Source organism: Convolutriloba macropyga, chromosome 8 (assembly GCF_964194025.1).
Source record: "Convolutriloba macropyga chromosome 8, txConMacr16.3, whole genome shotgun sequence".
NCBI classification, from domain to species: Eukaryota; Metazoa; Xenacoelomorpha; order Acoela; family Convolutidae; genus Convolutriloba; species Convolutriloba macropyga.
In genome coordinates, this window is record NC_134475.1 from 60261152 (window position 1) to 60326956 (window position 65805).

At 34.9% G+C, this 65805-nt stretch overlaps 1 protein-coding gene across 1 annotated transcript; it reads left to right on the forward strand.

The window, feature by feature from the left end:
• The first annotated feature begins 24295 nt into the window (after positions 1–24295).
• LOC142344890 (uncharacterized) lies at positions 24296–60383 on the forward strand. Its single transcript, XM_075396935.1, has 10 exons — positions 24296–24431; positions 28135–28296; positions 29999–30194; positions 33075–33945; positions 38545–38835; positions 41580–41796; positions 44404–44549; positions 45594–45709; positions 53150–53361; positions 59676–60383. Exons 1-10 carry the CDS (start codon positions 24417–24419, stop codon positions 59937–59939), a joined length of 2490 nt encoding a protein of 829 aa, XP_075253050.1. The 5' UTR covers positions 24296–24416; the 3' UTR covers positions 59940–60383.
• Positions 60384–65805: the final 5422 nt, after the last annotated feature.

Genomic DNA, 65805 nt, shown 5'->3' on the forward strand with positions numbered 1-65805 from the left:
AATAGAACCAGTTTTCAATGGAAATATAAAATTAACAGACTTCAGCGATGCACAACGCATTGACTGTCATAATGATAACATAAAAGAAAAAAAGAATTACCTCAACTTCCTCTGATCCAGCTGATAATGTGGTGCAGTTTAGTAATCTATCTGGTATCAACCTGCCAATACTTCCTGACAATAAAATCGCTGCAATTTTGGGCCAGGACCAATATGCTTTCATTAGAGAAAGAAAGTCTAAACAACATTCCAGCACAAATCAAATTTTTTCAAAGAAGAGTTTGTTGTTTGGATACTGACTGCATTGCTCGAAGCAAGCACCCAAACCAATTTCATCTTGTCACCGGTTCGACAATTAGAGACTAGAATTAACGTTTTCTGGTGGTGACAATAAAAGCAAACACTACCTGTAGAGCTATAAAACAGGATGCGATAAGGCAAAAAACCAATATTTTCAAAAATTTCATCTAATAGAGAAATAAACAACAACAAAAGTTCTTATATAACCAGAAAGCAAAGCAAATCAAATCTTGCAAATCACGTGTCAAAAAAACAAAGCTGATTGCCATGAAACAGTTTTTTAAAAAGAAAGTGTCTTTGCCAAGTCGAGCACTTGCAGAAATCCGATATGAGAAATGGTGAAAAACTAGTTGAACAGGGCTATGAGAGCAACACACGTTGGTTGATGCCACACTATCAACCAACGTATGGCGTTGTCACCTCCTAAAGTCCAGTAAACAAGCCTAAATGCTTTTTATCGGCCTGAACCGATAATTTGGGTGATTTGTTATGAACTCTGACAAATCTAAGAGAAAAAAAAACTGTTTCACAAGCAGACATTGCGACAACGTTTTTGCAAGTTTCAGTCGTTCTGGAGGATAGAAATTTCTTGCAACTCCTGTGGAAGAATTAATTTGCTGAACAAATCAAGATTTTGGAGTACCAAAGACAAATATTTCGAAGAAGTGACTCAGCAACATGTGCCAATTATGCTCACATGCATTAAGCAGTAGGCAACTCAGATCAATTTGCAGAACATCAAGAAAAAATGTCTGACAATTTTCACATGGATGATCTAGTGAATTCTCAGGAGAACGGGGATTTGACAAAGAAAACAGTCAGAAGACGTAGAGATGTGCTTCAACTGCGGAAAATATACTCTCACTAAGTGATGCACAAATTCAGCGAACGTTTGTCGTAAGTTCCAATGGAGGATTCATTGGTCAAGGTCGAGTCCCTATAGTGTTCATGACAGGACACAAAGACTTCTACAAAGTTTTGTTTATAAAGTGTACAATCTTAGAGGGTTGGCTGCACTGTTCATTATGTGAGAAAATCTTTTGTTACAGGAGACGCGGCGAACAAGTCAAAAATGTGATCAACAACTGCCCCCTGGTCTCCCCAATCTTTAGAGTGGGTAATGGAGTTTGCACATTGCAATCAAATAACACTTTATAGGGTTTATTGCAATCAATCATATCTTCAACCTGTACTGCCAATATTTTTTCAGATAGAGGAATTTCTGCTACCGCTATCATAACTAACCCAAGAGTAATCAATTGGGAAGGAGTTTTTGTATTAGGTAGGTGTACACCCGCTACTCGCTCTGAACTTAAAAAGTATCAATATTAGAATTGCGAGCAACCGTTTACGCTACCTGACTCATATCGCCCATTGAAGGGGAACTGAACATAGGCTCTAACAGGGTAATCCATTGGACAGACAGTACTGCTGCAATTCAATGGACAAACAATGAAGAGTTGAGAAACGGAAAATTTTTGGCCAATTGTCTGGCCAAAATTCGAGACCGAACAACAATTGCAGAGTGGAGTTATGTCGAAAACCCTGACGTTATGTCGCAAAACCCTGACGACAGCGGAAAACCGACAACGCTTGCCAATGCCTTTAATTATGTCGAGCCATTGGAGCAGAGAGCCAACATTTCTCCAAAAAAAATGTCACGTTTCCCCAAAAACCTTGCAAACTCAATGCGCAATCATTCGCTGTGAAATTGAAATACAAAACAGTAGTGAAACTAGACAAGGTCTGTGACGCTTCTTGGTTTTCTGATTTCAAAAAGATCAGCAGAGTTTTAATTGTCAAAATTCTCGAAAATTTAGGAGAGCTTTAGAAAACCACAATTAGAATTGCGAGAAACTGTTTACGCAACCTGACTCATATCACTCATTGAAAAGGAACTGAACATAGAATCTAACGGGGTAATCCATTGGAGAGACAACACTGCTGCGATTCAATGAACAAACAATGCAGAGTTGAGACACAGAGTATTTGTGGCCAATTGTCTGGCCAAAAATCGAGACCGATCAACCAATGCAGAGTGGAATGTCGACATCAAAACACCCTGCCGACAGCGGAAAACCGACAACGGTTGCCAATGCCCTCACTTATGTTGAGCCCTTGGAGCATGGAACCATAACTTCTCCAAAAAAGATGACACGTTTCCACAAAATCCTTGCAAACTCAATGCGCAATCACTCGCTGTGAAATTGAAATACAAAACAGTAGTGAAACTAGACAAGGTCTCTGACGCCTCTGGGTTTTCTACTTACAAAAAGATCTGCAGACTTGTAATTGTCAAAACTCTTCGATGACTTAGGAGAGCTTCAAAGAAAAAACTCGATCCTTATCAAGTTGTAATTGTCGAAGAAAATTTGCTTTTCATAGCTTCACAAGTCAGAAATTTGAATATGAAAACAATTCTTTCACTAGAGAAAACATTCCTGAAAAAAGTCGTATTGTATCTTTCAACCCAATTTTGGACAAAGACGAATGTCTAAGAGCCAACAGACCAACTTCAGAAAGCCTCAGAATCTGAAATTTCCAAAAAGTCATATGATTTAGGACGGAAAAACGTGATTGTTTTCTTTTATTTCTGATGCACTTGTTCTGAAAACCATCTTACCGGAGTGTTGTTTTTTAAAAGCAGCATTCAAAACGACTAGTGGACACTGAGTATAACTTAAGTTACGAATAGAATAAAACGTCTGTACCGCAGTTGCTGACCAGATCAACCGAACTCTATACTAACAATAGCCGATCTACCACGAGATTGTTCAAAGTGTTGAATTAGAAAACTCTAGCCTTTTCAGTCTTGACCTGACGAAAAAAGAATAGCCGTAGCATTCTTTCCTTTTCAAATGTTTGGTAATTCGAGCATTACTTTTTGAGGCACATGATAGTCCTATAACTGCGTTTATACTGTTAGAAATTAATTTTTTCTGCGCTCGCCGATGAATCCCTTAAAATGTTTTGTCATAATTCAAAGAATTCGCAAAAATTTTTTATAGCAGCTAAAAACATGCCCCAAGAAAATTCAAAAACTCATCTGATCGAAAAGTCGGTCGAATGCAAAAACCAAATTGTAGTATAGTGCACCATTATCACCTCGCTTCAATTCTGCACTGGCAAAAGCACAACAAAAAAGAAATAACACCACTAACTTCTGGATGAATTCTGGAAAAGACTACAAAAGGAAAATCTTCTTATCTGAGAGAAGGGACAAAAATTGCATCAATGATTTGAACCATTAAAATTAGGAGATGTACTGAGGGCTTTGGAAGCAAACACGTAAACGGGTCAATGGCCTTTTGTAAGATTTGTCAAGGCAATCTGGGGAGAGGACAACGAAGTTCGCGTTTGCAGGGTTTCATCCAGGGGAATAATAGGTTACTACCTGCAATCATATTTTGTCAAGTAGAAGCGAACAAAGATTGAATCAAAATTTGTCGCTTTTGATAGATGAAAAGACCAGTCAACATTTTGGTTGGTGAATGCCCAGAGAAAAAATAATTGGCACGTGACAAATGCACAAAGATCGGAAACCAAAAAACTCAAAATTTGTATTCAGATTCGGTTTCAAAAGCTTAGTATAGGATTCTGTGCAGAGCACTGAATAGCATCAGGGAAAGGAACGCATAGCAATTCAACGTAGGGAAGCTATTTAAGTGAAGCAATGCCTCCCACATCGGTTTTGTTTCTTTCATAACAGTTCAAAAAAAATCTTCGTTGTTGATCTAAAATTGTTTCAAAAGAGGAAACAAACAGCTTTGTAATGTCGGAAAGAAACTGGTAGTGTTCTTCCTTAAGTGCACATTTGCTGTTTCCAAACTCAGTTCAATTTTTATGGAAATCGAATTTCAGGATATAACTGTTTATAAGGGTGAAGTAGGGTGCTGCCAAACCAGACCTCCTGAGAGCCCTTGAGTTTTTGTCTTGTTTTCGATTGAGTCGTTTTTTGAAGAAATAGTTTAAGCGTAAACTTTCTGTTTTTACCCATTGCAACTGTGTTACTCATAATTTATCACTCAAAGCCACGCTTTAAAACCACTGGCCAGCAGAAAAAAAAACAATGTTCAGTGCTTCTTCTTTTTGACCATACTGATTCCGACAACTGTATTATTTCAGAACTTATGATCAAAGTGATTTATCTTAGCTTAAAGTTCTTGTAGATAACTTCAATTTTTCAAATTGAATTTCGTCACGGAAGCTTTCAATGCAATTTCAATTCTCACCTAAGTTAATCATTTGCCGGCAGATAATTCCCTTTTGCAAAAATCGAAAATGAGCGTCAATTCATTTAAAGCGGAATTATTGTTTTTCACTCTTCTTATGAAATTTTTGTTGAAAAAATTAATTTTTTTGGATAAAATCATTATTTATTTCCTCCAAACGTGCAAACGTGCAGTTGCATATAGGAAACACACAGTAGAATCATCAAAACGAGTGGACTTTATTAAGTTCAAGTTTTGCACTTCAGCGTTTTGAAGAAAGACTTCAGAACAAAAACTGTCATTGGTTATCTTCGAATTTTGTTGGCAATGGAATAACAAAAATCAAATCAAGATTTGCCTTTTTAGGTAGGAACATAAAAACGAGATTTTTTCTGTTCACACTAAGGTGTTTCAATCTTCGTTCCAATTGGTACTGATTAACCTGTTTCCATGATTCAGGAAAACAATTTAAAAAATTATGTTTTCATAAAGTACTGGAATATGCTGATTTGATGAATAACTATTATTAATCCATTGTCCATTTTGGGAAATAATAGTCAGCAATATCGTCTTTTATAAGCAATAGCGCTGAAAACAGTGGCAGTAGATCAAATTTACTTCCATTTGGAGAATTTTTGGAATTATCCGCCAAATTTGTCCACAATTTGTGCCTTTGAGCTATCGCCGAAGAAAAAGTACAAACACATAGCCAATTAAGCAGATATCAAATAAAGCCTTATTGACTTTAAACTAGACAAAAGTTCTCCATTTTAATAATTGCGGACTGAAACGGCAAATCAATGGTTTAAACGTACTCATAATGTGCTGGTTAACAAAATTTATTTTCTGAACTATGTCTGCAGGCCGATTGTGGAGGGCCAATAGTTTCTGAACTGAGCTAAATGAGTGCCAATTGAAAGCAGAAAAGCCCGTGGAAAGTAGTGACATAATTCGTGGAGAAATATGACGAGATATTGTCACTTTTGTTCACGATTTGTTCAAATTGGCCAAAAAAGGCCAAATGTACGTTTTGCGGCGTAATGAAAGTGAAAAACTGTATCAGCCGCAAAAAGACGTGCTAATTTTTCAGTGCAAACAAGCGTAAGTGATTATTGCTACAAAATTATTGTAACAGCATTCAAAATCGGAAATGAACGTTCAAAAAGAGTTAATTTAATCAGAATTCTGGTACCAGTTTGAAGTGACACGACGACGTAACATCTAATCAGACCATTTGGGTTGCACGCGGGGGGGGGGGGGGGGGGGGTATAGTGCGACCCAAATTACATGGCCTGGAAAGGGCTATAGTCGCACCATAGTGGGGACGATAATTTTTGCGACCAGAATATGCGAACCGAAGGTCGGATCAGATTTCTTTTTGGTCTGGCACCTCAACTGGGGTACCAATCAATAGGAGTCTTTGTACATATCACACACAACTATATTGACATCAACTTTGAGAATCGAGAGCTCGCATTTGTAATCTCTTAATGTTCGTTTTTTCACCCTAACACAGATCTGTTTCACAGCAAAGTTACTGTTTGGTTCAAATAATGACCATAAGTTATGACTTTTGTCAGTTATGGTCACAAGTTCGTAACTTTGATCGCGGTATTTCTGAGATCCAATTCGCTTAAAATCTGTCCAAAACGTCATATCGTAGGTGAACAAAGTTGAGTTCTCACACATAAGATGCAGACCAGAAAACAACTGTAAGCCTTTTCCTGCGCAAACATTCGAAGATGATTTTTGCGCATCGTCTTGAAGAGGAAAAGTTGCAATCGATTTAGGTTGGAGTTGATTTGAATCTCCAATACATGGAGTTTCCACGCCGTAAGAAATACTAGACTCGTTTGATTCGCAAGTTCGAACCCTCCGACGACCAGTTATCATTTTTCCAGCGCATGTTTGCTCTATAATTGGCTCCCAGTCTTGCCAAGGGCTCCAAAATCTCTTCAAAGCCTTAGCGCCCAAACCGCATACGTTGCGCGATTCAAATTTTTCTGTGGCAGCGATACATTCAAGACCTGTACTGTTTTGTATAGGGTATAAGTTCAAATGTTTTGACTCTTTTGTCGACAGTTCTTCAAATTTAGATCCTTGGTTTCTGAAATCGGCGCTAAATAATATGCACCTTCCAGGTCCGATGGAGTAACTAAAACTAACGCAGTTATCCTCTTTCAGACAATTAAATAAACATCTTGATTTGGTAAAAACAAAAACTTGGTTGATAAAGTATTGCAAATTGATAATTTGATTGAAAGTTGTTTCAACTAAAGCAATCCGTTTGTCACCAGCGTTGCTTATTTTCGAAGTTATTATCAGAATAAAAAACGATGAGATAATTCTTGTCAAGTTATATATACTCATTTTGAAGCTTAAATTCAGTGTCCGCTCACTATATGTTTATAAATAGCATAATCTAGTTGAACTTATATATTCAAATTAGTAATCGCAGTAAGCAATCAAAGAGCAGCTGTCCTTTCTGATGGTACAATTTGTTTATAGTTGATTAAGTGTTGCTATTTTTACAGCAGGTATCTTATAGGTCACTTCAAATCAAACGGCAACAGTAAACAACGGCAAAATGTCCCGCTAAAAACACCACAGAGGCGCTGATTTTAAATTCGTGAGGTTTGAAATTAATACGTTCATAGTAATTTCGCGCTGCATATAATAAGAAAAACGAACCAAAAAGTTGTTCTTGTTTCATTTTTAGTAATTACGAGCTTTTAAAAGGGGTCTACTGTTTTTATGTTATTGAAGAGTGTTGCAAATATGTTTGTCTATTTATAATAGGCACTCAATTATGAACATATAATATTTTTAAAAGTTTTCAGCAGGGAGCAAGGCTTTAATTTTGGGTTGGTGCTAGAGTTTCTTGGGGGGAGGGGAGGGGCTCGAGGAAGTCCTAGTTGAGGTGTCAGATGGAAGCCGGTATGTTCAGACCGTCTCAGATGGAAAGTGTCTATATCAAGACCGTGCCAGAGTGAAAGATCTTATGTCCAGACCTTCGTGCGTTCACCAGACTTTCGTGCCTTCAAGATTTATGCGTTCATTGTTAGAATTTCGTGCGTTCATGTCCAGACTTTCATGGAAAAGAACTAATCTTAACTAAAAAAAAACTAATCCTTTTCTTCTCGGAAGAGAACTAATCATTTATCGGATTGCACAAAATAAACATTCGCACAAATTAAACATTCACATGTACGAAAATTTGGGTAACAAACTTGAGACTTTCTTGATAAATTAGTCTTAATCTAATTATTATTTTTAGTTTACCTCTTGAATATGCAAATACTGAACAAAATGTACATTTGTAGGATAATAAAAAACCAGAATAATACTTTGAATTGGAACCGGGAAGTATGAGTCATGATGCATAAAATGAGCTGATAACTTGAAGCAAGAGGGCGTTCGTGGAAATGGCAGATTTACAAAAAAATAATCAAAGTTTATTCCTGGCCAATCGCCACTAATCAAAATACCAGAAGAGTCAAAACAAAGAGTTTTCAGACCATCCAGATGAGAATTATGAAATATATAACTCCTGTTTTTGATTAGCTCAGCGCTGAATAGCTCAATCACCATCATTTCCGTCTGTTGAGTTATTTTAAAATAACGTTCATAAATAACGTTCATAAATAACTACTGTGCTGTAAGGTCCTTTTTGTGCGTTAAGGTACATAATTTTGTTTCTTCATGTTTCAAATTGTCTCTATATTTACTCTTTTAGTATGTATATAAGAGTACTACCTTTCGTTTGACAAATTTCTCAAAAGTGTATGTTGAATTATCTGGCGTCAATAATTGGGGTGTAGATTCAAAAACATGAAAGGTAAACTTTATGGACTAATAAAATGTCATTCGTATAGAGACTACCCTAATTATTTTTTGCAACTTTATCACGTTCAATCATTCTTTTCCAGACATAAGACATAAAGTTGAATCCGATTCTCTTTTCGATTGATACCAATTTTGAACTCAATTACGTTTTCGTTTTTTACGTTGGTTTTTGCTTTGAACGTTCTGGAGAGTGTCAAAAAATTGGTATTTCGTTTTTTTCTCATCAAAAGAAACAATTATCACTGGTTGGTTAGGATACCAGCACAACCCAGGATGAAGTCCGCGACCCATGACTGGTATTGGCCAGACCAACTTGGGTCGCGGACAGGGGGTCCGGTGCGACCGTCCAGAATGGTCTGGAAAAAATTTGGGTCGCGCCTTCCGTCTGGCCAATGGCAATTTTAGTCTGTTCCGTCTGGCGAATACCCATATTTCGGTCTGTTCGGTTAGGCCAATACCCATATTTCGGTCTCTTCGGTCTGGCCAATACCCATATTTCGGTCTGTTCGGTCTGGCCAATACCCAAATTTCGGCCTGTTCGGTCTGGCCAATACCCAAATTTCGGTCTGTTCTGTCTGGCCAATACCCATATTTTGGTCTGTTCGGTCTGGCCAATACCCATATTTCGGTCTGTTCGGTCTGGCCAATACCCATATTTCTGTCTGTTCGGTCTGGCCAATACCTAATTTCAAGGCCTAGAGGTCCAGCCAAATAAGAGCCAAATTGTATAAATACGTGCTGTATTGACTGTTTTTCAAAATAGCAGCCCATAAATGGTAAACGACATCTACTTCTAGATGATTAGAATACTTCATTAACCTTCTTTTGAAATTTGCATTTGTCTTTAAATTGACGGTTTTCTTTTCAGTAATTTCTTTTTAAAGTCTCATATTCATTTGCCATTCAAAGAAATGAAATTAATAAATTATAAATTTTATTGGATGCTTATACACGTTTAATGAGTCTGGCTATTAGTCTGGCCTAGGATCTGTTCGGTCTGGCCAATGGTCTGGACAACGGTCTGGCGGATGGTCTGGCCTACGGTCTGGACAATGGTCTGGCCTAAGGTTTGTTCGGTCTCGCCATTAATCTTTACAACGGTCTGGCTGATGGTCTGGCGTACGGTCTGGACAATGGGCTGGCCTAGGGTCTGTTCGGTCTGGCCATTGGTCTGGACAACGGTCTGGCTCAAGGTCTGTTCGGTCTGCCCAATGGTCTGGACAATGTTTGGTCAGTCTGGCCAATGGTGTCCAAAGTCTGTTCAGTCTGGCCAATGGTGGCCAAAGTCTGCTCGTCTGGTCAATACCTATCTTTGGGTATTGTCGGTCTGGCCTATGCCTGTTTTGGGTATGGTCGGTCTGGCCAATACCTGTCTTGGGTCGCGGAGTTCATCCTGGGAAAGACTCTGTTACATTCAGAGTTGCTTTTTTCAGGTTTTCTTGTGCTCAACTTAATGTGGGTCTATTCAAGTCAAGTCTTGTCAACCCAGGGCAGCTGGTCGTTTGGAAATGCTTTTCCCCATCCCCATGTTATAGGTTTGTAGTGCCTAAGAGACAGTCTGCGCTGCTGATCAATTGATAGGCAAGTTTCATTCTTCATTCATCGAGAGCCGAGTTTCTATGTTGTCTCTTTTTTATCTATGTGATCCGAACAAGTAAACATGAATTTCCTTGTAACAACAACTATCTTTCCAACCCTCATTTGATCTGGTCTCCCAGGTTGATGTTCAGACCCAAATTGAGATATGATCAGACCCCCTCGAACGCACACCCGACCAAAATTTCAGGGTCTGGACAGCGGTCTGGACAGGGGTCTGGACGAGCGCACAATAGTCTGGTACATGGTCTGATTCAGGTCTGATCAGATGTCAATTCGGTCTTGAAGTTCTAACCAGAGGTCACTTCGGTCTCGAAGGTCTGACCAGAGGTCACTTCGGTCTGGATGATCTGATCAGAGGCGGATTCAAGCGCAGTTGAGTCTAACCAGAAGCCGTTTAGAGCACACTTGAGTTTCATCAGAGGCCATTTCGAGCGCACGTGAGTCTCGGCATTTTTTGCATTTTTCTAATGAGTAGATGATAATGGCTCTGTCACACGCCAGAAATGATATCTGTTATGACAAGAGACGGATTTAGAATCCTTTGCCTTCAATAAGAACGTTTCTCATAATTCACTGTCAAACTTCATCTATGGTTTCGGCGAACTCAAGCAATGGAATGCAAAGTTTTCAATTTAAAAATTCCTGTAAGTCTTTTATTTCACAAAAACACTTTTGTTTTTGAATTGACTTCGCTGAATTTTTTGCTGGAATCACCAGTTTTTATGAAATGTATATATTATAACGATAGTTGAAGTCTTGTGCGTGTTAAAGTATAGACTCTGATTAGAGCTCACTTCGGTCTGGAAAGTCTGATCAGAGGTCAGTTCGCTCTGAATATCCTGTTTCTAATCTATGGACAATGGTCTGAGTTTGAGTCTGATCCAAAATGCACTATAGAGTCTGGACCAGTGTCTGGATACGATCTGATCAGAAGTCATCTTGGTCTGGAAAATCTGATCAGATGTGATTTTGGTCTGGAAAGACTGATCAGAGATCATTTTGGTCTGGAAAGCACGGAAATCGTAGCTTAATCTGGGTCTGTACCTAGGCATGTATGTTGACAATTTGTTTTATTTTAAGTGTATTCTATTTAATTTTTCTCAATCAGCTTCTGGAAAAATGATTTTGATAAAAATTAAAAATAAAAAAAAACACAAAATATCTAATGTTACAGTCCACTCCTTTGAAATGTTATAATTTCTTGCTCAAAGCTGTGCTGTGCTTTGTGATTGGGAAAGCTTAATTCCTCCGCTCAACGTCCATAGCAATGCTGAAATCAGAGTTAGCTTGAACTCGGTATATTTCACGGAAATCTCATAATTGGTTTCTATAAAGTTTGCGTTCCATCCTTACAAAAATCAAACATTTAGAAAATCAGAAGTTCAGACATAAACGACTTTTGCTGAGCTCACTTTACTAACTACGAATCAAAAACTGCAAGAGCTTAAAATCTCCAAATCAACCTTCTAACTTCTTCTAATTTACGATTCAAAATTTGTGTCACTTTGAAAACTACAAAGAAATATTTTTTTTGAAATTTTTTCATTTTGCTGAAAAAACCTCTATTTGAACCTTTATGCTAGGAAACTTTAATCCAATGAAGTGAAGATCAGTTTTATTCTTAAGCTGCAGTACCTTTCTTGCCATTTTTAAATCGTTTTTCATCGCCTCGAATTTGACTTCCACTGTAATTAGGTGACCAATGATTGAAAAATTGACTGAACACAGTCAATTTTTTCGTGATTTTTCACAAAAAGAGCTGTAAGCGTGTGTGGATACGAGTGATACTAGGTTAAATTACTTCAATTTTTTTTTAAAAAATTAGTCTTTTGCTTCGGATATAATATCTAATTACTGAATCGAAAGAAAATATAGATCGAGATTAATTTCAAAAATGTTTTTTATAGTAATCGTGGATTTAATAGAAATAGTGGTTTTGAAATTACATTTAGGTCTTTCAATTTAGTCTGAAGTATTCACTTTTAAAAAAATTGGTCAATGAACTTGTAGGCTAATTACATGCTCAAATTGGTTTTAATTCTTACAAAACGCAAAATTTAATGAATTTTGTCTGTTTTGGAAATTTGCCAGGTAATAAATTTTAAAAGACTATGCAATAGAATTTCTTTTCAACCTATGTTTTCTCTGTTAAAATATCTGCGCAAAAAAAAACGAAGTTGACATGTTTGAATTCTTCAAAATCAGGTTTATTATCTAAAGCTGTAATCCACCTCAATGAGGATTCAAAAGTTTTTTCTCAGAAGTGCCATTTAAATCACGGGAAAGTGGGAAAATTAGTTGGAGAAAAATTAACCAAATCTTCGTATCATTTCAAAAGGTCCCAATATGAAAAAACCAAAAAACGAACTGCCACTGCAATCCAGAACAAAAATTTTAAGTTTGGCAGCATTTTTGCATAGGTTGTGTAAGGTGAGTATTTAATGCGCTTGGACACTTTCTAAAAGTATTACTATACTGTTGAAAAATTAAATATAAATATTTCATAATACTTGTTAATTTTTAATAGTCAACCTATTATATCAGTGGGAATCTAAATTAAATGAATTAAATTAGATTACCCCTTCTCAGACGATAATAATAATAATAATTGTCGTACTACTAAGGGGCCTAGCGTTAGTACGATGATAATGATGATGGACGTATCGATAAAGCCTATAGCTGTATTCAAGAAAGTCGTTAAATGAAAGAGAGTCAGTGACAATTATTCAATTCAAACGTTAAGGCAGAACTGCGCTTAGCCAATTCGCAGTTAGTGTATTAGTTGTGACCAAGGTCACGAACTACCTGTCACTGAAGTAATAGTCAATCGTCGGACGATTGAGAGTATGGGTAACAATGATACTAAATATGTACTGCGATATAAGTAGTATTAATTCACTGCACCGAATAAATGATGGGGTGTGATATGGGTACCACATTTCCCCCTGTAGAGAGAAAATTTTGAAAGGTTAACAGAAAGGTTGGTTAACTGGGGTACATATGTTAACAAATGGAATTGAATAAATGGAAATATAGTATATATATGTCATCAAGTTTCTACTAAAGTTTTTATGAAAGCAAAGTTTCTTTTGAGTTTTCTGAGGTGTACTGCTGACATCTGCATAATGGATGCTCAATGAATTAGAGCTCGTGGGGTTGGAAGTGACGTTCGTTGTCATCATTACTTTGTTCGGCCTCGTTATCGCCGATATACACCATGTTTATTTCGTCCTGCGATTGGAGGGCTGGTCCGGATGTTATGTTGTTGCGGCTGGTTGAGGTTACGGGAATTGTGCTATTGGCTGGTGATGTTGGCGGGTCCCCCATTGTTGTTTTCGGTGGTGAGTATGATGCGACGCTTGTCGCGTGCCTCTTATGCGGTGGCTGCTCGTCGTCGGATGAGTCAAGGAAGTCGAGAGTTGTAGTGTCTCCGTAGCGTTTTGTTTCTTTCTTTGGTCGAGTGCTTGTGCGGGTCTTGTGCTTGCCTGATTTAGGGTCGCGAGTTTGTTGGTCAGCAACGGTGTTGACGTTGGGGTCCGAGGGTGATGGAGGTTGACCTATGTTTTCGGCCGTGTACATGTCTTGGCTGTCGTCTGTTTCTTGGTACATGTGGTCCTCCTGGTTGGAGTCTTGAGAGGAGGCTGTTGAATCTTTTCGTTTCTTGGGGGAGCTTTTTCGTGGTGATGGAGTGTATGACATCTTTATCGGGATCTTAATTCTATTGACCTTTGATAGGTTTGACTTGATATGTCTGTCTGCTTTAGTAGCTTGAGTGTCTCTCTTTCTGATGTTGCGTTGTCCCAGTATCTTTTGTCTTTGTTCCTTTGCGTGTTGTTCCATGTTGTCGATGAGTTTTTCGTGGGGGTTGCAGACTGTTTTGCGTGCGGCAAAATTAATGAGGGGTATCTTTCGTTGGTCTGCTGTCCCGAATTTTGCAACGTCTGATTTGTTTAGTATAGTGTCCTGTTGTCCTGGTACTTTTATGGTGAGAGTTGTGTCGGTCGTCTTTACTAGGGCGGCTCCTTCCGGTATGGCTTCATATATGCCTTGTAGTTGTTTTTTGTTTCTCTGGGCAGCTAGTGTTCGACGGGCGAGTTGGAGGCGTGGACTGTGTCGGGCGAGTGGTTGTTGGATGTTGGTAGATGGTAGCGTGAAGATTCGTGGTATCTCGCTGTTGTCGCTCTTAGCGTCTTCGAGTTTCTGCCTCTTGGCCTCTTGTACTTCTGCCTCGCTGTCTAGATCTTCGTCGTACCATCTTTCCTCTGGTATCAGCTCCTCGTCGCCTATGATGTTGTCGTCTAAATATTTAAATGTGTTTGACCAACTTAGATTATTTTTGTTTGGTTTTGTTGTTATGTTCGATAGGGTTGTATTTGGTTTTCTACCGTAGTAAGCTTCGAAGGGTGATAGTTTAGAGTATTTCTTCCTACAAATTCGTAATTCGAAAGATATGTTTCTTAGGGCGTTTTTAATATTGAATGGTCGTTGGTTGGGGTCAAGCTTAATACATCCTAGTCGTCGTTTGACGGTTTGTATAAGGCGTTCTACCAGACCGATGGGGCGATGATCGTTGGCCGGTGCGTAAATTAGGTTTATGTTGTGTTTTGCGGAAAGGAGTTTCACTTTGTTACCCTTTAAGCAACGGGCTTGGTCGAGTCTAATGTTGCGTGGTACACCATGTTGTGCGATGTATTTGTTTAAGAATTTTTCTATGTTTGGGCCGTTTGCATGTGTTACTAGTTTCAGAGTGGGGAATTTTGAGAAGCGGTCTATGCATGCGAGGAAATATACTTCTCTCCCCTGTCCGTCAAATATTGGTCCCCGAAGTCTAATTGAATTTCTTCGTTTGGTTCTGAGCATTGTGGCAAGGGTGCCCAGTGGCTTTTGGGATTTATGCTTTTTAAATTCTTACCGAATTCTGTACAGGGTCGACATGTTTTGGATTTGTTTATCAAATCTTGGTTAATGAAGGTCCACCATATGCGTTGTCCTAACTTGGTCATGCCCCAGGCTCCCGGATGTGTGGAGTGTAATACATCTATGACCGATTCTTTGAGGCTGTTGGGGATAGCGAGTTTGTTGTCTAATAGTCCGCATCCGTTGTGTACGCTTAGACTCCTCCACTTGGCGTGGATTTGTTTGCTGAGTTTCTTGCATCGTTGTTCGTCCCCAGATTGGATGCAGTCGCGTACTTCACGAAGTACGGTATCGCGGTTGGTCATGGCGGCTATAAGTTTGGTGTTAAAGATGTCGTCGGGGGGTTTTGGTAGCTGTTCCTCTTTTTCTGATGCTGTGATTATTGTTGCTTATTTGCGGGGTGGGCTTAGGAAGCTGGTCATTGAGAAGGTCTTTTTAGGAGAGGGTGATCCCGTAGTTTGGTTTGTTTGTTCGTTGGTTGGGTTGTCCATTTGTTGAATAGAGTTTTTGAGTGTATTTAGAGGGGGCTGCTGTGTGTTAGGCGAGATAAATGGCAAATGCACTTGTGCTGTTGTGTTGTGAGCGAATTGTTGGTTTGTTCTGACGTCATGATTTGCTGTGTTGAAATCCGTGTTATTTAAATTTTGTGCACTGCGCAAGTTGTAATTACTTGCCGTATATGGTATAATTGTCTTTGTGATGTGTTTTTGACTTGTGTCTTGTGATTTCTTGTGGCTGTTTTGTAATTCCTTTATGGCTTTTCTTGGCCTGCCTCTTTGTCGTGTGTGTTTATTGTTAGTGTTAGTGTGCGTGGAATCGTTGGGTGATTCCGTGTTGTTGTTTTTATTTAATATGGAATCGTTGGGCGTTTCCGTTCTATTATTTTTGTTTAGTGTGGAATCGTTGGACGTTTCCGTTTGGTTGTTCGTTGCTAGTTGAATTTGTTGTTTTCTGGGTCTACCCCTTTTTCTCAGTATGTTTAGCGTTTCGCGTATAATATCTATTGTTGCTATTATAAAATTTTCGTCGTATTCGTTCGGTGGTTTTGCGGGTTCTGATGGATTTCGTGACATGTAATCAGCTAGTCCCATTTTTGTGCCCGGAATGTGTTCGATGTTAAAATTGAATGGTATTAGTCTATCGTACCATCGTGTTAGGCGGCTCTGGTGTATTTTACTAGTTCGTTCTTTAAGTATGGATAATAGTGCTCGGTGGTCGGTTTGTACTAAGAAGTGGTGTCCCACTAAATAGTGTTTGAAGTGTTCTAGTGCCCATACGACACCTAGTAATTCTAGCTCGTTGATACTGTATTTTTCTTCTGCTTTGTTTAGGAACCGTGATGCGTAAGATATTGTCTCCCATCCGTTGCATGTTTCTTGCTCTAGTACTGCTCCTAGACCTGATCGTGACGCATCAGTTTTGACTCTTGTATTTCGTTTGACGTCATAGTGATTATTTTCTGTTAAATTTTTGATGTTGTTTTTTATTGTTTCGAAATCTGATTGATGGTTTTCCGTCCATACGTATTTTGTATCTTTCTGTAGTAGGTCTCTGAAGCCTCGGCATAGTGTTGCTAGGTTGGGTATGAATTTAGTGAGATGGTGTACGCTGCCAAGAAATGATTTAAGTTGTTTGTGAGTTGTTGGTGGCTTTAGGTTTATTATTGCCTGTGTCTTGGAAATGACGGGTTTTATTCCTTTTTCTGTTATCTCGTGTCCCAACCATGTTATTTTGCTTTTGGCAAAGTGACATTTGTCTAAATTTCTTGCCAAGTTTTCGTTGTTTAGTCTGTCGAGGCAGTTAAATAGGTATTTTTTGTGGTTCTCTAGACCTCCGCCAGTGACGATGATGATGTCGTCTAGGAAGCTAAATGTGTTTTTCAAGTTAAATAATGTTTTGTCTATCGCCTTTTGGAATTCTGCAGGCATATCTGTGAGTCCGTAGAAACCAGTATTGAATCTGTATGTTCCTGTGGCTTGACCGCCTATTATGTTGAAATTGCATTGGTTGGCTGTATCTTCATCTAGTGGTAGTTGGCTATATGCGTAACGTAGGTCTATTGTTGAAAATAGTATTTGTCCTTCGTTGGACGATTGTGTTATTGATTGGGCGATGTTGTCCATGAGGCACTCGATGTTGTGCATTTGATATTTGTTCTTATGGATTGCTTTGTTAATCGTTTTTGAATCCATCGCTAGTTTTATTGATTTGTCTTTTTTGACTGTAATTACTATTGGTGATATGTAGAATTCGTCGCTGCATTTTTCTAATTTTGTGATATGTCCGGTGTTTTGTAATCTTCTGAGTTCTTCTTTGACTTGTTTTTCTAGGTGTAGGGGTACGCGTCTTCCCCTTTGATGGACCGGGGTGAAGTTTTGAATTTGGATTTTACCTTATGATTTTTTGACCGCCCCAGTCTGGTTGTTAAAGTTTTATATTTTGTTGCTACCTCTCGTTTAATGGGGCATGTTGACGTTATTTCTATTGAATCTATGTTCTTACCTTGTGCATTTGGGGAGTCTTTTTGTTTGAGGTGTATTCCTAGGGGTTGGAATAAATCTCTCCCCACGATGGCTCTATGTTTGTTGGGGACCACGATGATGTCTGCTCGTCCTGCTCGCCACCCATTACATTCGATGTCACAGTAGACAGTGCCCAGATTTTTGATGGGGGTTTTGGTGTAGCTTTTCAGTTGGACTGGATTTGTCGTTCGGCTCCACCAGGTGTTGCTGTCTCTTGCTTCGATGTCCTTCGCCATCTGTTCTGTAACTAAGCTGGTCGAACTTCCTGAATCTACCATTACCCAAAACTTGCTGTGTCCGTATTGTACGTGGAGTTTTGACGGAGTGGTTGGGTCGTTTGAGGTGTCCATCATGTTTACGGAGTAATCGTCGTCTGAATTCCCGTACGTTGAGTGGATTTCTGCCTGTAGGGATATCATGTTAATTCCGTCGGACCATTGTTCCATGCTCTGATTGTCGACTTCGTTTACGGAGCGTTGTGTTGGTGGTCTGTTCAGATTTGATCTGCATACTTTTGCGAAGTGGTTTGGTTTGTTGCATCTGTGGCATGTTTGTCCCATTGCCTGGCATTTGACTTTGTGGTTGATGTCCCATGTTTGTCCGCAGTTTCCACAGTTGTGGGGTGTATTTCTGCTGTTGTTGAATGTTGGTCTGTTGTTCCTCTGTATGGTCCTCGGGGCGTCGTCGTTCTATTGGAACCGCGGAACCTTGCGCTTGATATTTCTGAGATCGTTTCCTCGCGTCCGACGAAAGCGTTTTGGTGAGGGTCGGCTAGTTGTTTTGAGTGTATGGCTAGTTGACTTCTGATTCCTAACTCTATGCTAACTGCTAATTCGAGGGCCTTTTCTGGGGTGAGTGTCGTCTTTAACAGTTCTTTCTGTATTTCGTGGTCGATCGTATTCGCTGTGAATATGTCGCGTAATAATTCGTCCTCCAGGTGGGCTAGCTGACAATGCTCTGCTAAAGATCTTAGGGCTGAGTGGAACTGCTCCATTGTCTCTCCGCGTTGTTTCTTTCGGGTTAATAGTAGGTAGCGGTCGAATGTTACGTTTCTCGGACGTATGAATGTTAGTTCGAGTTCCTCCCAGATTTCTTGTGTTGTTTTGTTTTCTACATTTGTGTGGGGGAACTTCCTGGCATGCATTTTTCGTCCTTCAATGCCTAGAATTAGGTAAATAGGTGATTTGGCTTTCCTGTCTGCCGTGTCCCATGGCTTATCGCCGCATAGTACGCCTATTCTGTCTATTTGATTACACTCATTTTTCCATTTGGCTATCGCCTGGTTGTATCGTGTTTGTCTCTCTCTTTCCATCGTTTGCGTAGGGTTGTGGACTGGTTGTTCCTCAACCAGTTCGGGGGGGTAGATGACTGTTGTCGGTCTCTCTTGGAGTAGTTCGTCCAGTTCGATGTTTGTCTTCGCGACTAGAGCCATTTTCAATTGGCTTCTCCACTTCTCCCATGGAATGGGCGGGTTGCTGCTGGGTTTATCCCAAAATGGTTCGAGACCGAGTGCTGTACGTCCTTTTGAATCTGACTGCGCCATGTCTTACTACTAAGGGGCCTAGCGTTAGTACGATGATAATGATGATGGACGTATCGATAAAGCCTATAGCTGTATTCAAGAAAGTCGTTAAATGAAAGAGAGTCAGTGACAATTATTCAATTCAAACGTTAAGGCAGAACTGCGCTTAGCCAATTCGCAGTTAGTGTATTAGTTGTGACCAAGGTCACGAACTACCTGTCACCGAAGTAATAGTCAATCGTCGGACGATTGAGAGTATGGGTAACAATGATACTAAATATGTACTGCGATATAAGTAGTATTAATTCACTGCACAGAATAAATGATGGGGTGTGATATGGGTACCACAATAATAATAATAATAATAATAATAATAATAATAATAATAATAATAATAATAATAATAATAATAATAATAATAATAATAATAATAATAATAATAATAATAATAATAATAAGAATAATAATAATAATAATAATTATAATAAAAATAATAATAATAATAATAATATTAGTAATAAAAATAGTAATAATAGAAATAAAAATAAAAACAACAACAATAATAATCATAATAATAATAATAATAATAATAATAATAATAATAATATTAATAATAACAATAATAATAATAATAATAATAATAATAATAATAATAATAATAATAATAATAATAATATAATAATAATAAATTGTTCATTTTCTGTTATCGAGCAACACAAAAAATTTATTTACTGTGCACAAAAAATAAGTACAATGAAGTTCAACAGAAAAAATAGAACACCATTAGATCATCAGTTGATCAATTTTCAGGTGCCTCACAATGTAGGAATATCAAAGAACTGTTGATTACGAACCAGAAGAAAATTACTATAGTAATTGAACTATAAATCCTGAATGGTTAAAACAAAAAATAAATAAATAAACCAATAATTGAGTGCAGGGGCTACAATTAGACGTACTTAAAAGAAATAACTTGAAAAATCTTGGTTGTCAATTATGTAACTTCTTAAAAACATATGGCAAAAATGATTTATTTGTTGATTTGTAATTTTTAAAACCGTATTTACAAAGGAAGGTTCAAGAAAAACCAGCAAATTCAACATTTCTCGAACCCTAAAGCTCAATCGGTTTGTCACCTTTTTTCGATCACCGCAATCAAGACACATCGTTGTTTTTCTTCTTTTAATTACTCTATTTAATTCGTTACCATTCAAGAAGGATTTGACGAGAGTAACTACACATTTGTCTCTTAGCATTTTTATCAAGAGTTTAAAAAATTCGTACAAGTGTAGTTCTTTTGCTAAAAACTGATTAAATTTTCTCCTTAGATCGCTTACTGAGTTGAACGTTCTTTTATTGAAAATTATCTTTATGAGTTTTTTTAATTTTGAGTCTATCAAAAAATATCTGACAAAACAGAATTTCCATAAATCAGTATAACATATTGCACTACCGGCTGAACATAACTTTTAAAAACCTGAATCATTTGCCTTTTACTAAGACATTTTCTCAGTCTATAGAACAGTCCACTGAATTTTATTAGTTTTTCTTTAACCACTTCAATATGATTTTTGAAAGACAATTTATTATCTATTGTTATTCCAAGGTAGCGTATCGATTCAACGTTTTCAATTCTTTCTTTATCGATCTTAATCTGTTCTTTCTTGGGGTAAGTTTTAATTTTCCCAAAAAACATTGATTTTCTTTTCTCAGTATTGATTGCTAATTTATTTTCAGTTAACCTTTGATTACATTTTTGTAATTGAGTTTTGTGTTTCCACACAACCTCTTCGGCTCTGGAAGTTTCAATCACTGTGTCATCTGCAAAAAGTATGATGATAGATTCAAGATTAGTTAAATTGTCAACATCTTGCATGTCAACATCAATCATTCAAGTATATTATGAAAAGCAGAGGACCGTGTATTGACCCCTGGGGAACTCCAATATCAACGAAAGCAGTACATCAAACAACTTCTGCATTTTGAACCTTTGCCTAATAGTACTGTATGGTCTACCGTATCAAAAGCTTTTTTTAGATCCAGGAATGTGCAAACAGACATAACGGATTTATTAGATAATTTTTGTCGCAAGAGTTCAATCAGAAACAAAACAGCGTCAACTGTACTTCTTTTGGCCCTGAAACCAAACTGGGAGCTTGAGATCAGATTAAATTTCACTAAAAAGAGATAATTCTTCTCTGAAGCAATTTGATGGTAAACTCTTATCTCCAGATTTGTGAAGTGGGAAACTTTTTGCAATTTTAAGACAATCAGGAACACGCCAAGATTGAAACATTCATTGAACCATTTTGAGAGAAAAGGACTCAGGATATTAGAAAATTTATTGATGCAGTAGTAACTGAGGTCATAACAGTCCTCACTGTACTTATTCGGAGCATTATTTATGATATCAAAAACTTCCTTGTCTGTAACATCGGCGAGAAACATAGAATGTTCTGCTTTAGCGGTTGTTTTTAGAAATGACTTTTTTGATAAATGTGCATTCATTTTTCTCCCGATTGATGTAAAAAAAATCATTTAAATGGTTGACTTCTTCTTGAGATGGTAATTTTCCACGATTTTTAATTTTTTTGCCTGTTATGTCACCATAAACTTTAAAAAAGTTTCGGTTTGTGTTTGCTGCACCCTTTTCAATTTGATTTTGATAAAAAGTCTTCATTTTGTTTTTTATCAAATTTTTTATTTTCCTGCACTGTTGTTTGTATTCGTTATTGGCCGATATTGATTGACCTTTGACTGCTTTCTTCCACAACTTTTTTTTCTTTGCGGCAGCGTTTTTGACTTCGTTATCAATATAGATGTTCTGCGCATGTTTTCTTGTTTTCTTAGGTAAATAGTGATCTAAAGCTTCTTGCACGATTCTTTGTGAACATTTGAATTTATCATTAATTTCTTTTTCGGTAAGATCAATTTGTTTTAATCGCTGCCATAGAACGAAACTAATCTTTTCATGTAGAAAAGGATTTTCTAGTTTTGCCCAAATTCTTGATTGAAAAAAAAATAAATTCTTTTTCTAAGTTTGGTTTTTTCTTCAATTTAAGGAAAAGCGAGTAGTGATTAGTTAATTTTGTTCTTTGCCTGGTAACCTCTGATTCAAAATTTGTCAAGAACAGGTCAATATAAAAACTTGAATTTTTTGTTTCTCGTGTGATGAGGTTCTCACTTACCAATTTTAGGTCAAATGTTTGGGTCAGTTCCCTTAAATATGATTGTTTGTTCCGTTTAGATAGAAAATTCACTTTAAAGTCACCGCACAGCACATGCAGGCTTTGCGGATCGCTAATTTGTTGTTCCAAGTAGGTACTAAGAACGTCAAAAGTAGCAATCGTGGTTGCATTAAGTGGTATATAAACACAAGTCACTGATAACTTTTTTGCTCCAATACTGAAGTAAACACTAACCGCTGGTATATTATTCAGGTTTAGAGACCCACGTATTTTAACATTAAATTTTTTTTGTACAAAAATTGCTACACCTCCACCTCTTTTTTCGCTGTTGCTTGTAACCAGTTGGTCATAACCATCTATGAGAAAAAATATTTGATGAGAACTTATCTTTAAGCCATGCCTCTGTTAGGCAGATTGCTATAGGTTTTTCTTTCAGAGACGCAATTTTCAAAATGAGTTCATCAAAATTTTTCGTTAGTGAACGTATGTTCTGTAGCATGATAACCTGCTTGGTTTCGCCCAGTAACAATTTGTCTATGACGACCATGAGAGAATAGTTCAACTACACAATCTGAGCAATCAGCTTTGACTAATGAAATCATTAACAATTTGATTTAATAAAAAATTTTTAAAAAATTTAAGAAAAAAAAATTAAAATAAAAAAAAATAATTCATGTTCTGTTTTCAATCATTTTGAAATATTTGAAGCAAAGAGTGTTAAATTTTAACTTAGAGGATGTCAGTTACTTTTTTCCTCTTTTGTCCATTTATTTAAAAATCAAAAATTTGCACTCCCTTATGTAAGAATAAACTTAATCACGGAGTGAAAGTTCGTTTTTTTATTTGCTGTTTTCAATATGCAGTATAAAAAATATTAATAATTTTAATAATCATAATAGTAATAATAATGGAAATAATAAAATAGTAATATTAATATTAATAATAATAATAAAAATAATAATAATAATAATAATAATAATAATAATAATAACAATAATAATAATCATAATAGTAATAAAAATGAGAAATAATATAATAATAATAATAATAATATTAATAATAGTAATAATAACAAAAAATAAAATAAAAATAATAATAATAATAATAATAAAAATAATAATAATAATAATAATAATAATAATATTAATAACAATATATAATAATAATAATAATAATAATAATAATAATAATAATAATAAATAATAATATTAATAACAATAATAATAATAATAATAATAATAATAAAAATAATAATAATAATAATAATAGTAATAATAATAATAATAATAATAATAATAATAATAATTACAATAATAATAATAATAATAATATTAATAATAATGATAATCATAATAGTAATAATAATCAAAAATAATATAATAATAATAATAATAATAATAATAATAATAATAAAAATAATAATCATAATAGTAATAATAATAAAAATTAGTATAATAATAATAATAATAATGAAAATAATAATAATAATAATAATAATAATAATAATAATAATAATAATAACAATAATAATAATAATAATAATAATAATAATAATAATAATAATAATAATAATATTAATAAAATATTAATAATAGGTATATTTATATTAAAATTATGAAAAAACCAACTATTATAAATTGTTTGCAAATAACTGTTTAACAATATAGTAATACTTTTAGAAATTGTTCAAGCGCATTAAGGGTTGATCTTACAGAACTTATCCGAGATTGCCGCCAATCTTATGTTTTTGTTGTTGAATGCATTGACACCTCGTTCTGGTTTTTTCCATATTGGGTGAAATGCCGGACTTTTTTGTTATCTTTACGCTATGCACCCCTCCCCCGCCCTCCAAAAAGTTGTGCACCCCCCGTTATAGAGCACGTATCATCACATAGTGAATCGTTATGTAAAAAAATTACACGTGCCTCTGAGGTTGCAAAAATATGTAACCGCTAAGCTTAAACTTGAGAGAGAAGGCACAAACGGAAACGATTCAAAATGTCAGGTAACCTCTTGCTATAACTCCACGACAAATGCAACTCAGCCAGATTGAACTGTATAACTTTTATGACAAAATTCGAACAGCCGTTTATATTGATTGAGTTCGGTATTTTAAACTAAATAATGCTATAGCGCAACGTGGCGGTCGGTCGGATCATTATTTTGTAACAGAAGTTAGAACAAGAACATTTAAATATCCTTTCGAAGTGCAAATAAGGCCATTTGTTTGGTCAATAGAGGCACTTTGATAATTGCGATTCGAGAATTAGAGAACCGCTCTGATCAATTGATTGCTGTTTGTCACTACACGATGGAATTCCAACAGGTACGACGCCCGATCGGAGATCACTTCCCGAAAAAATCCCAAAAAATTAATCAATCTTAATAAAAATCTCATGGTTGATTACTATTGCAGTCCTAAAAAACTTCAAATTTTATTAGGATCTAATCCGTTTTGTAAGGAATCCCCATTTTGCTTTTGTCGAGGAAGTGTAGCAAGGGGTTACATGCCATTTTAGACCTTTTCTGAGATCTTTTCCGTTTGTGCCCCCCCCCCCCCCCACACAGCACTTTATGCACCCCCCCCCCCCCCCCCCCCCCCGTTACTCAGCACGTGCAATTACATAGTAAATCATTATCCAAAAATATGGCGCGTGCGTCTGGGGGGTGCATAAGTTATGCACCCAATAAAATTGGTGGGCACTAAAACTGATAAAGAATTTTTTCTCGACCTAAAATTGAGTTTCAGTGCATATGTAGCATGACATGACTACCAAAAAAACTCCAATTAAGAATTAGTTCAAATGCATTTTCACGAATTTCTATATTTAATTGTCCGCACCAAAGTTTTTTTGTTGAACAGAATTTAGCACTAATTTCGCTATTCTGGAACAGTTCAAAAAGGCTAGCAATTTGTATAATATTTAGAAAAAAGAGTGTCTGACTTTGGATAACATAAAAAACAAAACTATCTGGAGTCCTAAATAGCTGTAGAGTCTTAAGTGTATAAGAGTTCACTTATACATCTGATCTAGGCAGACCTTCCAAAAAATCACCACGTTCATTTTTCTGCTGTAATTTTTTGAAATGCGCTTAATGCGGAAATGAGGGTGATAATGGAGTGGAAAAAAATATTGCTCCGGCTAAAGTTTGCAGGATGATGTTCTGTGAATTACAGTAATAAGCCTTATAGTCATTTTACAGCGCCAGTCATTGCAATTCAGAGCAGTTTATGCAGTTTTTTGTTGCATTTTCACACATGATAACGTGAATTTTGTATCAATTCTGAAGAAATCAAGAGGTAGTTAATAACTGGGTCAATGAAACCTTGATGAACTCTATATGGAAGCACTTTTGAGTTCATATTATGTAATCACTGTACAAATTTTAATAAAAATTAATGAACAACTACAATTGCCCTGAAGGTTGGTTTAAAGATAACTGCTGATAAAGATATAAAATGTTTGAGGATCAATTTTTTTGGCCAAATTTCCTTGCAGTTCTTAAAATATTTTCTATGAAACGCCTATTTGGTTACCGTCAAAAATGGCAAAATTTCTGCTGAAAATGAATTGGCTACTCATTTCTGGGTAATCTTTCTGTTAATATTACTTTTCGTATTTCCACCTAATAATACTTCCGAAAAAACCATTACATTGCCTAATCAGACTTGGAAAGAGGATTTGGTCTTAATTTGGCTGTCCTGAGAGATGTTAATATCAATGAGTTCAATTTTTTCTTGGAAAAGAACTAAACTTGCATCGAATTGCACGAAACACCTGGTTTGAAACTTTCACATGGATGGCACAGAAATTTGGTTAACGAACTTCAGACTCAATTGATAAATTAGGCATATTATAAATAATTTTTTAGTTTAATTCTTCAATATGCAAAAACTGAAAAAAAAACTTTTTATAAGATCAAAAATGCAAGAGTAATACCTTGAATCTTTGAGCTAAATGTCATTATGGATTCTTCGTTGAGACAATAGAACCCAGAGCTACCATAACAAAAGTAAACTAACCCTAAATTTTACAGCACTATGAACAACCTGTGGAGCAAAATGGCCGACAATTTTTGACGGAGTGTAATTTGTATCTATTTAAACAAAATTAATTTAAAAAATTTTGAAAATGAGCTAATAAATAAGGTTATCTTTTTCATTGCATCAATAATTGTCCTTAGAAGAGTTCCATCTAAAATGTTATCAATTTTTTCAGTTCTGCTTTCTGACTTACGCTATATTACAACAATCAGTTATTCCTGAGCTCCTGCAACTAAATTGTGCGCTCTGAACTTCTCAATCAACGTTTCACATAATTTTGTATTCGAAAATCAATGGCTTGTTCATTTATCCAATATTTGAATTGTTAATGATTTCAGACAAATTTAACCAGGATATCAATATTTCCTTTAGCTCCGAATCTCTCCCCGAATCTTTTTCTATTGCATATATTATCCTACCTCAGCAGCCTCACACTTCGAAACAATAAACTGCAGAAGCGTTTCTGTAAATCATAAGCTTAAAAATTGACCAGCTATTCTATAAGCAAATCAGCATCAAATTTGAACGTTATCAACATTGTCTGATTATTGCCGTAAAATGCCCTATTTGAACTAAACTCGAGGAGATTATTTGCGATAAATTTGAAGCAAGGGGTAACGAAAAGATCTAGATGAATTGCTTTGGATCTCAGAACGGGTCCCAAATGCAAAAATCAACTCGTTAAAAAAAGGACATCATCAACCGGACGAGATATCAAATGCGATTGCTAGACCCAAATTGGCTATTAAGTACTTTTTTTTCAATTGTAGGGAGTTAGCTTGTGTGATTTTAGCCCGCAGCCCCTTGACCACAGCCCCCCTTCCACACCATTCTCCCGGCTCTCTTCTGCATAATATATGAAATAGCATATTGTTTGGATTCCACACACTCACATATACAATTCAACAAAAACGACATTTACGGCGCTAGAGAAAATGACAGACTTACCAAAAAGTAGAAATTTAATTGCTGGCCAATCGCAATTGAGAAAATGGGAATATTGTTTTCTGATTGGCTAATTGCTCAAAAAATTCTCAATGCTTTCAAATAGGATATGAATATAAACGCAATTGCACAGAAATTGCGATAAGTTGAAAGAGAAAAACTAAATTTGTGGGCGGGGGGAGGAAGTGGTCTCACGTTCGGCTGTGATAGATTGGCCGTGCCTCACGGCCATGCCTCACGGACCACTGAGGTATGGCCAAGGCCCATGAAGCGTGGCGAGATGAGTTAGTCTATGTCCAATTTAGGCTATATGAACGCAAAAGAGTACAGTGTTTTAAATTTCTCAGTCAATCACATTTTTACATAAATTTACATTTTGGTAGGTATATTTGCTAAAACGTCACCGGAATTTACGTTATAATTCTATCAGGAGGTTTTAAAATTAACACGTATGTAGCAAATTACAATTTGCATACAATGCGACAGTTGGATATAGAAATAGTTTCATCAAACTATTTTTTAAGTAATCGAGAGCAAAATAAATCCCTTCAATTTAAGTAATCCCTTCAATTTTTGGTAATCTCTTCAATTTTTAAGTAATCCCTTCAATTTTTAGTAATCTCTTCAATTTTTGGTAATCTCTTCAATTTTTAGTAATCTCTTCAATTTTTAGTAATCTCTTCAATTTTTAGTAATCTCTTCAATTTTTAGTAATCTCTTCAATTTTAAGTAATCTCTTCAATTTTTAAGTAATCCCTTCAATTTACCGCTGATGCTGACATATTACCATTATCAAAAAAAGTATCGATGAGTAAAAGATGCTGAGTTTGTGGGGGTACAAACAGATTGACTATATAATGCTGGGGGGCAATAACAGAAAAGAACCACTCTCCCCACCTACATTTGTTCAAGTCCTTTCGTCAGTGGAAGCGTGGACTACAAAAGAGACGATTCATGCAATTTTTATGTAACATGAACAAAAGTCTGGGTCAAAAATGTAAACTGAAACTTATATGAGACACGATAAGTATAATAACAGGTGTTCCTGAGTCACTGTGTGCGGTCTGCGGGTGGGCCTGCGAAGTACCTGGACGAGATGGTGAGAGAGAAGGGCCTCAGTACATTCATATGCGTGGACATGGAGGCAGGGGATGGGTTCCGAGAGGCAATAGTCGGAAATGCTGCAAACTGCAAAGTTATGGTATGCAATTTCTTTAAAAAATTTAAAGTTAGAGCTTTCATTTTATGAAAATTCTAGGACTTCAACTTTTCATAGACGCCAGAACTTATATTTTTATGACTTGAATTATGAGCTCAACCTGGGTATGCCAGTTGGTTCGCCCTTAAATCCACCTCAATTGCAGTGGATGAGGGTGTCATGTCCATTCCACTCTTAATAATTGTTGCTGCAAATAGTGTATGAGTCTAACTTTGAAAATTATACTGCATTTAAGTTTATTGCAAGTTTAACATTTTATTATTATTTAAAAATACGTATGTTAAAGTTATCTATATGCAGAACTTCATGCGCTCATGAACCCCCCCCCCTTGAGTTGATTTTGGTCTGGACATCAATTTTCGTTCTGGGACATCAACCTGGGTTGAAAAATTACAACCTTCTTAGGTGTCAATGGTTTTTTTAGTAGCCAATCAAAAACTTTCTGGCGAAATTAGAAAATTTCGCAATCTATTGATAAACGTTGGAAGCATACAAAACTCTTTTGGGGAACTATATCAAACAAGAATGACCCTAAGATTGCGCTATATGGGTCTAACAAGGCAAAAATCTCGGAGTTGAATTTACCATCAAAAATCACCAAGCACATAGTGCCACGTCCGGATAAAACATTCCCACACAAAACAGTCCGATAAGAAAACATTCCCAGATAAAACAGACATTATATAATTGCCAATAAAGCAAACATAATAGTTCTAGCCAATAGTTCTAGCTTCTTGCTTCTCACAATATCTAACTTCTAACCAATAAAGCAAACATAATAGCTCCAGGCAATTGTTAATGTAATCTACGATCAATTAACAAACATAATCTACAAGTTAAGCTTCTGAATGCATTGTTTTAATTGATACCCGGGTCAAGAAAAAATGGGGAAAATATGTAAGAAAAGCGGTGAAAAAGTTGTTTTTTTACCGCATATTTCGTATATAATTTTGCGGTGGAATGAGGCGAAATTATGTAATTTCAACGCTATAGTAAGCGGTGAACTTACAAAAATTAACCGCCCTTACAAAGGCTTGAACGTCTAACCTCCCGCTGATCCTCCACTTCTTCTTCCACTGCGGCATCTCTCACTAACTTCTGGTATTTTTGTTTTGAATATAAATCAAATTCACTGTACACACTGTAAAACATGCGCGGTGAATTTTCGTAAGAATTGCGCTTTTAACGGTGAAATTACATATTTTAGCGCTGAAATGTGATGATTTTTTGTAAGTTCACTGCTTACTACTGTAGTGGTGAAATTACATAAATTAACCGCTTAGAAAGAAGTGTCAAAAAGATGTATGACTAAGGGTTAGTTTTAGTGGGGGGTTAAATCTAACCATTCCTCCCTTACTCCCCATTAGTTTCACCGTATTCACTGCCTGATTTTTGAAATTTCACTGCACTCACCGTTTATCTTACAAAAATTCCCGGATTCACCCCTTATCTTACATAATTTTGCGTTGAATGGCGATGACACCTCGCCCTGGGTATGAATTAAGATTAAACCAAAAATTTTGGTTGAAAATAAACAATTTAGACTATATCAAGGATCATCTTACAGGAAATTTTGCTCGTAGAGCAGCTCACAGTCAAAATCTTAAGAATTTTCAACAAAAAATCTTTCGACGTTTATCTTGTAAAGTTCTTGTAACAATCTTTTTGAACGTTCATTTCACAGGTGCTGTTTGTGGACGAGCAGTGGGCTAACAGCAAAGAGTGCAAGTCAGAGTTCAACTGTGCCTATTCCTGTTTCAACAGAAATGAGTGGCCTAAGTTTGTGCCAATAGTGCTGGGAGGCTTCAACTGGATCAACCCTTGTACATACCCAGTTGCTCATTGTATCACGTCCAATTTCCAGTGCCTCATGCTTGAAGGTGAGGCTTTGGAATCGCTCACCTTTCTTGCTTTCCAGAAAAAAACTGCGGAAAAATATTTGATCAAATTCGGATATTTTCCGGTTGCGTCGGAATCTCAAAATGCATGAATTTCTATTATGTAAAACACGAAAAGGGGAAATGATTTGGTTTTCCATAACGATGAAACCCCATTCATAATGGTATTTTCTTCTATTTTCAGGTGTAAAATTTTACAAACCGTTGTCAAAAATTTCTTTGAAACAATTTGTTCTCTTCAACTGAACTTCTTGGTATTTCGAACGAAAAATGTTTCAAAGTTTTCTATTTTTTAAATTGACTATTATTGGGGATTAACTTTTCTCGTTCACACATCGTAGAAGCTAATACCCGTTGAATTAGTAACATTGCAAAACTGTTGACTTTTTTAATTTTAAAAAAATTTGAAAAATTGAGATTTTAAGGCTGAGTCTAAGTGTTTCATTGTTTGCTCTTTTGCTGGTCTGTTTCTTCAGATTCGTAGTTGATTTAGATCCCTCTTAGAAAAAATTGATTCAATTGATTTGCTAAAACTATAAAAATTATGCATGAGCCTGGACTTGAAAACAAATCGATGACAAAAACAAAGCCAAATGGCCGAGAAGACCCATTTGAATTTTATTTTCTGGATTTAAATTCTCTTTAAAATATATGCATATCTTTTTCATTTCAATTTATTGATTTTCAAAATATTCAGTTGAATTAGTTGAATAAAACTGTTCGCCAATTTTTGAATTCAGTTTTCTCAAATTGTAATAACCCATTTGTGGTAGATATATCCAGCTAACAAAATTGCTACTTCAGTAGAACTTGGCTGCAGCGGGACCATGCCTGGCGGAGATTCTGAAGATAGTAGGTTCGAGTCCTTTAAGCTCTAATTCATTGGCAGTATATTGAGTTAGGTAATACCACAGTTGGGTGGTTAGGGAATATGATGTCAATTTTTCTTAAAAGTTCAAATTAGCTAGTTCAAATTATTTCTTTGTTATCATCCCGTTCTCTGACAAAACTCTGAATTTGACTGCGTAAAGGACTATATAAATAATTATTAAGCTATCAAAAGCAGTGAGTTTTAATTATTTGTCATTTTCATATATGCTCTGCATTAATTTTTTGAATTCCTGCCTTTACTTTGAATATCGTGTTTTTCTTGTATAAGTTGGCATAAGCATTAGTTTTTGTCACTGATAAAACGGTACAGGTGAGAATCTCTTTTACCTTGCAGCTTGACAAATGATGTCCTTGTCCAATTAGACTCTACAAAATATCTGGTTTACTGTAATGCTGTTTTCAGTTCACATCATATCAGGAGATGTTGTACTGTGAAACGTTGCTTGAGAACAAGAAGTTTTTTCAACTAGAATGTGCTCTAAACAATTTTTGAACAAGAAAGTTCTGAAAATGCATATACCAAAACTCTCCCAATTAAGAAAATAAGTAAACCTCACTGACATTATATTTGTTGTTATAGATGTTTCACAAAACTCCCAACGAATATCGAGTTGGCACAGCAGCCAATTGGGTGTTTCAACTTAAAAGAACTTGTATTTGAAGACCTTGCTGAAAATAACGGAACTAAAAAAAAATTCAGTTGGCGTTTCTGCCTATTTGAATCCCACGGCACAAAATTTTGCTGTTATTCCTGGCCAAAAAAACGATTCCTGCTTGTTTTTAAAATCGGCAGTTCCAAATGTCTGTATATAAAAATGTCTTCAATGTTTTTGTTTTGATCATTTAGCCGATGAGCAGTTTTCATTCTTAATTTTTCAGGATTTCGGTTGTGACTCCCATTGTTTCTCCAATTATTATAAAATACGCATTCTCGTTTAAATTTTAAATTTTTGAGTTCAGATGTAGTTTAATCACCAGAAAAACACCATTAAACATCATCTTAATCAAAATTTATAAATCCACGAAAGAAACTTCAAATTTAGAAACGACTCATTGCTAGCTAATATTTCTTTACAATTGATCGTGTTCATTCATTCCTTAGTTAAATATATATTTCAACAATCTCATCATTCAAAAAACGAGGAATTGCGATCAAATTACTTGTGACGTATATTGAAAATGCTCGCAAGGCCAGTTTTGCTATGCCAAAAAGAATATTGAAATGCAATACTGAAGTTTACTGCCTTTGTATATCGCTCCATTTGTTGGGTGAACTGGGAATGTAAGAACGTTTTTCCTGACACAGAAAAATTGCCAATCACCATTTTTCCGGTTAAAAAATGCTCGCAAAAACTTAGTAAGGTTATTTGAAAGTTTGACGCAATAGATCAAATGAATATTAAAAGCAATAATTTCCTTACTGTCGACAGATAATTTCAATACCTCTAAGATTCAAACTTTCAGTAGCCAAACTTTGGTTGTGTCGAATTCGACAGAAATTATTGCAAGAATTGCAGCAAAATGGGAATATCAACGGCGAAAAGAATTTCATTTCCAAAATTTTGTTTGCTTCTCAATTTTTGGATGAGACAAGATTGTTAGCTTCGAGATTACTTCCAAGCGGTTTATAAAACGCAATTTCTTCATCGTTGCTTACTTGTTATTTACACTTTTGGGTTTTCTTTTTCTGCTCCAGCTTCACGCCCGTACCTATATAGTATTGAATCGATCAACTTATATAGATCATTTGGGTATACACTAAATACATTGATTCGAATCGGTCATTAGCTTCATAATGAAGCCACTGAAAACAACCATACAATTAAAAAATGTGAGTTCCGACCGCTTTTCCATAAAAAATTCACATACTGTCACAGTCTACCATTTCCTTTATTGTGGACGTCAATTTTCAAATTTTATACAAATTTTTATACAATTTTGATACAATGAAATAAGTCAGTGGTTTTTCAGACGACGAGACAAAATGGGAAGCGACGTTTGAGAAAGTGATTGCAAAATGCAACGCTATCGTCAGGGAAGCACTACCAGATGGAAAGGAAACAGACGGTGCAGACGAGAAGGATTCGGGCAAGAACCCCAGCGCCCAGCTTATGGGCTCGATTGCCGCTTTCATAACATGTGAATATTGCCAAAAAGTCTTCCGTGACCCTCGTCAGTTGCCGTGCAACCACACATTTTGCCTGGAATGTTTGCATAATTGGAAAAGAGATACAGAACCAGACCCGTTTTGCTGTCCAAAATGTCGACAACTTTGCACGGTTGAGATTGATAAACTGCCGACTGACTTGAAAGCGACACAGCTGATAAAAGCTCACGAGATTATGGAAACGAAAACCCAAGGCGGCGCAACTCAAGGTAAAGGTGCAAGTTCTAATAATACCAGGAAGGAGTCCTTGATCAAACCAGTGAAAAGGCAAAGCTTTCAAGCTAAACCGCCTGGGGTACTAAAACAGACCACGCCCGCAGTCCAAGCAGCCCCGGCGACCCAGGTGCCACAAGTTCCCTCGGAACCTCAAGTCGAGTTCCCTAAAGATGTCAAAAAGTGGTTCTCAAAGCACTCAATTCCTTACGAAACTCAGCACGTTCTGTTTGACTTCGGGTTCGAGTTTTTGGAGCTGATAATGGGACTTACTGTCAAAGATTTGAAAGAGTTAGGGTTAAAAACAGGGCATAAAAGGTGGCTGTGGAAAAGTTTGAGCGATTCACGTGATGATGAGGAGCCGGAGCAGTCGCCCTTCAGGGTAGCCGACAATTTTGTCACGACTCATCTGCGGCCGATTCGACCAGTGGTTATCAAACAACGTGATATCGAAGATCTCAGGTAACAATTTTTGATATATAAAAAACAACAACAACTATTTCCCAAGAATGTAAAAAAAGTTAGACATTTAAATTGCTACTACAGAGAAAATGTTATTCATACTTCAATTTGAGCGCTTTCAAAATGAAAACATCACAACGAACTTCGTCTGCGCCATTCTTATATTTTGATTTTGATTTTTAAAAATTTAAATTTGTGGGTTTTTTAATGTCATACAAAATTGAAAGAAAGAAAGAAAGAAAGAAAGAGTTGCGATTGCTAAAATGACTACATTGACCATAATTGTGATACTTCCAATGAACCAACCCGCTCAAACTGATACCTGTGAATGATCAAAAACGGTACCACTCACTTTAACCTTAATACCTTTAGAACGACAAACAGCTGCAAAAATTGAGAAAAGTGAAGCTTGCCTTACAGTTTGTTTTATGTAACTATGACCGTCTAGGTATCATTGAGGTTTCTGAGAGGAAAACAGAGCCTATTTCTTATAATAACTGAACCGTTCATTCCCGATTTTATGTGAGTCTGTTTTTAAGTAAAGCTAGCTAATATCACAATGGACCCGTTATCCTTTACAACTTTGCTGAATAGTGGTCTTTCATCATTGTGTCGAATTTTGTGTGCAAAATATAAACTTAAAATAATCCCGGATGACCAAACTTACCAACCATAAAACGAACCACAATGCCTCATAAAAGTCAAAACAATGACGTAACATGAACTTCTTGCTGAGCTTTAAGTTTCGAATTTGATTTGAACTTTAGAGACAAACTCCATGTCTCCCATATTTCATATTTTGGGACTGAGAGGGCGCTGACAGTTTTTTTCTAAGTGGTAATGTCTTAGTAAGAAAAAACAACATAACTGAACAACTAATTCTCCTAAGGTCGAGCAGTCGATCATTACAAAAAAGAAGCGTCCAAAAATGGAATAAACTTCCGCGTGAAGTCCGGACTGTCAGATCACGCTCAAAGTTTAAACGCATGTTAAAACAGCATCTGGTCCAACAATTCAAACTTGTGCCGTTGGAAAGGAACGTTGGTGGCTTCAAAGGTTATTTTTACCTTTAAAAAACGGAACCACTAATTTTGATTTTTGACATTGTACTAATTTTGTATATAACATTTCAAACTTGTTATATTTAACCCCTGGGTTATATTTTCGATTTACTTGTTTTAATATATATATATATATATATATATATATCAAAAGCAATAATTTCCTTTCTTTCAACAGATAATTTCAATAACTCTAAAGTTCAAACTTTCAGTAGCTAAATTTTTTTTATGTGTCGAATTAGACAGAAATCTTTGCAAGAATTGCAGCTAAATGGGAATATCAACGGTAAACAGAATTTTATTTCCAAAATTTTGTTTGCTTCTGAATTTTTGGAGAGCTTCGAGATTACTTCCAAGCAGTTTTTAAAACGCAATTTCTTCATCGTTGCTTACTTGTTATTTACACTTTTCGGTTGTCTGATTCTGCTCCAGCTTCACGCCCGTACCTATATAGTATTGAATCGATAAACTTATATAGATCATTTGGGTATACATTAAATACATTGATTCGAATCGGTCATTAGCTTCAGTTCCGACCGCTTTTCCATAAAAAATTCACATACTGTCACAGTCTACCATTTCCTTTATTGTGGTATTGTGTGTCTAGGTATCATTGAAGTTTCTGAGAGGAAAACAGCCTATTTCTTAAAATAACTGAACCGTTCGTTTCCGATTTTATGTGAGTCTGTTTTTAAGTAAAGCTAGCTAATATCACAATGGACCCGTTATCCTTTACAACTTTGCTGAATAGTGGTCTTTCATCATTGCGTCGAATTTTGTGTGCAAAATATAAACTTAAAAGTATCCCGGATGACCAAAACTACCAACCATAAAACGAACCACAATGCTTCATAAAAGTCAAAACAATGACGTAACATGAACTTGCTTAGCTTTAAGTTTTGAATTTGATTTGAACTTTAGAGACAAACTTCATGTCTCCCATATTTCATATTTTGGGACTGAGAGGGCGCTGACAGTTTTTTTCTAAGTGGTAATGTCTTAGTAAGAAAAAACAACATAACTTAACAACTAATTCTCCTAAGGTTGAGCAGTCGATCATTGCACAAAAGAAGCGTCCAAAAATGGAATAAACTTCCGCGTGAAGTCCAACTTCCGCGTGAAGAACTTCAAAAATGTTAAATGAAGACATTGTAAACCTGAATCGTAATTATCATTTTGTAGTTAAGAACACTGATATCTTTTCTGTTAGATAAAGTAACAATAAAAGTCTCCTCCAAAACTGAATCGATTGTTGATCAACTTCTTCAAAATTTTCAGACAAAAATTGACGCTCAAATTTTTTTGTCAACTCTGGCATTTTAACGCTTCCTGTGTACATTCATTATGTGTCTAGATATTTAATAGAATTGACATTATGACAATGATAATGAGGTGTACTGACTAGCTTTTTTCAATTAGCAGGTGAAAAAAAATAATATAACATAATTAAAGTACCAAAGAACAAAGGTGCAGAAATTTATTTCAAACTTTATCTAAAAAACCTACTAATCAATCTAACTCTTTAAGTTCCACCGAAAACTTTTGTAATTGTCAGCGTTTTCGATTGTGAAAAAGAACACACTGTCAGAGTAAACGAAATAGCGTGCTGACAAATTCAATTACTTTGTATTATCTACTCGAAAAAAATTATTTTTTCTTAACTGTTTCTGCACTGTTTTCCAAATTTTTTTCTAATATTAAATTAGCAAAAAACAGATTTTAGTAGAATGATATCTAAGTTTACTGCAAACTTTGACCGGGTCGGTGAATGCTTTTGTGGGGGAAAAATTGAGATTTTAACAAAATTTATTTTCTTTTCTAACCGTCCTAAATTACATATTTTATAAAACTTTCTCTTAGGTCAATTATTTTCCCCTTATTGAAGAAAGGAGGTTTTTTTAAATATAATTGACAGCAAAATAATTTCTAGACAGAGTGCGATTTATCTTACCATTTTTTTAAACAGGCCTCTAAAATCGAAGAGTCAAAACAATTGACAGCCACTCCTCAAGAATCCCATGAATCATGGTTTGGTTTTTTAAGCATAAGTGAGGTTAAAATCGAGGACAACAGTTCAAGTTTTTAATATTTGTACGTTATCTACCATTTTATTTGAATGATTGGAATGTTATGTGGGGACCCGGACTTGAGTCTCAGAGCAATTCAGCGGTGAACCAGCACATTTCAAGTGTAAAAACTTAATTCAGTTTTGAAACATTGCATCTCCAGAATTTTTTAAGTTTCTTTATGTGCAGTTCTTCTTCATTATGATTATTTTGAGGTTATGGAGATAGCCCAAGCTAAACTTATCCTGTAAAGTCTGAAAATTACTCATACCCCAAAATTAAGTCTGAGCAGAGTAATGTCATACTTTTGTAGCTCATAACTGGTAATTACTATAGTAGTATGCACACTATTTATATATAAGCTATTTTGTAGGTAATCACCACTAAGCCCATTTAGCTTAGTGGTTACGACTTGTTACCTAAATTAAATGTTACAAGTACCCAAGTGGAAGTTCGAATCGCATGTAAATCAACCTTGTTGGTGGGAGTTAAGCTGAGCATATTATTTTTCATACAGTAAATTTTTTCAAAAAATCAAGACTGGACCCTGAAAATTGGGACATGAACAGAGTACTGGCCATTCATAAAAACAGAATGTATCTATACTGATTCAGCGCTGATTTCCTCTCTCATCAACCTCCGGGGACGAACAATACCGATTCTTCTTGTTGATACTTTGTGGCACTTACTATTCCCTTTGTTCTATTTCTCCTACCCAATGTTTTTTCACTATTTTAGCTTAATCGGTTTTCGTTTGTCATTTAAACGAGCTGGTCAGGTCCTACAAGTTCTTATATTATCAAATTTCATACGAGAGTTTTCTGTCGTCTAAGATTATATAAGGCGAAATTTTTTATCGGAAGAGAGCTGTTTAACACTTTTAATTTGACAAGAACCGGCAAAGTGTCTGACAATCTCAGTCCGCCGATAGATAATCTGATAGCTGCTTTAAAAACAGTTGTTTTAAAAAATTTGTTCAATGTTCTGAGATAAAGTTACCGGAGTTTCTGGGGTGCCTACTCGAGGAACGAAGTCTTGTGATGCAGGAAAACACGGGTAAAAGAGCAAAATAGTTTATAAGAGATACCCATACACTGGAGCTTAACACCAGCTATGGTGCGTGTAGTTGATCAACACTTTTGCAGTATTTGAGATCCTAATTCAAAATCAGTTTTGATTCAACTTCACAATAGCTGCAACTACATCGAACAAAGACTCCCGGGCCGAAGAATTTACCTAAATTATGTAATATGAGCGGTGAATTTTGCGGAGAATGCGTTGAATTGTGTTTTTCTAAGCGTAGGTCTTACATAATGTTGCGATTCTAAACGTAAATCTTACATAATTTTGTGTTAAATTTAGCGTAGATCCTACAATTATACGTAATATAGCTATATTACGCCATAAAGTCAAAACTTTATCTCAAACTTCGATTCCCAAATAAACAATTTTCAAATAATTTAGTTTTTCAGTGAACCCGAAGAGACCGAGATCACCCTTGGAACAGCAAATGCCCGAATTGACGAGGAATCGGACAGCGATACGGAATCTGTATCTGATCTGGATTCCGAGGAGAACTTCGAAGATCTGGATCTGGAGGGACCAGAGTGGATGATAGTTGAGAATATCTACGACGAGAGAGCCTTGACCAGCGGAACACAACCAGCGGACACTTTGAAGTTCTGGGCTAGTCTGTCGCAGAAGGAAAGGGAGGAATTCCTCTCTCGTTTCAAAAAAGTCGCCGAACTACTCAAGAAAAATAGGTCACATATTATTGAAATTTTTCATTCTTCCCTGCTTTCAACGGAATTTTCATTTTCATCATTATGTGATAACAGTGTAGCCTGATAATAGGTGAGACTTCGGGGGATGAATGGTGGAAATAAAATTTGCGTAGTCGTTCTAATTTTTTTTTCAAAATGTCGGAATATATATGCGAAGCTGGCTTTTTCTTTTTCTTCAGTCACACTTTTGCTTCTTTACTTCTTTAGAGGAAAAATTAAGTAGAGGAAAAATTAAGTACTCAAAAGTCAAAAAAGTTAAAAACACATAAATTTTCTTCACCTTTACCGAGCTCTTTCTCATCATCTTAGTAACCATTTTAGGCACCCATTTTGTAACAGTTCAAAAGATTTTCGACTTAAAGAAAACAGAAAATTTTTTAGGACATGTGAACCGAGATGTTAAAGAGACTATAAACTTTTATGAAAATAGAAAGAATAAAAAACACTAATTTATTTCTTTGAAACTTATTTCTTTGAAACAGACGCCCAATCCAAATGAAATAGAACCGAAGTACACCTAATGTAAAACAAAACAATTTTTCTGGATTAGGAAAAACATTTTAAAAAGTTGAAAAATTTTGTTTAACACTTCGGCAGTGGCTCTGTCATTTGAACAACTATTTTCCACTCAAATTCAGATCATTTTACCGTAGACTATTTGACTCAACGGCCAAACGGAGTAATTATAGGTCTTTAGAATTAATGAGAGAATGATCAAATGTTTTATAATTAAATTAATTTGTAAATCAAAAACGCTCTGATCAGGCCTACGCTAATTCTCTAGTCTTTCTTAACGTTTGACTTGATAATTGATTTGATTAAACCCTCTGAGAGTTTAAAAAATTATGGGTTATTTGAGATAATAACAACAGAAAAGTTAATGCGGAGAAAAAGAAGGATTTTTCCAACTATATTCTGTTAATGATTCTTGCTGTTTCAGTCGACTTTAGATTTAACGATCGGCTGTTAATTTTGAAAAATATTTTAAAGATATTGCTTACTTTTTTTTGCTTGAATTAAAAATAATAAGCCAAAAAATCAAAAAAAAAATTTTCTCTTTTGCAGTGTTTTTCTTTTCTACCTCTTCACTTCAGGCATAAATTAACATTGATGCCTGCACTAATCGAATCATGTCAATTTGATTAGAATAAACATTTTTGGATTTCTATAGGAATCTTCATGTGTGTTCAAATCAAACAGAAAAAAACGGTTAGGTTTTTTTCGATGTAGAAAGAAGTAAATTGCTGCAAAAAATCAGGCAATAAGCAAGTCTAGCAAGATATTTAAAACACTAATTTGATAATAAAACAAATCAGAATAAAATCTTCGTCAATACTGGAACCGTCTTCTCAACTTATGCTTGGTTGACAATGATATGTTCTTTTTCAAGTTGAATAGGAATTGATTGAATCGTCAAATTCCCGATTTGACCTACTTCCTGCTTAAGGTAATAAAATTACAAAAATATTTTTTTGGGTGCAAAAAATTTTCTTTGATTTTTCACGTAATTATTGAATAGAATTTTGCTTTGCTTGATTTAATTTGTTTAAGAAATTGAGAAAGGGCCGAGAGTAAATAATACGAAAGTAACTTTAACCAAAGTTAATACCAAAAAGACGACACTTGGTATAATCACCAACCCATTTTTTTATGAAATCCTGCTATTTGGGACTGTATATTTGAGAAACCATTTCAACTGGTCTTCGAGTCTAACTACCTGATAAAGATTTTTATCAATTAGTGAAAATTAGTTGAGGAAAAATCAGTCCTTTTTTATTTTGCTGCTTCTAGAGTGTAAACTAACATTGAAAAAAATGTAATCAAGGTTGCTCAAAACAATTGCTTCTATTTGAGCTTTGCAAACTTGATAGTCAAGAAAATATTCCTCTCCGATCAAAGTAAGCTGTTTGGCAAAATTGAGGCGTCTGTTGGAATAATCTGTGCTACGCACAATTTTGCACGAACCATCTTGTTTTTTATTCAACCAAATTTTGGAAGAAATGCTTTTCTCATCATTGCGGCTGTGATACAGCATTTAGAGGAGTTACAATTACAAAATGCTAAATAATATACATCATTGAAAATTATAATAGAGGTTAACCAAATTTCATAACTCAACTTAAAACTCAAACCCGGAGTTAATTTTGGGATAAAATCAAACAACTCATTATCTTGTTTCTTTAGACTTTAGGAAGATTTTTTGATGGACAGAATTCTAAAAATGATTTAAAAAGAAACAAATTTGGAGGCGTTAATTTTTACAATGCAGGCTTCTGCTCCTTGTTCAATTTTTTAGATCTATTCCGTTTCGCTTCACCCCCCCCCCCCCCCTCGCCGTGTTTTTACGCCCCCAGTTACAAATTGTATGTTGTTATATAGCACGTTCCTATGTAAAAAAAAATAGCACGTGCGCCAAATATAAGCCCACTAAGCAGAGGGGGGGGGGGAAACAGAATAGATCCAATTCTTTTAACGCATAGTGAATAGGAAAACGAAAATTAACCAGATTTAAAAATGCTGAGTAAAAATGGTAAAAATTGACAAGTAATTGAATCGCAATGATCCTAAGTGAAGAGTCTCAAGCCCAAACGACCTCTAAGCTTACCCAATTCGGGCGAATATTTGGCGCTAATAAAATCTGGAATCTTTCAGCGGTTCGAGTTAAAAATTCGACTTTTGAAGTAATTTTGGTAGAGTAACTTAAAGTCTGATATTATTTTCAGTGTTGTGGATTCCAAACTGAGATCTGAGAAGCTAAGGAAGGTTGCGATGGTTCTACAAGATGCAGGTGAATATGCGGATGGGGAGACATACGCCCGTGAGGCCCTGAAAGCCCTGAAAAAGGACGACGAGGGTTTCTTTGTCACCAAAGTCATGCTCTGCAACACATTCCTGAACAAACTCAAGATGCCCATGTACTGGAGTGGAGGTGCTGATGAGGTAAACAAAAAATTTTCAAAAATCTATAAACTTAAAATAAAAATTGAATTAAAATCTTCATCATTTTACCATTTAGCGAAGTATATCCCTAGATATTTTTGCCAACTGTGGACGTTTTGTGAAACAAGAGCATTCAAGGATGACAAAATTTTGATTTTGCATAGACATAACCAATTCCTCAGCATCGAAATAATCGGGGAAAAGTTGTGATGATAACAATATAAAATCCGACAATTATATCAGATATATAATATAATTTAAACACAGTTAATCAGAAAAGACCGCGCCTGTTCATATAAAAATATGATTGTTCACATAAATGAAAAAAATAAATTTTGCATCTTTTAAAAATACAAAAAGAGATATAGCTTTTCCAATACTGGGGCGTGGGAAAAGGAGAAAATTGAATAAAAGATTGTTGTTGAATAAACCATGCCAGAAGTACATGCTATGTTCTTATCACATCACAACATACCACCATAGAACCTTTGCCATCTGATTTTGCAAGCTGACAAAAAGAAGGTAAAACGTTAAGAAAATTTTTATCGAACTTTTTCAAAAAATTTGCTAATTTCTCCAAACTATTTGGTAACTTAAAGTTTTTTTTCGTATATTTCAGTACAGTTTCAGGCAAAAGCCATCAAATATTTTTTCATCATATTAAACATTTCTAGAAATATTCCGACGTTTCGGTTAGTACCGATTGGTTTTTTGCTTAAATTTTGTTTTCAATGAATATATTTCGCTAACATCCTAAGCAAAACGATTTAGCTCCCTGTACAACTTAAGTTGAAATTGTGCAATTCTTTGTGATTCTATGGAGACAAAAATAAATATCATGTCAAAACATAAACTGGTTGACTCAAAAGTCTCTTCAATGATAGCAAAAACTAAAATTTTTTTGAAAAATTTTTTTTTCACAATGGGCAGTGATGACGACATTTTGGTGGTAATTTTCCATGCAGTCTCTAATTTTTCAATAACAATTTATCTTCATTCATTTATATTCTTTTTCAATTTAGAGTTATTAAAATCTCGAAAGGTTTTACAAAAGTAATTGCAGTTTGATTCGGGTGCAGCTTTTGTTGATCAACTATCTGTTTTGCTGCTTATGTTCGGTTTACACGATCTTATATTTTTTATAACTGCACAAATGTGGCTGTCAGAAAATAGTTCATTACAAACAAGGTCCAGTCAAACAACAATGGAAGAACCTCAAACCGGCGAAACTTTAGAAGGATGATTATAAGTAGCTGAATGGGTGAGAGGTTTTTGATTTCTGTACAGTTGCATCGAATCAAACTTAAAACTTGAACATGCCCAAAATCGGTAATTTAATAAGTTGTTTTGTTTTATGGAAACTTTATTTAAAAGTAATTCTAACTCTATTGCAAAAGTTTTATTCAAAACTTAATCTCTGCTCATGTGGATTTGCAAATTGGACACTGGCCGCCACAATTACCGATACTAAAAAATCATTATAATTACTTATTCATCGACTTGTTGAATACTTTGGACCTAGTCTAAACGGACGGAAATGTCAAAAGCGAGCTGCGTTGCTTAATTTGCTTAATACATTAGAGCAAAAGAATTCATTGTTCATAGGGAATTTTGCTGTGCATTATTTAATACACTATTGCCTAGTCTATGGCGGCTATTTCACTGCCACTATAATTACGTGCGCACAGTGACGGATGAAAAGGTAATCCAGGCCGTGTCTGAAAATATCTTCTCCGGATGTATAGTGATAGGTGAGTAGGGACGAGTTTTAGTCGGCTCCATGAGTGCACCTAGCAGTTCGTTCGGAGCCAGTCACATGACTCGTGATGACTAAAAGTGTTGACAAATTGGAACACTTGCGAGCAAACGATTGCTAGGACAAAAATAGTCACATAGGAAACTCAACCAGCGTGATTCAAGACGCTGAAAGTGTGGTCCAACCTTTTGATTTCTCTTTGCCCTAAGGGCAATTTATCTGTAATCCTCTAAGTGGAAAAACAGTCTCATGTAGCTACTGTAAGTCCGCTTTTAGAAAAACATCATTCAATTTCAATAGAATTAACATTAAGATCTTTCATTATTCCTTTCTTAGTTCAGACCCCAGACCCGCCGATATTTTAAAAAGTAGATCACCCAACAATTTTGCTCTATCCTCTCTCAACCTTGCCTTAATTAATCTTTGTTCCTAATCATTTTATTTTTAGCATATGACAGATAGGTTTGGCAGTTACAAAGTATTTAGAGAGCAAATGGTGAGCATTATTCTAGAACTTAAATAAGTTCGCCTATCTGGTATCCTTTTCAACTCTAGTGTGGTAATTAAGATTAAGCAAATAAAATCCCCACCACATCAGTCATCAGTATTAAAACTCAGAACAGTTTTTTACAAGAAGAGCAATTGTTAGGATAAAGGAGACGGAAACCAATTGAAATCAATAAATTTTGAATCTAATTTTATGCCCAGTTGGCAAAGAAAGAGAATCTTTTTAATTTCAGGAGCTCTGTTATAAGGGGTGCCTAACGTATTATAACATCAACTTAAAAGTTCCAAGCAAGTCAATGTTTTCAACGATACGAGTCATGTGATAATTGCTGATTGGTGTTCAGACACAGGAATGGAAGGATCTTCTGAATTTAATGAGTGAGACGATTGAGGAAGCATCCGAGGAGGGATCAGGTTGTTCAGTTCAGATGTTGATCAAACTACATGTCCTCAAGATATTCGTGGTGGGCGGACTTTCTTTTAGAGACGGGTGCGTATAATTAAGAAACCTCTTACAATATGGTATATCTATCATTTTAACGATGATTACCCATTCAACAAAATCCAGTAATTCAAACAAACTAGACTTCATACTTCATTGCAACAATAAAAAACTTAGTAGTAAAGAAACAAACTTTTGCTTCAATATTAGGTTTTTCTCATTATAGCCTATCAACCCCCCCCCCCCCCCCGGTCCGGAGGACATATAATAAAAAAACCACCATTTTAGTGACCATAATTCCCTTTTCTGTTTGAAAAAGTATTTTAACATTAAAAATTGCACCCAATGATTGAGTCAATCAACACTATTGAGTTTTGATGTCTCGCCCACCGACTGGGCAGCTCAAAATTTAATGTGTAATCGTATTAGTTGTAAATCAGCTGCGGGAAAAAATTTGGACGAGAAACAGGAGAAATAGCTATAATGAGTTTTCCAAGGCGGCAGCGAGAGTGATTCCAACTGATTCGAACTGAATTGATAATAAAAAATATCAATGATTGGTTATGAAACAAGATTTCAATAATTTAGATCAATTATTAAACAAACGCATCTTTTCCCCTGTAATCATACATTGGTCATAAATGATTTCCCACTATTCATAAAGGTTGTCATAATTGTCTTAACTTTTTGTGATATCCTGATTGTCGTACAAGGATCATATATCTCCCGGTAATCATACAGAATCATTGATGATTTCCTAGCAATCATACAAGGATCGTACTGAGAAATAGCGAATGATTTGTATGACATCATATATGATCCTTGTATGACTACTAAGAAGTAGCAACCCCCCCCCCCCCAGTGCGTAATGCAACCCCCAATTACAGAGCACGTTTCATTACATAGCAAATCTTTATGTAAAAATATGGCACGTGCGTCTGGGGGTGCAAATAAAATGCGCCCACTAAGATGGGGGGGGGGCACAAAGGAAAAAGATCCAAACAAACTAACATAGTATAATATTCTGCTCAAGTAGGACACACATTGAAAATGAAAAATTAAATTGATATATTGACGATTTTGTGGTTTGAGGTGTGAAAAGAGTGAAGCAGATGGGTCGATAGAGGTCGCGAGGAAACTGTGTGAGACAGTGGATGATAAGGGACTCAGGTCTGAGCTGCTACTACACGAGGCCGGACTCATAGACGGTGAGTCATATCATATCCTTATGATGATACGAAAAAGTATGGGGCATTACCTCTAATTACACAAGCTTAAAAGCGAGAGAAATTATGAGCTTTTGCATAAGAATGTTTCAGAATGTTTCAGAATGTTTCGAGCTTCGTTATTCAACTCTGAGCAACAATTTGAACTGAAAGTTATAATGAAAAAATTAGGATCCATTCCCACCAGTGTTTTTCACGCCCCCCCCCCCCTCCCGTTACAAATTATATGTTGTTATATAGCACGTTACTAAGTAAAAAAAGAGCACGTGCACCGGGGGCGTAAAAGATTAAAGACCACTAAGCTGGGGGAGGGGGGCGGCAACACAGAATAGATCTAGAAATAATGTTAAATTTGAATGAAATGTTGTCACAACACAATGTCAACAAAAATTGCGTACAAAAATAAGCAAAAAAACAGAGAAAAGTTGCCGGTATATTCGAACTCCACTACTTACAATAATCAAAATAACTCAATTAATGTTAGAGCAAAATCAACTTAATGTTTTCCATTGTAGCAGTAGCCAATATTAGAAAAAAATTGAGGGGCGTATTTTATTTTCCGAGAACTAAAAAATTGTATATAAGGAGAAAAAAAGTTAGCTTCATTGCACGTAAAAATGAATTGAAGTATTAGAAAAAATACAATGAACTACTGAAAAGATTAGTAAAATCACATATCATTCGGCACAAAAAATAGAGGTGATGGAAAAGAGAACATAAAAAGTTGCAAAAACAATGGTCATTAATCAATGGCAGAGCTCTATTTCCAAATCAAGCGCATATCAGACGGTACTCAAAAAACTTTTAAAATGGAGTTCTTCAATATCAACGTACGCGGGGTTGTAGCCAAAATATGAAGCAATGATTGAATCACAGATGTCTTTGAATTTATCTTTATCTTGAAAAAAAAACAAAAAATTCTAGCAGAATCAAGCCGTTTTTAGTGATAATTTATATAATTTAAAACAACTTCTCAGAGCAACACTTGACACTAAAAATTTGATAGCATAATCAAAACAAGCATTCGGAAAAAGTATCCAATTAAAAATCCTGGAAAAAGCAAGAAAATATTCCATCCTTACATAACCTCCAGAGAGAATCAGTACTGAATCAGAACAAATTCAGAGAAATTTAGTTTTTCAGTGCATTCGGCAAATTTAAACAAAATGGACCAAAAAAGCATATTTTGTGCAATTTTTGATGTAAAAAGTCTGAATTTTGAAAATTTTATCAAACATTTTAGCCAAAAAACTCCAATCAAACAATTCAGCACCGCTCTTTTATCTGTAACGGTGAAAAAAAGAACCTACCGTTTAAAATTTTTACTTAATTTAAAGTATATTTGCAAAATTGTGCCAAATTTTTGCAAATTTTATTAAAAATGTGAAAAGAACAGTCGAATATTCACAAAACTTTAAACCTCGGCCATCCCTGCAAAAAATTGCAATAATGAAAATTGCGACCTCTCCACTGCAATAATGAAAAATGGAGGTTTTCAGAACTTTTTTTCATAAAAATGTGTGGGCATTAATTATGGCAAACTATTTTTATGTTTTTCAAATTTTTCTCAATAATTAACTTCTCGGAGGGTTTTTATTTTGTAAAAAGTTTCTTTGGGTGTTTCTTTGTATTTTCGCTTACGTTTTAATAGGAATTCCAATAAACTGTTTTTTGTAAATCCAATTTTTTCATACAGTTTGTCTGAATCTTGGGCAAGCTGCTCGAAAATATATTCCGAAATGAATGCTAAAGCCGTCTATGCTATGCATAATTTTAGGCTATAGCACTTTTGTTATTTATATATTAGTTGTTTCGGCATTTAAAAGCAGTTACACGATGCTGGCTTTCTTTCTGAAGGAAATTGGTTAAGAACATTAAATAAGCAAGAGGTTGAGCGTGCTCTTAAAGTTTGTATTCCATCAACAGAGCAGTCAACTTTCTACACTTAACTTTCAAATTTGTTTCACAATGTCGAACAAGAGTGCGGTTTGAGAACGCAGAGGTATATAAATCCTGTACTATTTTCAAAAAGATCTTCTGAAAATTGATTGTTTTCGAAACAATTTTTAGCTCTCAATTTTGTTTTGAAATCGCTTGTGAGTTTTCATCTTATTGAGTCTTTGGGTTCAATTCTCATTTCATCAAATTTTACTTCTTTCAAATTATTGACTGCATCTAAAACTTCAAAGACCAAGTACCTCAGTAAAATTCAGAGTAAAATTCGGAAATTATCAGTACTCATTCAGACTCTGATACAGGTCACATTTCGCTCTGAACTCGAGTCTGAATAAGATAAAAATCAGAGTCTGAATCAGAGTCTGATTCAGACAAAAATCAGAGTCTGAAACAGAGTCAGATTCAGAGTCCGTATAAGACTCTGAATCAGAGGAATTCAGAGCGAAATATGACTTGAATCAGAGTCTGAATCAATCCTTTGCCATAATCATTTAAACATTTCCCAACTACTTTTAAAAGCCAAAACAACAAATATAGAAATAACAAAAGGGCTAGCCTAAATGGAATGGCAAAGACGGCTTTAGCATTCAATTCAGAGGCTAATTTTGAGCACCATGCCCAAGATTCAGGCAAACTGTATAAAAAATTGGATTTACAAAAAAATAATCTTTGTAATTCCCTTAAAATGGAAGCGAAATTATAAACATCCAAAAAAATTTTTACAAAAGAAAAACCCTCCGACAAGATAATCATTGAGAAAAAATGAAAAACATTAAAAAAAGTTCGCCAAAATTGATGCCCACACACTTTTATCAACAAAAAAGTTTTGAAAACTTCCAATTTTCATTATTCAACAGACTCACTTAAACGCCGCTACAGTGAGAATATGTAAACATTGAAAATAGTGTGCAAAAATTAAAGCAGAACAAAAATTCAATATCTTTTATTTTCTTTCGCTTGTTTCTCTTTAATTGTGAGTTGACAAACACTGCGAATTAATGAAAACGGTTTTTCCGACCCCCACTTTGGTTTTTTTGTTCAGACAATTTTGGCCGATCGATATGTTCATCGTAGAGAATTGTGAGTGGTATCACTAAAAAGCACGTACATCCTAGAATATGAAATTGAATTTTTTTTTCGAAATATATTTTTTACAGGGAGTTGTCGATGTTTAAAATTTGTGAAAGTTCGACTGTTTTAAATCACATTTTCAGTAATTTTTGCAAAAACTGGCACAAATTTGCAAATATAATTTAGAATCAGTCAAAAATTTAAACGGCAGAGTGCTATTATTACAATTAGAGATAGAAGAGCTATGCTGAATTGTTTGATTGGAGTTTCTCTGGCTAAAACATTTGATAAAATTTTCAAATTTTAGAATTCTTTCATCAAAAACTGCACAAAAAATGCGTTTTTGGTCCTTTTTTGCCAAACATTGAGATCTAGAAACTGCTCACACAATCCTTTGAAACTTCGAACGAGAGCTAGTTGAAATTCAGCGCCCTATTAAAGTTTTCCGAATTTAAAATTTGCCTTTTTTGCGAAATTAACTCAAGAATCGTACAAAAAACTTTATTGTTTTTTTTTAATATTTGAAGTATTTCACTCAACAAGTGATCTATTTTGCAAACATTTGGAACGCAAGGTTGATTTGTTGGGCGCTTGGCAAAACCAGGGACAGATTTGATATTATCATCATTTTTTACAATCAGTAAACTTTTAGTTTTTATTTTGGTGCTGCCTTTTTGTTTCAAAGTATATTGCTTTTCTTTTTAAACGTTAAATACTGACAAATTTTTTATTCACGGCTCCATTATTGACAGCTCCAATTTACATAAAAACGAGGCCGAATGTAGATATAAGATGTTTTTAGATAACCTAATGTTTTTTAAGGCTTTGAAGAAGTGTTTTAGAAAAATTTAACTGAATTCTAATGTTTTGCCTCCAATTGTTATTCTTTTGCAGTCTGATTACAAAGTCAAACCATTCGAAGATTCAAATAGCTTCCTAAAGAGTTGAAAAATAACCTATGCCATGCATTCCGTTGTTACCTAATGTCTCTTATGGCATTGAATGTGTTTGTTTTAAGGAAATTTCAGTGATAATTTTATGTTGACAATTTTTTGTATTATTTCTGTCAACTTACAGCTTAATTTCAGTAAACACAAGTAAAACATTCTTTCTTAGAGAATACAAATTAATTTTCTGTTCGATTGTTTTAAAAGAAAGTTCTCTTGGTTTTGGTAATGCGAGTTTTCAGACAAAATTTTATGAATTTTGTGCTAAACAGCCCATTTTTGCTAATAGTTGTTTTCGCTTCTTTGGTAAGCTACCACATTACTTATGAATCTAACTGAAAAAACTTAACAAACATCAAAATTGAATAGATTTATTGTTTTGATAACATATGGTTTAAAGGGTTGCGACACCGTTCTCTTTCAGAATTTGGTACAGATTTTTATTTTTGCCCTCTCTTTGTTGTTAAATCATGTTGTCGTATGCCAAATAATGTGTAATTAAAAGTCTCAGCGGCCAACTATAAAAACATAATTGAACATAATAACTCACATTGATATATAGCTAATGGTTTCATTCACTTTCAAATTAAAGTTTCTCAAAAAAGGTGTTCCTGAACTTATGACTTTTTCTTCTGGTTTACGTTTTTTTTTCCTATTTTGCAAAGTTGTGTCGTTTTCTCAAAATAGCCTAATTTTTGAGAGATTTTTTTTTATTTGTTGAACCAGTGAATAATTTTCTGTTGGTTAAAGATATTGACTGATGTCTCCAGGGCTATACAATTTGTTTCCGAATTTTGTGAAATTTAGATACTATTCAAATTTTGTGTTTTTTTTGCTGTGATTTTGTGAAAGTTGTTTTACAAAATGACTTTATGATGTTCAAAGGAGACGCCTTAATTCATGTAAATTTAACGGATTCAAAACTCTAGTTTAGTAAAGTTGTTTGCAACATTTTTTAGTTATGCTTGTTTTTAATGATAATTTATTGTTTTATGACTTAATCTCACTAATAAAATGCAAATATTTCAACGAGGCTGCAATAAAAACTGTCTACTCCTTTAGTTAAAAGCATATGTTGGGTACGAATTTTGAAATCTTTTGTTTTTTTAAGAAAGGCAATGGATTTCGAGGCTTGCCAATCTTATTCTGTTAACTTGTAGCTTATTATCTCTATAGATAAGTGACACCCCTTTTCTATTGAACTATAATTTGCTGTTCATAACAGTTTTATTTTCCCCAAAGGGTCTTTGAATTTAGTACAAACAGTTTTCATAAATTTTTTGTGCTTTTTGACTATTTGCCCATTTTATAGGTTTTTGTTTCCTTTTCACAGTATCACAATAATGGCTGGTCCTCTGGTCATTTGAAAAAAAAAACGTAATTGATGGTTTGGTTGGCCAGAACATCGTTTCAGTGCAAATTTTTTCGTGCCTTTTTTGGCTGTACTTCTCGTTCTTGCTGTTGTCGTATGACACATCCTGGATATTGAAAGGTCTTTATCGCTCTCTATGGAGGTAGAAAAGAATCTCTTAACAATTTTTTCAGATGCATAACGTTTCTAATCAGTTTGACTTTTTTTCTTTGCAAAAAAAGCAACGTTTTATTTAACTTTGCACTTTTGCTCATTCCTTGTCGACTTGTTACCAAGTCGCATTGAGGAAGAGTCCCATATTTTTTCTAATGAAGTACAGGTCAAACTTCTTTAGTATAAGTTTTATCTAATGCCATTTTGAATTGGTTATTAAGGGTTTTAAAAAATAGACAACGAGTTTTGGTCGTAAATTACATTTTTAATTCATTGATTTTTATCACCGTCTTTTCTGGTAGTCATGTTATGGTAGTCACAGGTCTCATCGGCCCTCTAAGGTTGATCGCTTTGTTCATGTAGTAATTTGTCGAACGATATGTTCATATGTTATATTTTATTTCTTCCTCATTCGGTCAAGAATTAAGTGAAAAGTGTAAATGAGCGGGGTCGGAACTTTATGTGCGAACGCACATTAGCGAGCCTCCTTGTTTTGTTCACTCTCATAAAAAGAATTGATGAGAAAGCAACGCAAATTTTTGCTAGCACTTTTCAAATCGAAAAAAGTGTCTTTTCTGGCACAAAGTGTTCTGGCACAAAAGTGAGAATAAATATTTTCAAATTCAACAATGAACTATAATTTACTTTGAACAAAATAGAAGAAAAATCAAGTGGGTTAACAAACCTAAAAAATGCAAGTACTCAAAATGCTCCTCTTTCCCCATAAAAATATTTTTCAGCTGCTTCAGTTTTTCATTTAGAAAACAAAAACTTCAAAAAAAATTACAATCCGGTAGAGTATCATAGCAACAAAAACAAAAACGTGAGACAATGCGTCTTTTCTTAACTCAATTGAATAAAAATTGTACTTTTTTCCAAATTCTGCATCGTCTCGCGGATTTTAGTTTTTTGGTTTAGATTTTTTGCTGCAATAATAAACTCCTCAATAGTTACAACAACACAAACAGGGAATTTGCATTTTTCAAAGATCTGTTTAACGCGTTTTCATCTCTATGTTTAACTCAACTCTTTCAAATCATAACATTTTTCATATTGATAGATAATTTGCGGTCCTCGTCAGGTAAGTAAAGATGAATGAAAAATATGAAAAATTTATTTAAAAAATAAAATAACCTAATATCCGGAAACTGAAAAATTAAATTTTTAGCAAGCAAATTATTGCTGTGTTTGAAATATACGTTTCAAGAGCTTTGATGTGAATTCACTTCATTGTTCTAGGAGGCGTTTAATATTTTTCGATTTTGTCTGGCGAAAAAGCCATATGCGAATAAATGTTCCGCCAGTTCTAAAGAAATATTGAAACAATAAAGTTGTACACTTTTACTTATTTGCAGGAGTTTACAGAAAATGATTAAACTTCATCATAGACGTTCGGTGAAATCATTTACCTAAATACTAGCGTCATCTTGTGTTTCAATGATTAAAAAATTACTAAATGATTAAACTGAGACAAACAATATTTAGGTATGCACGAAATTTTTTAACAGTCAGTCATCAACCAGATTCCCAATTTGGTAACAGCCCACTTCTGTATCTGAAAAATTTCTCCAGAAAGAACAAAAAATGAGGGTTCTTGCCGTTTTTTTTTCAGATAAAAGCAGTCAAGGCTTGCTGGAAAGGTATCACCGTTTTTTTAATCTTAAAAATCTCTACCCTAAATTTGAGCCTACATTTCACCAAAATTTGTGATCTCATTGGGTGAAACAAAATTAGAATTGCCAATTTGAAAATGAATTAGTGCAGCTGTTCATTAGAGAAATTAGATTATACATAGTTATAGAGTATGTAAAAAATCCAACACCGATAATTGATCAGTCGCTTGATTGTTGTGAATGCTTATTGTGAATAGAAACTCCCGAAGGTACTGAAGCAGCTTCACGACTTTTTCTTGTTTTTTAACAGACATGCCGGCTGTTCGGAAGATGTTGGAAGCACGTGACTTGTGCCTTCAATCATATGGAGAGTTCAGTGTGCTAATGGCCAGGATATACTACAACAGTGCTATAGAATTGGAGTGGATAGCTGGGAAGAAGCCACTGGCCTACCAGTGTTTCAGAAGGAACTGGCTCATCTACCGACAAATCACTGGAATTCATCACCCCCTCACCAAAAAGGTTGAAACAAAATCTTCACCTATTTCACTCTGTCAAAAATTGCGTCTTGAAACTTTATTACAGCGGTTAAGAAAAGTGGTTTAAAAGGAAATGGCTCGGCAAATGAGAACATATGATGCCAGTTGGCAATTTGCAGCTTCCTCTTTCAGTTCTCCATTCAATTGATTCTGCTCGCGATTGCCTGGTTGTTGGTCGCTTTTCTTGGTCGTACATAGGCAGTTTCTACGAGGTTCCAGAGTTTAAAAGTAGTGAGATTGTCAATATCAATATGATAGTTCAAATTCTGCAACTGTTAGTAATTCTGCGTCTCACTGTACCTACGGACAGATATTGGATTCAAGCTGTTCTTTTTTCGCAATGTGCCTAGGGCTCAAAATATCCTCTCAAAATATTCTTTGATCTATCACTTTTTGACACATCTTGAGTAGTTTTTGACACATGTTTTTCCAGGTCATCTTGAGTAGTAGGAGCTTGTTTCTCGGGTTCCGACAGCGCTGACGATCCATTTAGTGTTCCTTCATAATATGGTTCTGGAGATAAGTTCACTGCCGCAGGAGGGTTTTGTAGTTGTAGATTTAGAGTTATATTTTCATATACCAGGAGAGCCAAGTTAAGATGAATTTTCTGTTTCTCCCGGCGCAGTGGTGTGTCAGGTGAAGGTTTGTCCAAAAGAAAGCTCGATCTCAAGTGAAGTTTCGGGCTGGTCAAGGGTTGCTGACTACGCCATTTCATACTCGGAGAGAATAACTGAAGTTTTTGCGGTGTAAAAGTACCGATTGTACATCAGAAGCTAAGCTATTAGTTTAGTTAAAAAAGGACAAATGCAGATTAAATCGCATGACTGGACCGTAGTTACAAAATGGAAGTGATTGGTTATATCTGATGAACAGTTTTGAACAAAAATGAAATAATGTACGAGAAATCGCATAAATGACAGTGACATGTACGGCAAAGCAATGGTGAACAAATAGCAACAAAAAATGGACAATCAAAATCCCGTACTACATATTCGTTCCTTAACTCAAAAGTTCATGAAAAAAAACAAAGAAGGATTTAAGACAAACCGTAGAAAAGGATTATCCTGGCAATGGTGAACAAATATAGCACTGTTGTAGTATATCCTGGCAATGGTGAACAAATAGCAACAAAAAATGGACAATCAAAATCCCGTACTACATATTCGTTCCTTAACTCGAAAGTTCATGAAAAAAAACAAAGAAGGATTTAAGACAAACCGTAGAAAAGGATTATCCTGGCAATGGTGAACAAATATAGCACTGTTGTAGTATATCCTGGCAATGGTGAACAAATAGCAACAAAAAATGGACAATCAAAATCCCGTACTACATATTCGTTCCTTAACTCAAAAGTTCATGAAAAAAAAACAAAGAAGGATTTAAGACAAACCGTAGAAAAACGCCTTGACGAAAAACATCATAAAAAGTGACAGAGGGGGTCAAGGAAATAAACCCCCACGGAAAAAAAACCCACTTAACTTTAGATAGGAAATAAACCCCCCACGGAAAATAACCCCCATTTTAAAATTGAATTTCGGTCGTGATAATTTGTTCGGTTGTGATAGTTTCATATCAAGTCCCACGCGCAGCTGAGGCATGGCCATGAAACGAGGCATGGCCAAACGCGCTAAATGCGCAGCTCTTTAATAATAAGTGGGGGTTTATTTCCGTGGGGGTTTATTTCCTATCTAAAAAGAAGTGGTTTTTTTCCGTGGGGGTTTCTTTCCGCAACCGGACAGAGGGCAGTGGTTTTTAACCTTTTCAAACAATTTTACAAATAAAACGAATAACAAACAAATAGGAAAATTTGGAAAGCATTTAAATTTGGAACTGACACCTTAACATTTGGCATTCATTATTAGTTCAACAATTAACAATCGGACCTTTTTTTAGTAACAATAAAATTCTTTATTGAAGTTTTTGCTCATTCTTTTATTAACTTGATTAACATGATTCGATGGGAAAATAGGAAACAAAGCAAAATTTGCTATCTTTGCAAAATTTTTAAATAAAGTTTTACTATGACATAATACAAACTGCAACTGACTCTGTTGTCTCAATAAAAAAATGTTTTGAGCTTTCATTATAATTTTTGCGGCATTATTCAAAAAATGGAAAACAAAAAAATTTTGTGTGAGATGGATTCCGTTTTGAAACCACTTTTGTATCTCTCCGCAAAATGTTGTTCGGCCAAAATTGACGAAGATACGAAGATAAAAAGCTTGGCCAGTATAAAATTTTTAACCCAAAAGATTTCCAAAGGACTGGAACATTTACGATGGACTTAAAAAGGATGTATTTACAGCGTTAAATGTTATCAATAGAGCGCTAATATTATTTAGAGGTAGAAAGATAAAACATATGTATCCGCTAAGTGTGCTGAAAGGAACTTAATGCAAGAAACTTGTTGAAAATTGGGCGCATTGAGCAAATAAATATGCAAGGTTTCAAATGGTACTAATTAAAATGTTAGTTAAATTTTCTTACGCATCGATAAACCCATTCCATATATGAAGCATTAAAAACTAAAAACAGGAGCACAAATCACCTTCTAGCATTTCAGAAAGAACTCCTTACTTCCTGTACTTTTCCCTAGTTGACCTGTCTGAGCTACCTTACAAGAGCAATTAAGAATCGTGCGGGAAAAGGTCATCTTGGAGGAACATTTTGAAATTTTGCAAGATCTCTAGGAAATTTCTTAAAAGATACGCAGTTGTTCGTCTTGGAAGATATCTTGCCTTTGTTGCAAGAATCTTGCTTGATTATGCAGTTCAGTAGTAGATCTGGTGTTCCCAATGAAATTGGAATTTTCCTTCAAGAAAAATTGATGATTAAGAAACTCACCAAAACGGTGCAAACTATTGCCAAGATGTCGAACCTATCAAACAAAAAGAGGAACGAAATGACGAGAATATGCATGTGTAAAATATATAATACAAGGACCCTACCAAATGGGCGATAAATATCGATCAGGGCGCTTTTATCTTGAAGTGTATTAAAGACTGATGCACAGGACAGATACTATGTTAATAGTTGGCATTGAAACAAGGAGGCTCGGTAATGTGCGTCCGCACATGATGTTCCGACCCCGCCCATCCAAGTTTTGATTTATTAGTCTACCGAATGAGGAAGAGAAAGAAAAGGTTCAAAGAAATCATCAAAATCTCAACAAAGAATTAAGTGAAAAAATAAAGCAGGATTAGAGGGCCAATGCAACTTGCCTGCAATGAGAGTACTGGACGAGACACAGTCAAAAAAAAACTAGCCAACATTAATTCAGACCAAAACTTAATGAAAATATTTAAAAAAACAGAAAATAACAAAATGAAGAAGGAAAACGATAAAACCCGATGATCTAAACAAATCAATCTGTATTTCATTAAATATTCATTGAATAAGATATAGGACCTCTCAATAATGCGACTTGGTGACAGGCCGACAATAATAAGCAAAAAGGACAAAGTTAAAAAAAAACAATTCTCATTTTATGAGAAAAAAAAGAATTTCAAATTGATTGAAACCACTTCGTATTAACTCGGCTCATTAGGCAGGCTAATTTATACGTGAGCAATTGAGACTTGTCGTTATCCGTAATATGCTGGACCACTGAAAAACAAACCCAAAACTAACTGGCCAAACCATTAGTGTCTTAATCTGGAAAGAAATAGAAAAATCAGTATGAGCAATTATCCAAAAATCATACTTTTTTAAAAATGGGAAGTACTAAAGCCAAAAAAACATTGGTTTAAAATAAAACTATAATAAAGATTAGATCTTAGCTTTCTGGAAAGAGGATGCGCCATATCGTTACAGAGACCAAGCTACAAAATTGTAAGATCTAACACAAAATTGACAAAGCTCAAAAACCAACAGATTTTTTTTAAATATTTTCAAAAGTTCCAACAAAATATATGTTTTGAACTATAAACAAAAACAGAAGAATTTGCAACTGCTCAGGAATAAATTTCGGATTGTTAGAATTGAAGCCAAATCATAGGACGACAAAAGACGGCAATTACGTATAAATTAGAAATTTCAGAATTTATCGAAGCCACAGTGTTGAAGCCATAATATCTATTATACATCGAAAACCGTAAATAAAATTTTAAACTGACGAAAGTGATAAAATTATTTGCTTTAATCCCTTTTCATTTTAACTGGGTCTTCTGGGTAGAGCGTCTTTGTTGAAAAAACAACAATAAGAACCACAAACACTGACCAGCAGCGAAAACACAAATTTCTTATGGAAACACATTTCTAAGCACTATAGATATCTGTCAAAACATTTACAAAGTGCAGAAAACGTTTAGGGCATCAGAAAATTGATTAGTTCTGTCAATAATAAGACTTTGTTACTTGTTGACGACAAAGATAACATAAATTGGAATAACAAAAAAGTTTTCTTTTAAGAAAATCATTGAAAGTCTGTAAAACCGTTAACCATAAACTGAAATTAGGAAATGAGTTCAGTTAAAAAATTGTGGAAGCCTTCAAATTCTTTGATTGTCATAAAAATACCGAACGACAACAAAAAGAACGACATTAAGAGGCAAGAACAAAAACATTAACGAAAACGATAAGTACCACAATTACTGGCAAAGACACACATTCACGAAGTTTTGAGAGAAAAGCTCTGCTGTCGTTAAAACTATCAGATATTCACGGAAGTCACCAAAAATATTTATTTTTGCGCATTTTTTCAATGCCAATTGGAGCTATAATTAGCATTATTGGCTGAAAAGGGACTAAATAACTACCTCAAATACAGAAAAAAACAAAAATTCACAAAACTTTCATGAAATTTCGTAGTAAGAAAGCCAAAAAACATTACTTGAAAATAAAACAATTGTAATGCGTATTTTTTCCTCTGCTTCAAATAAATTCTGTCCTGGTTAAATTGAGAGTAAACTACAAGTGGACAGAAAGAAGCTTAAAATGGACAAACTTCAAAACTTCACTAACATTCTCATAAGAGGCATTAAATAATAACTGAAGGCATTGCCCAAGCTCACCACAAGCTTTTTATGAACCTATTAGAGTGTTTAATTAATAACGCGTAATCATAGGGCTGCAAAAAGCATTACAAATGAATTCAAAACAAAAGGAAATCATTTAAAGTTTATGAAAAACTATGAGCTTTTCTCTGAAGACAAACTATATTTTCATGTGGCCTTTTTTGTGGTGAATAGGATTGATAAAAATTGATTGCGCATTGATTTGAAATAATTCATGTCAGTAAACAACAGAAAAAACAGAACTGCAAAAAAAATTGAAAAAGACCGCGCCCTTATATAATCCAAATAATTATTGATTGTAAGAATCCATGACGTGTTGACCCCTAGCCCTTATTTTTCTCAGCGTCCAAAAAAAACAATTAATTAGTCCCTATATTTGCAAAATAGATCAATTAATATAAGAAATATTTCAGTAAACTACAAACAAATAAACCACACTTCGTACAATTTTTCGGTTTATTTTTCAAAAACCGGCAAAAATTTAAATCCAGAAAACTCCTACAGGAAGCAAATGTACAGCTGTCTTTTTGGGAGTTTTCAAAGATTGTGGCAGCAGATGTTAGGTCTCTGCTTCCTGCAAATTTAAACAAAGTAGGAAACAAAAGCTTATTTCGAGCCTTTTTTGAGTTAAAAGAAAGTCTCAAATTCGAAAAATTTAGCAAAAATATTCACCAAGAAGCTCGGCTGAAACGCGTTGGCGAGCCTTCGCTATCCTTAACCGTAAAATAAACAAAATTGCTTTTAAAAATTGTTAACGAGTTTTAGCAAAATTAACGAAAATTTGGTAAAAATTACGGAAAATCTGAATAAAAACAACGGAATTCACTCTACTTCTCTCAAAAGTTTAAACCACGATAACTCCCCGTAAAATACGAAAATAAAAAGAAATCTTTTTCATTCCATATTTTACGCTGGACGAGCTTTCTAATGATACCAGTCTCAACTCTATACGATGAAAATATCGATCGGCCAAAATTGTCTGAACAAAAAAAACCCATTTGAGTATATAGTTCCCCCCCCCCACATGTGGGTCGGAACAAATAGGAATTAATTACTTAGTAAGTTAGATAGATAGATTTTATTTACTAGAGACCTATATAAACAAAAACTTTAACCAGTTAAAATAATCTGCAGAGGGTCGTTTTTTTTGCTAACAAAGCAGGTCGCCGAGTAAAGCAGTAAAGGAGGAAGGATTAATGTAAAGGTGAACTACTTAATCAAAAAAAATTTGAAAGAAAATCATAACAGTACGTTTACTCTCGAATGGGTCAATTAACTGCAGGTTGCCGCCTTGTTGACGAGTGAGAGCGAAGGTTACATCCAAATTGCAAAGAGACTGGGAGACTCCCTGCCAGACGATGAGTTCCTGGGAGCCGGAGATCTGGACTATGAGGAGAGATTGAAACCACTGGAACGTCTTGCTACTGAGTCGGACGATGAGGAGGAATCCGACAACGAGATTGGCGAAGAATCAGAAAGCGACAAAAATTCCGATAAAAATGAGGACAACGAAAAGGAAGATGAAGACGAAGAGAGTGATGATTGATATTCGAAAAAAACAGCCCGATTACAGTTTGATTGAAATTTTTTTTCCATTAGTCAATCGAACATCTTCACAAAATGGAAAATTAGCGATCACTAAGTGAAACGAAACTTGATTCATGCTTGATTCATGAAACGAAATTGCAAAACACATGCAAGATCATGTTTTTGACCGAATGCCCTAACAACGTTTTTAATAAACTAAGTTTATATCACAATTCTATCAATGACTTAACAAGATCTTGACGTTTTTTTTACCAAAAATGTTATCAAGTTATAATTCTAGTTTCGCTTCACTGGGTCCCGCTACAACATATCTATCCTCGATTTCCTCAACCAAAAAAGTAATTTTAACAACAGGTTAAACTAGAAGTTGTAGTATTAAAATTAAAGCAGATAGTAGAGAAATTAGGTAAAAATTTATAAGTTTATAAGGAACTATGAAAAATGTTGTTTTGAAATTTAAGAAACATAACGACAAGAATCCTTGTCATGCGCAATCATAGCTATTTTAAGAGCAGTGATTTCACTTTAATGAAACTGTTAAAAAGAACAATTTCAGCGAAATGAAGAATGAAAAAACTGAATCAATTCCACATCTGAATCGGGAAACCTAAAAGGTAGAAAAATGGAATCGGACATAAATGTCTTCTTGAAACTCCGATGTGAGCATAATACAGAAAAAAATAGTTTTTTTTTCAAATTTATCAAATTTGAAAAAAAAATCAAATAGAAATGAATAGAACTTTATCAAATAAAAATGAATAGAACATCAAACTTTGCTCTTTCGGTCCTCTTCAGGTATGGGATGCTTATATCCAATGGTGTTATCGCTAGCTGGAGCAACTGTTTATATTAATTCTGCATGAACAAAATGGTTCTTCTAAATCAATTTCCATCAGACTTACGCCAGTTTTTTCCCTGATTATAGTTTGCATCGCTTAACAAGATCTCAGAATGGGGTAATATCCTTTATACAATGCATTTACTATTATGAAGTCGTAAAATATCAGTTACGAAGGTTTATAATCTAGCGGAGGAGAGGTAGATCAAGATTTTCATACAACAAAAAAAAATATCAATATCTAGTCCATTCACTTTTTGATTTCGTCATTATAATTGATCAAACAACAAAAACGAGATCAATAGTTTTCTTTTTCTCATGGCAGATGATAGATGGTATCAAACAAATTTCCATTTTGTTCTCGTTTTTGTTATCTCACTTTTTTGGTAATTTCACTTTTTTTTCCTTCCGAATTGCTGCTTACAAGTTAATTTTTTGCAATTAAGTCCAGTCTCGACGCTTATAAAATCTATTTTTCCACCTTTTAAAAAAAATGGAGCTGCCAGAAAATAGCCTCGATAGCTGCATAGATCTGCAGTTTAGAAAAGATGATAAAAAGACCGAGAAAGAATTTTCTCTTGGTTTAGTTAATTAGGGAGATGTTGAATTTTGAATAAGAAACTGTACATTTATTGGTGTTTCTAGTAGCTGCTCTCAACTAATCTTCAATTAGAGTGAGACACAGTTGACCCTAGTCCCCCGAATTAACGCGAAAGTTTTAAAAAGTGGCGTAAACTACCATCTGAGAAATCGCAATTAGCAATTCACTGCTAATTGAACACATTGAAAATCAAATCAACCTATTTCCCCGAATTAACGCGAACAAGTCATTTTGATAGTGAGGAGTCATTTTTAATGATTCGGATTAGTCATATGCAACAAAAAATTTAATCACGGGAATGCATAAAAGAATGGAAAAAAACGCTGCGCGCAAAATTCAGTCGAAATTACACGAATTAACAAACAAACAGATTTGAAAAAAACTGTGAACACTGTGGGTGTAACAAAAATCTTGACGGCCAGATAAAACAATAGCTGACAAGAAACAAATAACATCCTTTAGAAACCATAAAAAGAGATGCACAGATTTATAGTATCAGAGACAAATTTCAGAAAAAATTGCCGTTAAACCTTATCAACTTGAAACGTGCAGAGAAAAAACGCATAAACAAAAAGATCACTTGCTAAGTTTTGAACGTTCAAATGAATTTCATAATACGCAGTAAAAAATAACTTTCATCGTTTAGCCTTCGATGCAGAAAAAATTCTTACTGAAGTTTGCAAAAAAAAGTCAAACTAAAGTTAAACTAGCTCTTATGAAAATTTTAGTCTTTTAAAGAGTTTTACTAATTCAAATACTTGACGATGAAGAAAATGAACAGAGAAGAAAATACCGAATCGTTGGACAAATTTAATGAAAAACTTTATATTTTAAAAACATAAAGATCTCCGTTACAATGAGGCGTTCAAAGTTTGAATTATCACTGATCATGTACAGCATTTTTTTCATAAAAAAGTCACCTCAGAGACCCAAAACTAATGCAATTAATGAGTAAAATCAACAATCAACTAAAAATAGAAGAATTGTGTCCCTTTTGCACTTGAAACGCATTGTTAGGCTCTAAAAACACTGGTATCAAATTCAGAAGGATACAGCTTAAAACAGCCTCAAATGAAATCTATTTTACAAAAAAACTAAATGACAGGCGAAAAATGAGCCAATTAGGCAAAGAAACGGCTCAAAATGGTTATTTATTTTCGCCATTTTGTCAGAAAATACATTTCAAAGTCGAAAAAACACTGAACGCAGCGCATTATCAAAAAAAATTCCTCGCTCAGAAAAATGTGTTCACGACAATTTCAATCACTTTCTCTTTCACGTAAAAATTGAATACAAAAAAGTTAAAGGCAGTAAAAGTCAACCCAAAATTTTCTTCTGTACCCTATTGTGTCTGTCAACCCTATTTTTTGCCTGTAGAGGAGTTCACGAGTATTTTTGACAAATTATCCACAATTCAACAGCCAGGTCGACAGAAGTTTTCATTCTCGTTCAAACGCATTTCAAAAACAGATATGCAGGGAAAGAATTGAGGGTTATCGAATTGCTATTGGCAAAACGTCAATTAGAGTTTCAAAAAATTTAGAAAAACGGTACTAACTCTGACAAATGCCCTCAAAAAATTTGCATCTACTGAGAAACAACTGATTTTTTCAAAATCTGAGCAGCTTTTATTAGGTGTTTGATACAACGCTGCAGTTTTGATTAGAAATTCGACATAGAATTACAAATGTCCTAAAGATTTGACATAGAATTACAAATGTCCTAGCACTGAATATTTTACATAGAATATTTTACCCAAAAATCATTAAAAACTCTGCTGGTAGCATACATATTTTTGGACAACTTTGGATTTATTATCGGACATGCGCAATTGATTACAAAGAACAGGGTTGATTTTCAATGTGCGTCCTAAACATTCAAACCAATTCTATGTTATTTTAACCCAGCTTGATACTCAATCTAGGTTGTTCATTTTTAATCATGATTCCAAACTCCAATCAAAAAGAAACAAAAATCCAATATTTTGTGCCCAAACAAGTTTTTGACAGGATGCTTCTATATTATAAATTGGTTTCAAAGTTTTTTGAGCATTTTCCAGAAAAAAGTAAAAAAAATCAAACATAACAAACTAACATTGGCGTTCCTCCCGAACAATGAGAGCTCGAAGGGGGTTTACATTAAGTACTTCGAACTTCGTTCAAGAGCAATTAAACAACCAACTAACGTCCAGCAAATTGCTTTCAAACGATCGACGATATTTTGGCTTTGCAGTAGGCAATTGGATGCGGTTCAGTTAAAAGCGCCATTCGATCAATCTTTCCAGCAAAAAGATGAGACCACATGACTAAATGTTACGCACTGAATGTTATATATTGTGGCTCTTTTGGTATCTTAGTCTGCCATAATTGTAACTATTTATAATGAAGCTCTGCTAGTACTGTGAATTAAAAAGTGCTTTGCGCGGTTCGGATGCATGTAATCCACTATTGGTTAATTTTTTATTCCAACAGAAGACTAGTTTTCTCGCGTGTAACTTAATTTTTTAACAGGTTTTAAAAAAGTTATATTTTTAAAACAGTTGTCAATTAATCTCTCAGTTCATTAGCACGAAAAAGTTTCGAGGAATTTCAACAGATTTTCAGTCGGAGATCATACCGGAGATCAAATCCACACAACAAGGGAGAACCATCGTTCTTGTGTGGATATGATCTCTGGTAGTTTTATAACCTCGGCTGTATTGGTCCTTCGTAAATGTTCGCTGATCTCTCAAATTCGGTCATATCCGGATTTGTATGTTCTTGGTATAATTTAAGTACATATACAAATCAAAATTTGCACCTACTTTTTCAATAGAAGTAGACTACCTCTCCACTATTTACCAGTTGATCGTCAGGAAACTTAAAAAGGTAAATCTTGAAATACTTAGGTATATACTACGTGTATAATCAACATTATGACATCAGTTTGTTTTTAGCAAACAAAAATATTAGGGGTAATGGCCTTAGATAGAAATGAGAACCATATATGGCACTGAAACTAATAATTAAGCATTGAATTTTATCAAGTTTATCAAGGCAAAGACAGGATTATAGAAGGATATATAACGTGATTCCGAGGAACAAAATAGACGCGAGACGCTAAAATAATTGCTACATACTTAGGTTGCGAGCAATTAAATATAAGTATTTAGAAAAAGCAAAATTACATACCAATTTGTTCAAATTTGCATAAGTTTAAGCCATCCGGTGGCGTGAAAAGAAATGAAAGTTTTGAAAATTTGAAGATATTTTCTGTCGAGATAAAAAAACTGATGACAACTCATCAAGGATCAATTCAGTTTTTCAAGATCTTCTCAATCAGAACCAATTGGTATTCTTCGGAAAAGATAGCAATCCCTCAACATTTACTCAGAAAAGCCAGTTTAGCTTCAAGTTGCTGTCCCCCCCCAAGAAATTCGAGGGTTGCAACAAAAACTTGATACCAATATTTTGAATAGAGCTTCCTTTCTCTTTAACCTGCAGCTCTTTGGCCGGACTTTCTTACAGACTGGTCACTCACTTAAAAAATAAAAGACAAAACAAAATGAATTTCCTATGTACATGACTATTGAACATATTTACAGCAAGAAGGCTGATTGGCAACTTAACAGTTGTCCCCTTTTAAACACTGTTGAGTGTTAAGAGTACAATAAGTGCATCACACGCAGTACCTCACATGAGAGAAAGTGAAATGAATGTGACAAAACTATTTTTAATCATGATTCCAAACTCCAATCAAAAAGAAACGAAAATCAAATATTCTGTGCCAAAACAAGTTTTTGGCAGTATGCTTTTCTATTATAAATTGGTTTCATTTTTTTGCCCTTTTTTCAGAAAGAAGTAAAAAAATCAAACATAACAAACTAACATTGGAATTCCAACCGAACAATGAGAGCTCGAACGGGGTTTACATTAAGTACTTCGAACTTCGTTCAAGAGCAATTAAACAACCAACTAACGTCCAGCAAATTGTTTTTCAAACAATCGCCGATAGTTTGGTTTTGGCAGTAGGCAATTGGATGCAGTTCAGTTAAAAGCGCCATTCGAACAATCTTTCCCGCAAAAAGATGAGACCACATGACTAAATGTTACGCACTTAATGTTATATAATATGGCTATTTTGGTATCTTAGTCTGCTATAATTGTAACTACTTATAATGAAACTCTGCTAGTACTGTGAATTATAAGTTGTTTTGCGCTGTTCGGATGCGTGTAATCCACTATTGGCTAACTTTGTATTCCAACAGAAGACTAGTTTTCTCGCGTGTAACTTAATTTTTAAACAGATTTAAAAAAGGCATTTTCTATATAACAGTTGTCATTTATTCTCTCAGTTCATTAACACGAAAAAGTTTCGAGGAGTTTCAACTGATTTTCAGTCGGAGATCATTTCCACACAACAACGGAGAACCACGGTTTTTGTGTG

Bases quoted from the DNA above. Each gene is read 5' to 3' on its own strand.
- LOC142344890 (XM_075396935.1), top strand. The intron at 30,195-33,074 runs GTGAGGCTTTGG...GTGGTTTTTCAG, and splicing joins CCAGTGCCTCATGCTTGAAG to ACGACGAGACAAAATGGGAA. The intron at 53,362-59,675 runs GTTGAAACAAAA...AATTAACTGCAG, and splicing joins ATCACCCCCTCACCAAAAAG to GTTGCCGCCTTGTTGACGAG.